The sequence below is a fragment of the Calypte anna genome, chromosome 3 (genome assembly GCF_003957555.1).
Source record: "Calypte anna isolate BGI_N300 chromosome 3, bCalAnn1_v1.p, whole genome shotgun sequence".
Classification (NCBI taxonomy): Eukaryota; Metazoa; Chordata; class Aves; order Apodiformes; family Trochilidae; genus Calypte; species Calypte anna.
Genome location: NC_044246.1, coordinates 72,501,608 through 72,573,696, shown reverse-complemented (window position 1 = coordinate 72,573,696; position 72,089 = coordinate 72,501,608). Strand labels below are relative to the sequence as shown.

Below are 72,089 nucleotides of genomic sequence, written 5' to 3'. Positions count from 1 at the left end.
AAACAAAACCAGATGTTTAGCTTCTCATGTAACCTCACATGCCAAAAAAGCAGCTTGGAGCTCTAAAGTAACAGGGTCTTCTAATATTTAATGGAATGGCTGACATGATCTTACACGTAAAGCTGGATGTTATCAATCTCAACTCTGCAGTCAAAATATCTCTGCAGTCAAAAAGAAAATGCGTGTCAGAAAAATGAGTGTTCTGCAAGAAGCCTTGAACAGTTTGAGATCTGGTACACTGAGACCACAATCTGAATTTCAAATGTTGTAATCTGAGAGGTTATGCAACCTACATACATTTTTCATTATGAAATATTTTTCATGTGTGATTTCTTGCTTCTGATGATGCCGATCTATGCTCTACACTCAGGGAAATACAAATGTCACAAAAATCACAAATAATTAAGTTCCCTCAATAAGGAGGTCCAGACAACTGAACACAGCTTTATGGTCCAGAATAATGGTAGATAGTTTCCTGAAAAAGCAACAGAAATATTTTAAATAGCTTTATACAAGGCACTCCTTTTTAAAGGGCTGGTAGGAGCTGATGTTTGGTATGTATCACCAGCTATCTATATATCACCTTCAGAATTAAAGACCTCCAGACCTTAGATTCTTCACTGGTTTACTGCTTTATATCCTTGCCTTCATGCTCAGAAGCGTTCCTGGTACTGTGAAGTTTGATTTGTCTGAAGGTGGGGTTGGCTTGAAATTTAAAGATCTGATATTACACAATCACAAAAAAATAAGGTACATTTTTAAAAAACAGCATTTCTGTAAAGCTGCAGGATAGCATCCTGGATGAAGAGAATGTCATGTTTCTGGACAACCAAGAAACTCCTCACCTTACTCCCCAGCTTCTGGTTTTTTTCCTTCTTTCTTTCAAGTGTACCTGCTTCAAATACAGACCAACGTGGTTTTTTTTTCATGTATGTAGCTCTCTATCTCACAAAGCACAGAGTGAAACAGACTAAACAACACTTACCTACCTTTACACTATCAAGAAACTGCTTTATACTTTGTAGAAAGCATCAATGCCCAACTCACTTTTCCCCTCCAGAAAAATCTTTAAAGAAGCAGGAGGTATGTACCTACACCAGTCATACTAGCAGTAGAATTTAAAGAATGATGCCAGTGGGGAAAAATAGCTCAGGAGTCTGAGCTAGACAAAATCTGATAAAACACAGGCGATCAACACAAGATGGTCTGTGGGTTCAACTTTAGGCGGTTAGTCTCCATACAAAAGTTTTCAGGTGATGTTGGATGGTTACAGAAAAAGATCAAAACAAGAGAAAAATTACACCAGCAACAAAACCACTGGAAATGAAATTCATTTCCACCTTGAGAAGAAAGCAATGTTTCCTAAAAAATAGCCCCTAATGCTTCCAAGCAACTTTCCAACTATGGCAGAAGTTGGAAAGCAACAACTACAAACTTATTTATCTGAAAGCTAAGGAATCAGTGTTAATGCACCTCTCCATTCAGGCCATCCATTTCCAGACATAAAAGCCTCCAGCAAGAAAGCAACGAAGGCTCTTGAGAAGATTATGCCTCTGGGGCAAGCTACAGCACCCAAGTCACACTCTTATGGAGCATTGCCAGCTAGTTCTTGCTCTTGAACACAACTGCATCCCAGAGAGATCACAGGAATTAATCTGTTGCCTTTATCAGACATACAGTCAAAGTGATAGGTGAGGACAAAAGATAGTGAAGGAGAAACAAACCTCAGAGAGCATTTGGCTGATCCCGAGTCATAGAATCACAGAATGATTTGGGTTAGAAGAGACTTTATAGGTTACCCAGTTCCAACCCCCTCTGCCATGGGCAGGGAAGGACACCTCCCATCAGACCAGGTTGCTCCAAGCCCCATCCAGCCTTGAACACTTCCAAGAAGGGGGCAGCCACAATCTCCCTGGGCAACCTGTGCCAGTGTCTCACAACCCTCATAGTGTAGAATTTCTTCTACATGCTCCATCTAAATCTACCCACCTCCAGTTTAAAGCCATTACTCCTTGTCCCATCACCACAGGCCCTTGGAAAAAGTCCTATCTTGTAGGCTCCCTTGGGTGGCTATAAGGGCCTACATATAAGGTAGGCCCTATAAGGCCGCTATAAAGTATAGAGAACAATATTCTCTATAACTTTAGTTCCATTTTCAAAATTTGTGACCAGTGAGCACTGAACAACATTTGCAATACAGAGGTTTCCTAACTGCGTGTTTATGAGCGGCACTTACTCTGGTTTGCTCCAGCTGTCAGAAGAGTTCAGCAGGATGAGAAGAAGGAAGGGCAGCAAGTGGACACCTGAGGCTCAACTCAAAGGCTGTCTCCACGGAAAGGTTACCAAAATTAAACCCCAGGTAAAAATAAAGACACTACATCTGGACACTTCTAGATGTTCCCGCTGAACTCAGCTGCTCTGTGAGGCATCACACAGGTGCACAAAGGGTGTTTCCTTCCCTCAGAAGTTTACATCTAACTATAAAAGCCTGGGCTTATGTGCAGAGGCACCAAGTGATTTACTCAGGTTGCAAGGGAGGTCAGTGGCAGGCATCAAAGTGAGCTTTGGCAGCCTCTGTGTGTAATCTGTGTGTGTGTTGAACTTTGCTGGCTGCTGAGCACAGAGATACATGACAGAGCAAAAATCCCTGGTCAACTCACATCAAAACAGTCAAGACTGAGTAACAAAATAGCTCAGTACTAGAGACGAGACTGACACAGAAGCAGAAAGAACCCCTACTGTCCAGCAGTGAAAGACATGGCCAAAATTGGGGGGGTGAGGGGGGTGTGATAAACAATGAGTAAAATATTTTCTCAGGTTTTTACACACACACACAAAAAGGACGTACACATAGCTATGAACTTTAATCAGCAGAGTGGCCTCTTGAACAGTTATAATCAAAGTATTAATACAATTTTTAAAAGCACAGCTTTACATTAAAGGTTATCACAGTTACTAACTCACACATTTCCATTTCAGTCCATTTCTCTCTGGTAATGCTATTAGCAGAAACAGAGGAAATCATCACCAGATACACCAAAAAGCCATAACAAATAGCAAAGACTGTTAAGTATGTTTGTCTGTTCTAACATAGTCCTTTAATTGCCATAATCCAGTCAAGACTGGAAAAGGAGATTCTAATTATGCTAAAACAAAAATACTTTCACAAGAACACCGAACATAAATAAAACATCTACTTGAATTTAATACAACTCAGTTTTCAACCTTTGTGTTTGAATTACTTCAGAGTAAAGTCAGGAATAGCCTTTTACTAGCAAGGAAGGTAAAATTAACATTTAAAACATCCTTTTTGTTTTAAAAGTATACACACACTCTTTCCAAGACATACAGGCAATATAAATAAGGTTCATTTGAAAAAGATGTCAACAAGCTAAGGACCAAAAGCTTAGATATGGTAATTAGCCCCCATGTGTCCTGACCACAGAGTTTACACTTAGAGTTTTCTTAAATGAGAGGCACATTTTAGCAGCTACACATGCTATGGTACTTAATTGGGAGCATCACGTCTCTACAGAAGGAAGCCCCTTCTCTCACACAATCTGAAGCAGTGCCCTTTCAGCATAAGTGTAACTTGCTTTAGCAAACACTGCCAAGAAAATCTACCCATGGGTATATGGGGAAAAAAAATTATCAAAATTACGTGTCAGCAGAGGACTCATTCTCAACTAGCATCAGATGTGGAAGAGGAAGTTCAACATCTCCACCTACCTTTCTCCCTCTAGACCTGCCAAGTCAACCCAGTCTTCCCAGGCTCTGCTGGCAACAGACTGCAGCATTCAGACCAGGTGGAGAATAAAAAAAGTTTTACATCTTGAAGGAGCCCAGGCACTTTTCTCACCTGCAAGCCAAATGGTTTATCTGTTGTCAAAGCCACCCCTGTCATAACTCAGTACACTACTTGCCTCTTCCCTGAAAATAATCTGCACTTTCAGAAGTGTGCTTCTTCCCTTTATTTTCTCTTTTCTCCTGCTGATGTCTTACACCTAGAGCATCACTCATATGTGCCACAAATCAGAGGTAAAGCACAGTAGCTGCCTCCAGGCCGCCTCACTGGGCCTAATCTATTACAGAATTTAGATTCCCTACAGTACAATCCCTTCCCTTTAAGAGACATTCACCTAAAAGCCACACTATCAGTACATCCACAGGCATCCAAATACCAACCAATAGCTGCATCACTATTTCCCCAAAGACAGCAATTAGAAAAATTGATCTAATATTGCTTATACATAGATTCACTAAAACACATCAGAATAAGCTTATTAGCACAGACAAGCTGTGTATGAAGCCTGTGAAATCTTTGTCCATATGTATGTAACCTACTATCATTCATCAAGTATTCAGTTTTCTTTCCAATCCACATAGTTTATAGACCAAGGTGTTTTTATATACTGGACAGCACTAGGGCTCCATTTCCTTTTACCAGAGGCTATAAATTCGACTAGACAGTAACAATTGCTTTTTAATCTAAGCAAACTGATCTGTCAGAGGCAATCAGTACGGTGAAACTATCCCAGGAGAATCCTAATAATCCCGATGAATCACTTGGCACTGTATGACACTCAATAGTTGAACTCTTGGAGCAGAATGTCACAAGCACTTAATGCAGCAACTCTGTACAGCTGCAAACAGTGGGCTCAGGGATGCATCCCTTCACAGTGCTTGCATTCCTGCTGAATTTCTACAACTTTTTACATTAATCAGTTTCTAACCATATCAGTATATCTTTTTTTCTTTTTTTAACAGTTTGTTATGGAAAAATAATCAACGCACACTTAGGAATTTTAGTATTCCTATGAATGGATACGTGTTACATTCAGAGAAAATGCTCTAAAAATATCTTGGTGAGAAATTGGATGGGTTTTGTTTTAAGAGAAAATTTAGCAATATACAGTAGTCAATGAAATCAGGAGACTAAAATGGATAGAAGATACTTATTTCAAGGAATATCTGGATGAACCATTGCAGCCTTTGTCATTAGAATTGAGTCTAACATTTCAAACACACTAATGAGCATTTTATAAATAATGTGCTCCAATAAATTCTTTGCCATGTATGGAATTACATGCAGTGCCATTTTATAAACTCAAACTAAGTGTGTGAGGGAAACCCATTCTATTTTAAAATATATTAATTTATTCTATTTGTTAGAATTACACACAGATTTTTATAACCACTACTAGAAATATGGATTTATACACATTACTAGATTCATTTCAATCCACCTATCTGTATATAGCTGTTTTCAAATTATACTTACTTTAAGAGTTAGCCAGTAACCTTATACTGGATTTTCCAACGTGGTTTGATTCTTTCTGACTCGAAGCTGCAGTTAGTCCCAGAGAAGTATATTAACTCTGTTATTGTCCCTAGAGAGTAAAAAAATTGTTGAATTGACAAGCATATCAATAAAATATACATCACAGTCTCTAGTCTATCAACTGTATGATTATCTATAGTAAATCAGGGTATAAACAGATGTTCTGACTTGAAAAGCACTTATCCTTACAACTCAAGAATCCCTGAGGAAATTTAATACAGTTGATTGAAAGCTTTGGTTCTTAGCATCAGTTCAGTAGTTGGCCAATTTTATGTCTTAACTGGAAAAATAGTCTTCTACAGACATGCTGTAAGTACTTATTAACAGCTGCAAATACAAACTACTGATTTGCCCATAATTTTAAAGGCTTATTGACAGTCTACCCGCTATCTCAAAGTGAAGGTAAGGAAAGAAGAAAAACATACATGCAAAATCCTTAACTACAAGGATGAAACTGAAAGCCTATTTTATTTAATCTATACAAAAATCACCCAGCTAGGAGCATTAATAGACAAAAACAAGATCTCCACAGCCTAAAACACTCTGGTATGTAGCATTTTACTGTAGTGTTAATAATACTGTATTTGAATTTTAAATATATATGATTAAAATTATTTGAGTTTATGTAATAGATATATATTTTAATTATGTTGGTTTATGTTTATTTACAAATAATCTATAAGAATCAGATTTCTAATATAGAAAAAGAAACTAGCTTTTAAAATCTGAAAAGCTGTCTAGGGAAAACACCTTGTTATCCACATTTGCACATTAATTCTACATTTGTATCATATTCCAAAAGCTTGTGTTGGAGATAAAAGGTGCTAAACACAGATCACTGTGCTATCTGTTAATTAATCAGCTGGGTTTTTTTTTTCAAGCATCCTTTCTAACATGCAAGAAAAATTCCCACAGAGATAGTACCATCTTTCTGCAAAGGGAACTGATTCCCTACGACCTGAAATAGAGGATAGGAGAACGTCAGTCAATAAAGTAGCACGTTCAGTACAATACAACTCCTGTTTGGCTTCCTGAAGTACCCACTCCACAAAGACTTTCTGTAGAAAGAGCAGCTCCTAGAAAACAATCTTGCATGAGAAGTAAGGATTGACTGGTGTGAGGTTTCCCAGGTAAACAGCTGTTCTTGTGCTATTTATACTGACACAATCTCAGATTTCTTTAGAAGTTATGCTGTCTTCTTTTCCTCCCCACATCTCCGTTGACTGATCAAGAGACTTGAGGCTGACATCAATCATGAACCAACAATTTCTGTTTAATGTGCATAAAAAGAGAAGTATGCAAGATGGAGGAAAAGAAAGAAAACAAACTTTGAATTAGTCCTTCTTTCCACTGTGGTCTGCCAGCATTAGGCAGACCTTAGACCTTCTGGAAGAAGCCTTCCTTCTTGAACTACCAGTTTACTATATTTGATCTGAACTTTCTCCTCTGTTTCCCCCATCACTAGGCCAGGAAGGACAATGCCTCTTTTGCCTGTTCTCCCCAGATGAAAGCCACTCACAAAAAGTTAAAATACAGAAGGAAAACCAACTATGGAAAACAAGAAAATCTTTACAGATTACAAATCCTTTAAGGTCAGTATTGTGTCCACTCTGGAGACTGTGGTAACAACAGGAACAATGTATTAAAATAAAGAATTTCTTCACTTTCTCCTTCATAAAGGTACTAAAAAAAAAAAAAACCAAACCATATTTCCACTGTGAATTCAATTGACTTGACATTATCTACATGAAAATTGCCCTAGAGAGTGGAACATGCTGAAGTATTTTTTCAATATTCCTTAGAAGTTTAATAATTGCTTGAAATATTTCTTTAATAGAGTATTTTATAACAGTTATTTACAAGGTCTTTAGAACAGTGACTGCCGGCTATAGCAAGACTTCTGATTATGATGGGCATTTTTTAATTCTAGAAGAAACATTTAAGAATAGAGAAATTTGCCTTTTGTCAAGATGTAATGGCATGCAATCAGCAGTAGTACACTGCAAGGAATTTGAGGTGCCTTTAGATAACAACCAAGCATAACCACACCCAGCATATTTACTGAACCACGAATCCAAAACTCAGCAACTGTATTTAAATAATACCAAGAATAATTCACACAAAGAATTAAAATAGCATTATTAGAAAATATACTTTATCCTGGTGGGAGCATTCAGCAACGGTATTCTTAGACTCAGCCAGCTAAAAAAAATGTAAGTCTGGATCATTGAGGAAATTCTGGGTTTTGCTTGTCACAGACACCTGGCTGGCAGAGGGCACCGGAAGGATGGGGAGTGCTAGCAAAAGACTTCCACCTCTTGAAGAGTAAAGGACCTCTTGTGTCCAGGCAGGAAAACTGGAAAGACTACTGTCCTTCACAGGAAAGATCCACCCACAAGAAGAGCATCAATTACTTGGGTCAATTTTAGCTTCTCACAAACACTGTATTGCTGCAAAACCACCTAAATGGTAAGACTTGGAGCAACACCTACAGAGTAGTACTTGTCTGTGTATCATGAGGGACAAATAAGGCTATTTTTTTAAGCAAAAGCTTTAGAAAAATCAATCTGAGCAATCTTCTTCCCTCTTCCTTTCTCTCTGCACTGTACACCCAGGTTGGACATCACTGAAAACAGCTTTCACTCCTGCTCAGGTCTCAGGGGAGGAGCAAGGCTTTTCTGAGGCACTGTTGAGCTGTGGTTGCAGAGCTAAATCAGCTCAGTAGACTTCAGAAACAGTCCACACTCAATTTAAAAGTATAAAGCCAAAATTGTAGTTTTAACAAAAAGTTCACAGGCTTCTGAAGCAGAAGTGGTTCTAGTATTTTTCTTCTGTACATGTGGAAGTCTCCAAGTCTCTGACCAGCCACTTTCTCCCTCTCATTCTATTTTCAATCTTACTAACTATGGAACATACAGTAGAAGTCATTAAGCTACATTTCACAGTTTATGGTTTTAATGGTTTTGCAACATTAGATGCACAACACATTTTCAAGCATCAAAAACTAGGCTTTGCTATCTAACATTTCATAAAGATAATAAAAGTTAATGAGCACTTATGATCTATGATCTGACAAGACATCTGTTCTGTTCTTTCTGAGATAAAACACTCTCCCTGCCTTGTTCTGGCACAGTGGGGGAGAACAAATATAAACCAATTAATCATTCTAAACTATAAGCTATATTAAGTTATGGTTTCTCAACAGGCTTTCCATATCCCATTGATAATATGACACAGGCATCCTAAAAACAGTCTTTCAATGCAATAATTAGTCTGCTAACTACACATGGCCAGCTGCAGCAGACAGTACTGTTTAGCATTTCAGCAGGAAAAAAACCTGTCCAAAATGAGCAAGGTTGCTGTTATACCAAGAGGTCAGTATTAAGAGCTTTATTCCTATTCTGTCTGTATTTTCATCACACTTTTTTTATTACAGATGCATTTTAACAAAATTTCATTATGACCTACCAAGAAAGTATTTGGTACAAATATTGCAAGTGATCCTGTGAGATACTTCATACAGGACATGACTAACATCAATACGGAGAAGTAAAAAGTGATCTGCTTTTTGAACCATTTGTGAGGCTGTAACAGGGAGAAGTTACAAGGAATTTGGAGAACATTAAAACTCTGCACTCCATTACATTTCAAAACCAGCTGCACAGCAGTTTAGAAATACTTCTTGAGACTGAATTAATCTTGTGGATACCTATGTCACCTACAGTCCAGTACCTACACACAAAAGCCTAAGAGCAAAAAATTGAAAAATAGTCCGAATCTTTTTGCCTCTTCATTCAGCCTTACAGTATGAAATGTTTTGGACACTACACAGGAGTATGCATGATTTCCCCTTTTCCGGCAAAAAGCTGCACGTTACCATGAAAACGAACACGTGAAATGAAAGGGAAAAAAAGTAAATCCTAGATTATGTAGTAGCTAATGAACAAGAGCATTTATAGTCAAACCCTCCGATAAAGATAAAATCCCAGTTCACATAAAAAACAGAAACATGTAATTTCTGACAAACACAAAGTCCTTGTATTGCTCAAAACACTATCCCACTATCAATCCACCTTGCAGAGGCACAGAAAGAAATAAGCTCTAAAGCCAGTGAATCAAGAATTGCACAACCATGCAGAAAAGCAAAGTACTTTTGCTAACTGAAGGATCCAAGATAACTGGGATTTAACATTAAAACCCCCAGCAGCCTCAAACATCCCAACTATCTAAATAGTCTAAGCTTCCTAGAGTGTGCCAGAGATGAACAGTATTTTCTCCACTGACTGAAACAAGAATTCTAGCCAGCTTCCACCCGACTGCCCTGCTGGAAGAGTCTGCTCTTTCCACTAAGTAAAAGCAGTATTCTCCTTCAGCTGCAGTCACAAACTCTGCATGAGAATTTGTCCTGGTTTGGGCCAGGATAAAGGTGATTTTCTGTCTTGTACTTTTGCTAAGTCAGCTAAGTTTCTTGCACGTAGCTGCACTTGCTGAAATTAACAGCAAGTTTCTCACACAGCGTCTGCTTCTGGGACTGATAACACTTGATGTTTATAGTTACAGCCAGAGACTGGTGTGCAGAGCCAAGGACACTGCTCAGCTCTGAGGAACATTTTGCCCTCTGGAAGGAGAAAAGGAGTAAAGAGGTCACACCTGTAACCCTCCCTTAGAGAGGAAGGGACAAGATAAATAACTAAAATAATTAACCAGAGTATTCCATCCCATATACATCATACTCAATACAAATTTGAGGGATCACGAGGGTCAAACCCCTTCCTGCTTCCCCTGCTTCATCTGTCCCTGATTTCTTCAGCATCCTGGGAGGATTCTGTCCATTCCTCTGCCTGTGGTCCTGATCCGTGCCAGCCCATATCTGTGTTTTCCTGCCTCCAACTCCTGACTGCTGCCAACTACAGGAGTCCAGCCTGGGCTTTGAGGCTGCAGGGCAGCCCTCGGAGTGGTGACGTGAGAGTTACTGGGGGGAAAGGGGGAGGAATGTGGTATCCATTTTCCTGTATATTTGCATATATTTAGTAATTTTTCCTATTTATCATTACTGTTTCATTAAAGCTGTGTAGTTTAGTTTCCAACCCATAAGTCTCTCTCCCTTATTCTCTCTCCTTTCTTTATCAGGGAGGGGGATTAGTAGAGAGCAGCATCTGTTACTCAGTTTAATTGCCAGGCCAGTGTTAAACCCTGACAGAATTCAAACCAACATCCAAGTATTCAAGTGCACAAACAGAACTGACAGGGAAGTAAAGCTAGTAAGTCTGTGAACAAAGCTTAGTCCAATGGAAAATTACTGTGGCACCACTGATTGAGATGTGCCACTGATTTCTCTCCCACACTCTATGCTTTAGATTAAAATAAACATATAAATAAATCCTAAAAAAACCTGACGGCAACAAGTAAGCAGCCTAGGCAGATCAACTGGTGAACTCAGGCTACGCATGTATTAGCACTTAATATAGGAAAACATGAATGGATTAGTAGCAAACAGTTTGTGCTGAGTATCTGACCATTGACCTTTTACAAGTTAGGGGGGTTTTTGCTATGCCTGAACTTGTTCACCAACTCTTCAGATCACCTCTTCAGATCAGTTAGGTCTTCCTGACATAATTAGATGTTCATCCATTATGATTTGGTACATGTTTTTCTGTGTACATGTTTTTCACCTGGAAAAAGTCCAGTTTGCACCCTCTGAAGCAAAAGTATGACAAGGAGGTTAATATAAAGAAAACAAAGAAACAAAAACCCTATCAAACAAACCATCACCCCTAGCCTGAACCCAAACTGTAATGTAGACCTTTCCTAGGGTCCCTAAAAAGCAGTTAGAAAAATGCATCATCTACTCACACATGTGCAGCTATCCAAAAGGCTGATAAGCCATTGCTGTGTATTTTTACATATTACTTGGGAAATATACTCCAATTTTATCAAGATTTTGACACGAGATTCTCATTATTATTGTCTTGGCAGTTAATCTCAACCAGATAAAGTTCCTTCCTTCTGCATCTGCTTATCTGCATCCATAGACTTTGATGATGCCTTCTTAAATGCTGCTTTCATAACAACTTATATTATAGTAAGATGAATAAAATCTTGGTGAAAAAAATTAATAAACCACCCACAAAGACACACAAACTTGTCATATTCAGATTCTGGTAAAAATATTAAAATTTAATAATACCTTTGGAACATACAATTATGTCAAGGAAAGAGTAAAGGCATTCAAACAAATGGATATAGATTTTAAATATTTAGAAATTCTAAACTGCAAGTCGACTATAAAGTCACAAATACTTTAAGTATTTACTAGAATATAGTGTAAATTCTAATATAAATTAGATATCAATTTCATCTCTTTTTTTCCAGTGATAACAGTCTAATCTTTACATAATATATACATTATAATACTAAAAAGTTATAAAATTTATTTGATACTATGCAAAGAAATGGAAAATACATCAGATCTGTCGTACTGTACAATACCCAAATTGAACTGTCTATACTGTTTTCTGCAAAAATAAATGCCACTTTCACATGCAACAAGCTGTAAAGTACAAGCCTGTCCATTAGCAGAATGCCAGCTGGGTGCAAAGTAAACTAAAACACAAATGTCATCCAACCAGATAGCTGAAAATGAGAAGTAAACTGTGGAGAAAGACTGACAAACTTTCTGATTCAGACTGAAGTAATAACAAAAAGCACGTAAACTGATTTCCATACATTTTTTAAAAAATGAAATACAGCATACTGAGAAGTTTTTGATGACAGTATCAAAGTTACTTTGACAACACATAATGGAGGAAAAGCTGATGATCCTGGATGAATTCTGAAGCTGAGCCCTAACAACGGGCTGCAGTATCTGCTTTTATATTAAGTTTCCAGAATTACTTCTGCCATGCTGAATTGCTCATCATTAGTCAGACAAGAGTTTTCTAGAATCCATTACGCCATTGTGTACCCATAGCTTCCACAGTGCAATGCCACAAGAAGCCTGTCCTTAAGGATTTCTTTACTTGGGTATTCAGGTAACTTGAGCATGTTGATACTGAAAAGGAAAGGGGAAAAAAAAACAAAACATCACAGTTCAGCAAGAAACTCATCAGTAAAGTTTTTCAAGTGAAAATCCTGACAATGTCCCACTTATGGAAGAAAAAAAAAAAACTATGCTGCATTACAGGACCACTGAGCATTCAAATATATTGCAGGAAACTAAGGGGTTTTTTCACTTCAGTAAATTGTAATAGAATAACTTAAAATTCCCTTATTAATCCCATTGCCTTTAACAAAGCAAAATGAAATAGTATACAATGAGCAAACGTAAAGTAACATCATTTGGGTTAAAACCTACCACTTCCATGTTGTCTCCACAAGCTATCAAAATGTGTAAAACACACTGTTTTTAAGATATTTCAGTCAGCCTAGTTCACATACCACGTGCTTGATGTTGGTAAAAGATTTGCAGTGTACGGCACAGCAGCAATCGTAAAATTTTGCAATCCACTGCCACCCATTATATGTGCAAAGCCACCATGAGGTACCCTGGAACTGAGAACATTCGTAGAAATTAGACCATTACAAGAATGTTACAAGCCAAAAAATACAACCTCTACACTGCAAATATCTCTTACTGCTAGTAACTGGACAGTCTGAAATCAGGTATACTTTTAGTGTATGATTTTATGTAAGACAGTGTCCCATACTGAACTAACTGATGCTTTAGCTCACAGACAACTCAACATCCAAATCCCTTGTCTGGGGAGTTAGTGAGAAAATGCCAGCTGCATAGCACTAGTAAAAGTAATTTTCAAAGGTAAAATTTACATGGAAAAACATACCTATTACATTGCAGTCACTAAAGAAAAGAACACAATGGGTTCCTAGCCGATACAGAAAAAAAAAAAAGCAATTTATTTTTAAATTCCATATCAGACTTCTTAAAAGACATACCAAAAATTCCTTTTCTACTAAGAACAAATGGGTAAGAACCCACAGCATTGATTTGTGACCAAAATGCATGGTGCTCAGGTATGTATGAATCAGACAACATCACTGTTTAGTTAGCATCCCTTAGAATCCAGTAGATTATCCCAAATGCCATTAAAATAGTGAATGCCACTTCAGTATAATTTGCAAAGTTTTAAGAAGCATTTGAAACATGACCTTACATCTTAAAGATCCTTATTTGCCGTCTAGATTTAGAAGTGGACTAGTCCACTAAAAATGAAAGACCAGCAGTTGGTGTGCAACAGATGTGCAGTTAGAACTGCAGGAATCATTTCTGCAGAGAACAAAAAGAAAAGATCGATGTGCACAGAACTAGCTTCTTAAATTGTCTGTGATCCATAAAAACAATGAAATTCATAATAAATCAAGTGAAACTAAGAGAATTTGTAGACCTTGACATTTGTATGGTACATCCATGACTGTCAAATTCCTTGGTATGAGACAAGGTTTGATGATCTTAATTTGTATTTTACCATTGCTTAAATACAAGACTTACAAAACAAAAGGCCAAGTATTCAGATAATCCTAGAATATGAGGGAACATAAAATTAAGAAGATGGTGCAATTTCTACCTGCCACCAGAAAAAGACATGGATTACATAGCTCAGGTGCCACATGTATGTCCATGGTTCCCCTTTGCGAAACATCTATCTACACAAGCTCAGCAACTCACCCAGCAAACAGGGGCATCTAATGCTCAAAACTTTTCCCCACTGCCCCCCAAACCATAATGTAAATGAAAGTGGCTATCCCCAAAGGACAACCAGAGTTTAGAGCAGAAATCCTATATATATAAAAAAAAACAGTCTTGTATAAAATTACATCTTCACTTGATGTTGATACAATGCACTAAGGTTAAATTCATCTCAGCTTCAGGAGAAGGATGTTCTGTTTACACTGACTGAAGTGATACTTAGTTAACTCATATATTAAAGCCTCTATTGATTACTGGGGAAGCCAAGAACCACATAAATATGCAACACGAAGAAGGATATAAAGCACAGTTAAATTCAGGGTTCTTTGTTAAAAATTGCCTGGGACAGCAATGAAGGCCTTTTGCAAAGGACTCAAGTATAATAAATATGCAATCAATCATTTTGCTGGCAATACAGGCAGCAAAAGTATTAACACACACTTTGTCAACTTCAATCCACATACAGAACAAAGTATGGAAAACAGTTTCTAGTTAGGTGATCCTGTATGGTAATCTGAAGTCTTATTTCAGAGTATCTAGAGTTTCTCACCTGCCAGTAACAAACTGTAATAGCAATACTCTCTCTTCCTGAGTTAGTTCTTCCACAACATCCCAGAACCACTACATGAAAAATAAAGTAGTTAGTGTTTTCCATTCAATAGTTGTAGTACTTGAAAAGATAATGGTAAAATAAATGAAATATTTGTGTGTTACTTAAATCATGGAAATTTTCATATGAAGATGATATGTAACTGAATTGCTTAATATAGAAATATAGTACAGAAAACCTCCAGAGATTTCAGCCAAAATAAGATTCCATAAAGACACACAGAAAATGACAATTCAGTAGTCTACATCATTAAAAAAATATATTTTTACCTGAATAACTTGGTCTCCTCTCTCATAGCCACTGGTGTATTCTGTATTTTTTAACCAATCATTCACATCAATTTCTGGCATACCAGACAGCAAAAGCTCCTTCAGAAGAAGCATAATGACTCTAATTAGTCTTCCAGACTAACCACTAATTTCAACTGTTCATGCTACTTTGGTAATATTTTCAACTAAATAGAAAAAGCACTGTAATTTTTATACATCTTAAAGCATTACTTATTTCAAAGAATTCAAAAGAAGAGAGCTCTGAGTTTCACTATGGTTTGATAAAAAACTTGAGCAATGTTTATTACAAGAACAAACCAACACAAAAACTTATTTGAATTCAATTTTCTGACTCAGAAAATAGAGACAGCATCTCCTTATTTTTAAATGATAACTCTCCTCCTGAAAGAAAACATGAAAAGGCTTAAAGGCAACAAAATCCTGATTCAATTTTGAAATTATTATTTAATGCATTTATTACTGTTTGATCAAGTTATCAGACTCTAGGAAGATGGTTATTCTAAGTAACCGGGATAAGCAGGACTTCACATACTGAGATCCCCACTAACAGATGCCCAAGAAGCAAAACCAAAGTGAAAGATACAAAACATTTATTTGTTGGATACCGAGCTTTAATTCTACATCATTACACTCCTGATAAAGTATGTTAAACAAAGTATTTTTTAAAATTATAGGAATTTCTGCTTACCAGTTCATATTCATCAAAAAGCTGGATCAAAGATGGTGGAATGAACATGTGGAAGCCTTGTAAAAAGGCATTTATCTGAGGCTGAATGGCTCTTGTCATTCTAAGCTCTGTGACAAGCTGGACATATTCAGCCTGCAATGTATAAAATGACAATAAGACAATAGTGAAAATACAGAGTGATCATGCATACTCATACATATACAAATGCAGTCCTCAGTAACATTCTGAATCTCATTTACTCTAAGATGGTAAAATTCCCTATGCATTTTTTACACACCAAAATAACCCAGACCTCAGATTTCAAAACTTCCTTCCTTCCAAAGATAATTCCCAAACAGAAGTGTTTATATCTTAACCCAAACCACTCCAAAAACAAGGACTTGGAGTAAAAGGGAGTAAAACTTAAGTTTGTCATGCCTGCATCTAATATAACCACCTTTGTGATTACTTAAGAACATAAACAAGGCAATGTTTGTGAAGAAAAATATTAAGCAAACTGACATAAGTCAGGGAAAAGGTTAAACTTCAGAATTAATATCTGCGAGTCAAAAAGCTTTCTTGCTTTTCCCCCATCTCTGGAAGTCTAAGAGAATGTATTAATTATCCCTGCATGCTTTGTTGTCTTAATAGTTTCAGTTTTTCTATGGAAGTGTTCAAACTCCTTAGTGTACAAAATGGGGAAAAACAAAACAACAAAACCAAACTGAAAAACACCTAACAAAAGAAAAACATTTCTACCATAACCATGTGAATAGACAGCACCTTATTTTGCATTCTTTAGAGATATAGGGGCTCCAACCCCTCTAAAAGATGCTGTTAGGAAAAAAAAATCCAGCAGAACTTCACTTTTGTTGAAAACACAAAGCCTAGGAGGCTGTTAATGGAGGTTTCCAGAATGAGACAGACAAAAGCATCTACATTAAAGCCATATAAACATGTCTCAGCTACTCTGACAAAAATATAGGTCTAACAAAGTTTCTCCATTCAAGAAAAGAGATTTCTACTTAAAACCAAAATTTTTCCCAGATTATTTAAGGTACTCAAGTTTCAAAGTAATGCTTTGACTTACTAATAATGATTTTTAATAACAAAACCATGAAACGCACCTACTGATTAAGCCATCTCAACTAGTACTCTCCTTCAAGATAATATACTTTAAAAAAATAATACCTTGGGTTTTTTAATTAAAAAAAAAAATCAACCTAAAGCCTTAGGTTCTGAATCTGCACAAAAGCAAAGAGCAATCTTTTTTCCTCCCTTTCAGAAAAACGGAATGATGTATGAAACATTACAAAACACAGGATTATTTTTCAAAGACAGCTCCTTACATGCACAGTACAGAGGGGCTGTGATTTGCCTTGCAGTTGGGAAGGTGTTTTTAAATGCACTTCCACTATCTTATTAGAAAGTAAAGAGAATGAATTTTTGAAGTACTCTGAAGAAAAGGAACATTGCCTGATCATATGTTCAGCTGCAGAGCTTTTACCAAAAATCTACTTTCAATCTAGTAATCTCCCTAGGTTGCTTCTACAGGCAGTGGAACTAAAGACAGTTCCCTGCTCGAAGGAATTAGAGGGGAAGTCAAAGGAGATAAACTTCCCTAGACAAACTTCAGCCTCTGTGGATACATTGTATAAGCTCCAGGAAGAAATCAGAAATTCCAGCAATACCAGGATTGAAAGTAGTTTTAACACTGGTCATCTGTGATCAGAAATATTTGTTTTACACCTCTTAAACTTCTGTGACATAAATTAGGCCAGGAAACAGGGTTGTAGAAAGAAAAATTCCCAACCCACCAGAAAAAAATATGACAAATGCTTATTTCTTGCATTACAAAATTATTTACATTGAACACTTTCATTATGAGAGAAAACAGCTGCTGTGCTTTGGGTGTAACACGAAACCTTTCAAATAGCCTGAAAACAGCCAAGCATTCTATCAGTGCTGGCACACACCGACAGACCCATAGCACAGGATTTACATAATACATGTCAGTTTTAAAAAGTGGCCAATCTAGGTTTTGCTGTTCACTTAATTTACATTTTATTCCCACTCAGAAGCCTTAGAAGCACATTACAAAACAGAAATACCTACTTAATTTCAGATCTACATATGCCTTCCTACATTGCACCTAAAAGGTACAGCTCACCCTTTTTAAGAGAGGAAATTTGACTGAACACACATAAAATGGGCAGCACGAATATAATGACAAAGTTTAGCTTGGGTGAGGGATTGATCTCTATTTTCCTTCAATGTAATTCAAGATGAGACCATGCTCCCCAATTTCCCAACCCCATATACTGTGAGACAAGGAACCATGTTCATTATGATGTTTAGATCCTGAGAGCAGCTCTGTTCCAGAGTTGTTTCAAAAAAATACACAATTTTTTACTGCCAAACAGCATGGGCAGCTCACAGACAGACAAGTCCCAGGAGGACTGTGAAAGCCATTAGATTGTGGAGATTAGCACCATTTTTTAAAATACCATATGATCAGACCTTGCCTCGTTTTAATTTTATTTTTTTCCTTAAAAGTAAGGAGAAAGCTGCAGAAATATACACACCAAAGAACAAAGGGAAATGCACAGCATGGGCACTGGACAAAGCTTGCCTTTTCCCATTGAAGTCTCTCTATTACCATGACAAAAGACAATTAAATCACTACTATAACTGATACTAAATTGGTACTTACACTTGTAGGGTCCCACAACCATTCATCTATTACACAGATTATGTAAAAAAGAAGAAAATTCCCTCATCCAAAAGAAAACTTTTTACAAACAGATACTACTTATGGTCCTCAACTGGACACTTATTCTTTTGTTTTGTTTTGTTTTGTTTAATAAGAGGGAGATAGATTATTTGGGTGATTACTGTGAGTTTTTGGTTTGGTTTTAATATGGATTTTTTTGTGGGTTTGTTGGTTTGGGTTTTTTTAAGGGATAAAGATTCATTCAACTTCATATTTTAAAAAAATGCTATCCTTTAAAGAGGTAATCTGCCAGTGTGCATACACAGCAAATTTCTCTATAAGCTGAATTTTCTTCTCCCAGAGGTATAGAAAATAGCTGTTTAATATTCATTGTATCTTTTACTCATCAGGTAGAGGCAGAATATAGAAAGATATCTCTTGTAGGAAAAAGATGTTTTATAAAATACAAACTTTTCTGTTTAACCTCTTAGAACTGCTAGGCTAAATCATACTGAAAAGCCACATCACATGAAAGAAATTGGGAAAAATCCCTAACCACCACTAAAACTGAGATCTACTTTTTTCAACAACTTGACTTGCCCCATCAAAAGCAGTGACAAAGAGACAGTTGCCATCTTACACTTTTGTTGGCTACACATTTTGCAGCTTCAAATTGAAGGGACAATTAATATCAACAATTTCAAAGCTACCACCACAACCACCTGCTCCTTACCACCGTTCACACGAAAGCTACACAAACCCTCATCTCCTCCTGCCACAGCTAAGGCAGGCTGAGAAACCAGAATGGATGCAACAGTTCTACAAGTATTCAACCACTATTCTCAGTCTGTGCCCCAAGTCAGAAGTTAACCCAGCAATTTAAGCCACTGAGGGTACCCTCATGCGGATAAACTTCTAATTTCATGCTAACTGATAACAGTTTTAAAACAGTTGCTATTAAATGAATGTCAAGTACATCTATTTCATATACTGAGAAGCTAAGGCTGCCCAGAAAGAGGAATCAACCCCCTTGCTTCGTCTGATAGGTAATAATGAAATTAATCATCCACCGCCTTCCCAGTTTGACTTGTTTCACCATCTGTATTCTTTCATCAATGACTACATTGTAGGAAACAAGAGCAGAAACAGGCTAATATGTATTTCTGTTTCTGGAATGACATTCTGCCTTAATGAAAACGAGGACTACGCGTCCAGGAATCCAGAGCCAACCTCCCCGACACGAACTAAAATTTTGCTAGCACAGATGCTGCCACCAAGTGGCCACTGACCAGCAGCAGCTGCTGCGCGGCTGCCAGAGCTGAAGGAACGGGATGTACTCAGTCCAAGTCAGCCCAGCTCAACACAAATGAAAACCAAAACACAAAGCAGACATAAAGATCAGAAGGCTCTGTGATACAAAAAATTGCAGGTCGACCCATGACACTGCTGCAAGCTACAAAAAACTATCTAGAGGGTCACTACAGAATTCAATTAGACCAATGTCTATCCTAATTTCTAGGTGATTTTCAGACTCTGGCTGTGTTTTTCCATATTCATTTTTTTTGCTGCAGAAAGCTCAGAGGTTTTCCAAGCTCTTACTTTTAGATTTAAAAGTTAGATTATCTCCATACACACCAAGTGACTTGCAAATGGATAAAAAAAGCTTTGTGCAAGCTTTTACTGAGTCAATTACCCATATATTACTGTAGAGCAATCCAGTGCCACAGACTGCCCTAGCCTGCAGCACACTTCTCAACATTATCTGTAATTTTATTTTTAAGAATCCCTACTGTTTTACCTTCCCGGTGTGTATGTTTATACATACACACAACATTGGGTGTATTTGTAACTTTGAAAATAAAATAATTTTGCTTCCAAAAATTCTGTCAGAAAGAACACCAAATCTGAGCACTTAGAGATTTTAAATAGTACTGTTTCTATAATATGCTAAGCTAGACAAAAGGGGGGAAGAGGGTCAGCAGCTTCTTTATTAACTTCTTTCAAAAGGTGTATGCCATTTATGATTACAGAAAGTTAGTGCAATTGCTTCTCTCATACTATTATCTTCCAAATATACCTTTATACTCACCTTATTTTCCTGTGTAACAAGTATACTTGCACCACCTGGCTTCAATGGTACTTCTTCCATAGCTCCAAACACATCAGTCTCAACAGAGAAGGTCAGCTCTAAACCCAGATCACTGATATCATTATCTAAAATCCACTGCAAGTTCTTTGCATACTCTGGATCAATAGATGCTACATCCTGATAATTTACAGGTATACCTATAAAAAAACAAAGACACAAAAGTGCTCAAATAAATAGGATAAGGTAAAAAGGGTTGTTAACACAATATATGGTGTAAGATTGCCCTCTAGAGAGGAACTAGAATAGTGCAGTAACAGGAAAAAAGGGAGGAAACATATTCACTATTAGTAGCAACAGCAGAACTGTACATACTACATTTTTTAAGTACTAAGGAATCAAGGCATACCACTTGAGCAACAATTTACACAGTCTTACTACTTTACACTGAAGGATTTCAGTAAACTTACCTAGCCACAGAGAATACACAGTGTTAAATGCCTTTCCTAAAAAATTGACATTTTCTATATAACTTTTGGAAACCCAAATATCATACTTAGAGTATTACATTACATACACTAATATCTTTTCCCCTATAAAATTATTTAGAACAGAGGGAGAAGGAAGGCAACCTTTCCATACTTAGAAAACTCTTGCTCTTCAGTTTCCTTCTTTTTAATCATGTTTGTTATGACACCTGCTATGCAGTTAAAAAAATTACTCTATGAGTAAGATTTTAAGTTTTCAGACTGAATTTGCAAATCATTTAGAGACATTAGAAGAAGAGTTGCTAGTAGTGTGTGTTTTATCCAAGTACAGAAACTCCCTCTTTAGAGGCCCTTACAGATACGGCACTCAAATGCGAGCAAATGTGCCCAGTTCAATTTGACCCTGGGCTTTCTCCAGAGAATAACCTTCTTCACTACAAAGAAAGCAAACCCTGATTAGTTGACTCTGTCCTGACAGATATTTTATCTCCACCAATACAGAAAGAATATGTGGGGAAAGGGACAGGTAGGGAGTGAGGTTGGTTGTAGGTTTAGAGACAAGCAAGTTATGAGAAGTATTCCCGTTGCTTCAGCATCTTCTGTGCATTTGGAAGTGTCAGAAGGGTGCCCATTAGAAGTCACAGCATGCTGTGGGCTGCAAAAGCAGTACCCCACGGAGTAACACAAAAATCAAAGGTTAGCAGCCAGGTAACTGCAAAGACTGTTATAGTATTTCCCTGGAAGAGCTGACTAATGCTGAAATTGCAAGTATGAAAGCTGTAAGGCATTGGTTTTCTCATAAAAAAATCGAGCAATGCTCCAGTTTAAGAGATAGATAATTTAATGACTTTTCACTGTCATCTCTCACAAAACAAGACAAAGAGGGGAAAAAAACAACTCTCTCAGCTCTCTGTAGCAGTTTCTAGACCACTTTCACTTTTGCCAACAAGTAAGCATATGTGCCCTTCACATTTGAAATGTGGAAATCATGTCATTTCTGAGGGATATCAGCAAAACATGAGGGAAAAGGAGACTGAAATGTAGGAACTGGAGACATCTTTAGAGCAGAAACTGAACTGGAGTGTTATGATTATGATTCAAGTACACTTGCAGCCAGCATGTTGTGAGATGAAATCACTAAACTCACTCATTTACTTGACAGTTTACCATTCAATAGACTCAAGCTAGGCAGTTATAAAGAAATCTCACAAGATTTATGAGAACAAAATTTGAATCTCACTAAATACTATCTTGCTATACCTACAAGGCACCTGTAGTTTGAAAAGGAAATCTATCTTAGCATAAGTGTGATAAACAGGTATTTCTTCACAACATACAACACCAAAAAGACACTACACCAGCTCTGAGACAAGTTCAGTAATTTCAGGGATTTAAATTCAGGGATTTAAGGCCTTCAGCTCAAAATACTTTGACCCCAAAAATTAATTATTTGTTGTGATCAATGACTTAAGTGTCCAAATGGAGATGTATGATGAGTGGTGTTCCTCAAGGGTCAGTACTCAGACCAGTGCTGTTTAACAACTTTGCTGGTAACATGGGCGGTGGAATCAAATGCACTCTCAGCAAGTTTGCTGATGACACCAAACTGTGTGGGGAAGTCAACACACTGGAGGGAAGGGATGCCATCCAGAGGGACCTTAACAGGCTCAAGAAGTGGGCTCACGCAAACTGCAAGAAGTTCAGTAAGGCTCTGCACTTGGGTTGAGGCAATCCCATGCACAAATGCAGCTTTGGAGGAGAAAGCATAGAGGACAGTCCTGAGGAGAAGGACTTGGGTGTGGTGGTAAAGCAGAAGCTTAACAGGAGCTGCCAATGTGCACTTGCAGACCAGAAAGCCAGCTGTGTCCTGGGCCGCATCAAAAGAAGCAGTCAGTCAAGGGAGGTGATTCTCCCCCTCTACACCTGCTCTGGTGAGACCCCATCTGAAGTACTAATGTCCAATTCTGAAGTCCCCAAAATAAGGAGATAGAGCTCCTTGATCATGTGCAGATGAGAGACACAAAAATGATCAGAGGGCTGGAGCACCTACCCTATGAAAACAGGCTAAGGAAGTGGGGGTTGTTCAGGAGACATTAATTTCCAATACTTTTTTGACTTCTAACACATGCAAAAGTAAAAAAAGTAAAGTATCTACTGCTCAGACAACTGGTAGGACTAATAAACACAGTTATTAAAAACGTACCAAGAATATGTTTGTAAAATGATCTTGTGAAGTAGATGTTCACCAGCTGCCTGTGGTTCAATGCTAACCCCAGGATCTGGCCAGCAAAACGGAAGTAGTTCAAATGATCTGGATTTACAGAAGAGTTGCTGTTGGGCTGGAAAGTTGTTCCTATAAAATAAAAATATTACAATGTTTCATTATTTTTTTAAGTGAAGTTCATCTTATCTGAACTTAGTATCTGAAACCACTGAAAGAGGTGTATTCTGGGGTTCTGAAAGACTGCTTGGGTTTTTTTGCTTACACCAAAAAGACATCAGAAACAAATGTATTAGAATGTGATTACATCCTATTATTTGAATAACACTGCTTAGCCACCTCCCAAAGCACTAGACTTAAATAATTACCACCAACACAATTAATCATCAATCATGATCTGATAAAGTTGGTCCTCTATATCACTATATTGTTATGTGCATCTTTTGCTCACTCTAATGGACCATACTTTTATCAACACATGAACATACTCAAAGGAAGGATCAGAATGTATCTACTTCCCTTCATCTGGCTCCAGACAGATGCAGACAGAAGACAGTCTAGTCCTGGTCTCCTTGAAAAAGACCACCTCAAACAAGACATCCCTAAACTTTTCCCTTTAGCATTCAGGAACTCATCTACACCTCTAGGACTGACTGAATTCCTCAACACTTCCCAAAACTTTCTAAGATAGAAAACAAAACATTAATCACCGATGATGATGATGATGATGTGAAAACTTTTACTGATAAAGATTTGCATTATATGAAGCAACCAAAAGACAATGTCAAATACAAGGTAGACCTGTGGAGATTAACATTTGGTTTTACCACAAAAATTGACTGATTGAATTTGTGGATTTCTAAAAAGGAAACAAAGGAATATTCCACAGTTTCCTTACAGGTACAGAAGAATTAAAAATACTTTCTCTCCTGCTCAGAGCATTGTGTCCCCCCACTACCAGACAGAAATAGTATGAATTCATTAAAACAAACAATTCACTCTCCTCTTACAAAAAAGAGGGGAAAGGAAAAAAAAAAAGAAAGAAAAAGAAAAAAAAAAAAAAAGAAAGGAAAAAAGAAAAAAAAAAGAAGAGAAAAGAAAAAAGAAAAAAGACAAGAAAAAGAAAAAAAGGAAAAAAAATTCCTTCAAATTACAAAAATTACGTAATCCTGTAGTTAAAAAAATACAATGAATAGAACACTTCTCTCTATATATGAGATAATTCTGTGAATTGAGTGTTGCTTTTAAAAAGTGTCACTATCATATTCTGAAATTAGTTAAATTACTTTTTTTTCTTGGATTATAACAGTGTTTTTGTAAAAGTCAACACATTACAAGTAGGGGGAAAAAAAGCAGACACATACCATCAGCTGACTGGGTAAATAAGGCATAATCTGGGTTAACTATTTCACTGGATAAAATATCAAACCACTCACGCACCACACCCTGCCCCTGCACATCAAAAGAACAGAACATATTAGTACACAGAACTTCCACTGCACAAACAGTTATGCTGGGTAAATAAGTATTTCTTAATAAAGTATGTTTAGTAAATTATTATAAATTAGGATTTAGTTCAAAGCAATATTTGTAAAAGAATTAGTATTTCCATATATAAATATAAAGGAAAACTATGCCATGTTACCCACCATGCCTTCTTCTCCATGAAATCTCACAGCAATCCCCTGCTTTAGTTTTGCACAGTTTGCTTTAGACACAACTTCACAGCTACTCCTAAAAATAGAATCTAAATACAAAGCACCAATCAATTTTTAACCTTAATTCATTCTATTTCAACGTGTTTCAAAAATAGAGTCATTCCATTTCTAACACAATACCTCTGTGAACCAGAAGGATGTCATTTTCATTGACAGGCCTGTGCACCATGTCCGAATCTGGCTGCCCAACGTGCAGATGTTCATAGAACCATTCACAGCGATCTTTAAATGGCTACAAAACAAAGGACAAACCCTATTATATAGGTGAATTCAACTGAGTAATTCCTCTCTCATAAGCATGACTGGAAAATTATTATCCATACTTCTCAATACATTTTTTGAGATGTGCAGAGTTACTCAGTGCTACCTCAATACAGTATACAGTATTTTTGGAAGAAGAAAGGATTAGACATGGCCTTGAGGGCTTGCTGAAGTCTGGTATGCAGACAGACTAGACCACCAGTTACCCAGAAACATCTATCAGAATTCACCAAATGGGAGAAAAACAGCACAAAAACTCTTCCAGGGCAGGGAGGAAAAGAATCTGAATAAGAAGTAAGTCACTGGCTTCTGTAACACTACTGCTACTACTGTAATCACTGCTGAGCACAGAAGCACAAGTTATATAAACAAGTCATATTTGTAGTAAAGTTCATTGGCAATAAAAAACAGCCCAAATGAATCAGAAACCTTCCAAAGTAATCCCTGGGTGAGAAGAAGGTTCCAGGTTGTTCAACTCAGTATTAGACTGCTGTTTTGCAGTTCTTTTGAGACAGATAGAGAATCACAGAATTGTTTCGGCTGGAAAAGACCTTTAAGATCATCAAGTGTATGAGGGGCTTGAACATCTCTCCTATTAAGAAAGATTGAGAGAACTGGGGGTGTTTAGCCTTGAGAAAACAAAGCTAAAATGCATCTTATAAATGTCTACATGTATCTGAGGGGGGTGTGTCAAGAGGATGAGGTCAATCTCTTTTCAGTGGTGCCCAGTAACAGGACAAGGAATAATGGGTTTAAGATAGAACATAGGAAGCTTCACCTAGGACAAGGAATAATGGGTTTAAGATAGAACATAGGAAGCTTCACCTACACATGAGGAGAAACATCATTACTGTGAGGGTGGTGCAGCACTGGCACAGGCTGCCCAGAGAGGCAGTAGAGTCTCCTTCTCTGGAAACTTTCAAAACCTGCCTGGATGCATTCCTGTGTGGCCTTCCCTAGGTTATCCTGCTTTGGCAGGGAGTTTGGACTGATGATCTCTAAAGGTCCTTTCCAAGCCCTAGCATTCAGGGCTAGAATTAGAATCATAATTCTAAGTCCAACTGTTAACCCAGCACTGCCAAGGCAACCACTAAACCATGGCTTAAGCACCACATCTACACGTCTTTTAAATACGCCCAGAGATGGTGACTCCACCTGTTCCCTGGGCAGCCTGTTCCAGTACCAGACAACCCTTTTCAGTGAAGAGATTTCCTAATATCCAACCTAAACCTCCCCTGGCACAACTTGAGGCTGTTTCCTCCTGTCTTATCACTTGTTACTTGGGAAAAGATACCAACACCCACCTCACTACAACCTCCTTTCAGGTAGCTGCAGAGAGTGATAGTGTCCCACTCAGCCTCCTCTGGTGTGCCTCAATATACAAGCCAATCAAGGAAAAACCACAGCATTTCAAAGCTCAGTCTACTAGGTGAGCCCAGATTTAACAATAGAAAGTTAACTCTGTTTAACTGAAAGCTGGACTTGTAGAAGATAGGTGGTGATCTCAAATGGATTTACACATGCATTTTAAAGAATCAGAAGTACAGAAATCTTATGCAGCATCTTTTTAATCTTTCAGCATTGTAGATTCAGAAGTACTGGAGGTCACGTATAGTCCTTCCATCCTCCCCAAATGGATTTTTTTAAATATCATTGTTTTTAAATAAGACGTTATCTCTATACTCATGGAAATTGTAACTAAGCCACTCCTGACACTTACCTGAGCTTTTATGATGTGCATAAATCTGGACATTAGTTCAGGACACTCAAGAAGAAAATGAAAGTGATCAAAAATTATTTTGGGATTTCTGGAAGAAAAATTGGTTAGAAGCTTATTAGTCAGAGATCTAATAACAATGCATCACAGTACATAAAGTCTACGTAGAGAGAAAAATCAATTAGTCATACAGACAAGTTCCAGACTCTGTTCCATAAGGTTTACCTAACTCTTGTTCCCAAATGACTTCTACTACCTCACCCTTTGAGCATCCAGGATTACAATCCATTCTTCAGCCAGAATCAAGTTTATAAACTAGGCAGTTCCAGAGAAACTCTGGAAAAGCCCAAGTGTAGGAAGATAGTTTAGACTCCTCTAAGAAGATACTAAGTATAACACATTTGAGGAAGAATGAAAGTTTTCATCTGCCTCAAAAGTGAAGGCTTTTTCTGGAGCAAAGAAGAGAAAAGGATCAATGATATTACTATGTTGCCCCATAAAAAAGATTTTGTTAATGAAATCTCCTGGAATCTTACAAGAGGATCTCTTGCATATGTGGAGTTCATTTAAGCCTGAGGTCTGAATCATTAATATATACTTCCTTGAATTTGGCAGGTTCCTGCCAGGACCATACATCACAACAATAACCTAAAAGTACAACTCAGTAAGAAGAAAAGGAGGGGATGAAATTAGAAATTCCATGTTTCTTGGAGCTTACCTGTTAACAAAACACTTAAGGACATCATCGTGTTTGCAGACAAATTCTATGAAACGCGGCGATGTCATCCTGCTCAAAAACCATAAGATGCTTTTGGTTAATAAAATCAAAAGGAATTTGAACCACAGAAATGTTGCACTTTTTAATATAAGTCTATGCAAATAGAAATTGATGTAGTTTAACCAGTTAACCATGAAAAAACACACCCAGCAATATTAAGTTTTTATAATAAACATAGAAAAGGCAAAAAGGTCAATAATCAAGAAGGTCAAGCAATCTTACCACTAACTATTATTGACTACATGAACCAGAAAAGCTCAGGCTCATGGAGATACACATTCTTCTATCCACTGAATCCTTTCCAGCTTTCAATGCAACAATAGAAGCACATAAATGGAGGACTGATATTATATGCACAACATACATGATACATCCGTTGTTCTATATTCTTGTTCATTGTATAAAACTACCACCATGGACCTTGTAAATTGTGGTGAGGAAAACACCCAGGAAGAAATAACATTACAAACTTAGCAAACTTAATAATAAGGGAAAGGTGGCATTTAATGTCTCTATGAAATAAAAAAAAATTTTGCCTTATACACTCATGGGGAATTTTTTTTTCCTCATATATATATATATATATATGTAAATATATATATATGTATATAGAGAGAGAACAAAGGAAAGATTAACCCATATACAAATTTTACTCCAGTTGTTTATATCTATGTTCTGTATTTTTTTAAAAAAATAAATTCTTAATTGGTTCCTGTAGCTTCAGCAAAAACTAATGAATACTTGCAAACAAGAACAAAACCCTCTCATCAAGTGCCTTAAAAGGTGGGAAAAATAAAACTTTAATAGGTCCAAGATAACGATTGCTGTTCCCCATATCAATTTAGACATGAGATGCTAATTTTGTGTAAAACTGAGCTATATTTCTTCTGTCCCTTTGAAGAAACAAGTAATGCCATATCCTTCCCCCTCATCCACATACAAAAAAAAATATAAAAGCAAACAAAATCTTTCAGAAACCAAACATGGACATTTTAAACACACTTCTGGACTGAGAGATGACACAAAAGTATTGAACTGAAAGGAAATTAACCCTCTACCAGTAAACTGCCACAGAAGCTGTGAAACACAATATATATATATATATATATATATATAAGTAATAAATAAAAAAAAACCTCGGCACAACATTTAGCATACACTAACCCATTTTGATGCTGGAAATTTAGAACACTGTATGTCAGCATATTAATAAAGAATCCCCAGAATCAATATGAACATTTGCAGAAAAAAAGAAAACATGGTAAGTAAAATAAACTGAATATTTCCAATATTAACCAGCATGAAATGCCACCTCTATTGTATGAATATTAGGAACAATGGAAAACCAAAAGCTCTGATTGCTCTCTTCCATTAAACACAGACAGTCAAATCTAAAATTAGAGCCACTTTGAATTACTGTGTCTGAAAATGTCATTTGTTGCAATTTCAACTGCTATTTAAAGATGGCAGCAGTACTGAGTTACACCATTGTGCCATTTATTCCTATTAATTATGAAAGCTTCAGTAAAGCAGGGTTCAGTCTCAGATCTTTGCAGTTCTCTACACAGTTCTGAAAAGCCCTACAGCAAAACAGAATTCAAGTTTGCTCTGCCTTACTTTCCTCTCCAACTGAATTTTGGTATCATGAGATACATGGAGAGGATGTAAACACTTCTGAAAAAATTTCTGCTTTTCACTTGGCTGCTCTAAATAATACTTTACTGGCACTTTAGTTTAGTAAGGTTTAATGGACATTTCGAGGGAAGTGGCTAAACAACTGTTCCTTTTTCAAGGTGTCATAACATTAAAAGTGAAAGAACTGAGGTCCTTTTGGAACATGCTGATCCCCAAATCATCTTCCATGGGGGATTGTGCCCCAGACAAACAGTACTGGACAACTTGAAAGTTTTTATTCCACTCAGTTTGTACAGACAGAAGCCTGTACAGAGTCTGGGAATAACCAAGACTTGCCATGTCATGGCAACCTTGCTTCTAGATTCCTCAGGAAGCTTATAATTCCATCATACTTGCCTAATCCTTCTCTCAAGAGGGTCAGCAGATCCTTTTGTCCCAAGTTCACAAAAATAATCTATAACAACCTTGGTAACAGACTGACCTCAGACACACATTTTTCTTTTTAAGCCAGACACTAATGGTTTTAATTTAAGTTGTAGTGCCTGCTCCAGGATTCCAAGAGTGTGTTACTTTGAGATTGAACTCTCCTTGCTAAAAACCTTCTGAAATATATCCAAACAAGTTTGCCCTGGATGCCATTTTCACATACAAAGGTAATTATCATTGTTCTTCCTGAGCTTACAGCCCTTCTTGTTGGATGATCACATTAAATTCAGGAATAATTTAACATCAAGAACCAATAAGTTTCAACAGATCAGAATTACATTACCTGCAAGTATGCCACATGATTACAAAATGCCACTAGATATTCAATAAGAAATCTGCCCCAAAACAGCTACATTCATAGGCAGCAGCACTCGGAAAAAACTGCTGTGCTGTTTGGTGCCATTAAAGCCAGGAAAAAAAAAAAAAAAAAAAAAAAAAAAAAAAAAAAAAAAAAAAAAAGGATTCAAATAACTGAACTAGTGAAAGCATTACAAAGCATACCCTTGACTGTCACTATTATCATCTGGTCAGCACTAACATTCTTCCAAGAAAGCATATATAATTTTAAAACAGTAACAGTCCAGGGAGCAAACAGGATACTCTCCTTACCCCTGAGGCATCTGACAGGAGCAGCACATATAAAAAGCTTGAATGACAGCACTTAGCCTGTTTGCTGTCATGGAGATAACATCCTGGCAATCAGCACAAGCTTCCTGCTTCCCAGCAACATCATACATTTTCGACTCCCCAGCATCAGTGGATGGCTCTTTCCTGCCATCAGTCCCTGCAGCAGCAAAGGCAGGCGTGGGAGTTGCCTCCTGGTGATCTGGTCCTTTTTGCTTCAGTAAAATAGAGGTAATGTTGGCAGAGTCTCTTTTGTTTTTCATCAGCTCTGTGGCAATAAGAACGAGCCATTCATCTAGAGAATGCCAGAGCAGTTCCAGGGGCTGCAATAAACACATGCAAAAACACACACACACAAAAAAAAACCCCAAACATGTCAAGATTAGATAATATTAATAATGTGGTAATCCTCTTAAGACAAATAAATATCATGCACATTTAAAAGCTTTAAATGATCCTTTAGAAGTCACATTAGAGATAAGAGTCAAATACTCATTAAAAATTCTTTACTTGTAGCCATAGGGCACACAAAAATTTCCATATAGGAAGAAAATAACCAAGTAGCAGATGTAATAAAGTTGAAATAATTTAGAAAGAGTGAAACACTGAAATATGTAACTGAGTTTGACCTCACAGTTGTTACACAGCACACTACTGCCTGACTGCTGCAAGCAAGCAAAGACACAATTAATACACATTGAGTTTCCAGAATAAGAACCGTGATCAAAGAATCTCCCACACTGAACAAAACCCAAACAACATCACTGAGATTCAGACTCACGCCCTTCTCTAGTAAGATGTGCTTCATGCATAGTGTAAACTCAGACAGCTCATTTTGGTACTATTCCAGATGCCTCAGAGTATGGGTCAAAAGTACCTTTATGAAGGTATTTAATTTCTTTATGAACTAGAAATAAGTATCAGCAGAATTACATATCAAATTTTAAAGCTATAGAATGTATTTTAGTTTAATGAAGTCACTTTATTCACTACCACCAGCTTAAAACCAATACAACTGAAACCTGGTACAATTCCATCATTACACATTGATTCTGAGGTGCAGGCCTACCAAAAGGGACAGAAAAGGATGAAAGACCTGTAGCTTTCTCAAAAGCATTTAAAAAAACTAAAAGGGCTGAGTGTGCTGTCCCTCAGTGGTGTTTGAGGGAATGTTTGACAAGCATATTGTGTAATGAATACATGGGATATGTATCCTACAATGCTGACTCAAGTCTTCCATAGCATTCTCAAAGTAAGAGTCAATTTCTAAATGCATTCCTTTTTCCTTTTATTATTGATGCATCAACATTTTTCACTGTTTAAAGCATTCAAAGACTTACTAGATACTGAAAATTACGTTCTCATCTTCTGAAGTTGCCTTTAAAAATTCACAGCAAATTATACCAGCAGCCTGCCCTGTCTGAAGTAATGTCATTACACCTAATAGTGACACACTCTCAATGAACAATAAATTACTTCTCATAAAAGCTCTGTATTAAAAAATTTTGTTGAACTTTACTGTTAAATAAATTCACCACTGTGCTTCCATTTTTTCCCAATAAGAATTTCAGGGAAAGCCATGCTGATCTCTAGGACTGGTAGGCTTTGCTGTCTGATACTCACTTAATCCTTGTCCACACAAGGACACCAGTCCTAGTGACCACACATTTCTCTAGATGGTGATCTAGATGGTACCTATCTCCACTGTAAGTACTATTTTCTACGTGGATGGAAAATGAGATTCATTTAATATATGGAAGAATTAAAAGGCAGCTGTGGTTTTAACATTACTCATGAGAAACTAGCTAGTAAGTTCTAGCTAGATTCTAAAAATTTACCTTTCTTCTCCGAAATGTTTCAATGCTTAGCTTGCCAGACACCATTTTTCTGCTGATATCTTGTGTTTCACCTTCTATTTTCCATTTAAAACTCTTGCAACTGACTTGCTTTTCCAAAGCTAGATTTTCACAGATTCTCATCACAAACTCATTCAAAAGTGTAATCAAGCATAGCAACTGCCTTTTTTTTCTAGTATAACTTCAGGATATAAAGCACTCCTATGAATATTGCCCATCATCTTTATATCCATAGCTGTAAGCGTTTTATGTTCACACCCAGGATCAGACCTTTTCAAGTTTAATATGGACATACCCAATCAAACTATTAACAACATCTTTTCAATCAGTATGCCAACACAGAAAACCTTAATGCAGCATTAAGAAAAAAGAATAAAGTTTTTCTACATTTCTTATATTGGATAAAATATATTTTTGCAGCACTTTCTTAAAAAGAGTTTTGAAGTACATCTTTAAAGGTCTTGAGGTACAGACCTATTTAGACCCAACAGAAACGAGTTCAGAAAGAAAGAAAGCAATCCCTTGCACTATGCAATAAGGCCTGATCATGGTCTTCCACATATCCCACAAGGGTACCACAAGACAGAACTGCCACTGATATTCTCAGTCTTGCCTAGATGAAAGTTCCTAGGTCTAGTGAAATGAGGCAACCAGGTGCCACTAATTGCCAGGGAGTGAGCATGAACTTGTGTCAAGCCCACCTGTGTCTAATTAGGGTGGGCCCCCACTGCGCATGAGCAGGACCAGCGGGCCAATAAAAGGTAAGACCTAAGACACAGGCTCAGCTCACACTGGAACTCACTGGCTTTGAGGAGTCTCGAACCCGCGGCCTCCAGCATTGCTCGGGGTGTGTCGTTACATGCTTAGCCAGCTGCGCCACTCAAGCCTCACCCTGACGGCAATGAGCTCTAGTGGAGCAATAAAGGTAGTGCAGTGCTGAAAGCAGCACTTAAAGCCAAGCATGCCAAGATTGTGAGTTCCAGTGTGAGCTGAGCCTGTGTCTTAGGTCTTACCTTTTATTGGCCCCCTGGTCCTGCTCATGCGCAGTGGGGGCCCACCCTAATCAGGCACAGGTGGGCTTGACACAAGCTCATGCTCACTCCCTGGCAATTAGTGGCACCTGGTTGCCTCATTTCACTACACCTAGGTCCATTCTTGAAAGAAGACAGTTTTGAACAACAGATTAGCTTCCTGTATAGTTAAGGAAGGCATATGTAGGGGTCTGCATTCACACAAACCACACAAAAGAAGCAGTGACCTGCATCACTCACTATCTTATGCTCTGGAAAGTACTCAAGACCTTACGTGGGACATGAACAAGCAGTTCAAGAGACTTGTTTTTCTCCATAAGGGCTGTATCAAATTTCAAATTATCCACAACATTTATCCCAACAACTGAAATTTAAGATCAGCAGCAAATTCCGATTTCAAGCTACTGTCCTCTAAAATTTTCAATATGTATTTCAAATTTAAAATCTTTAAGTTCCATTAAGATTATTTTTTAATACAGATTAATACAGATGAATCCCATTTTGAAAAAACACTAAACCTTTGTGGTTTCCTTAGTAATTTACAGAACAGTTGAACAGGCCAGCCTTCTATACTAGCCTTACGCTGTATGTGAAGACATACTCCTGACAGGTCTCTAAGTAGCACTGTAATAATGTAAAGATGTAGTGGGCTTTTTCTCCTTTTTCCAAATGCAAAAGGGATCATCACAACTATGTTCTTAAGGAAAGGACAAAAGAGAAAAAGGAAAGGGAAGGCAGAAATGAGAGAGAATGTGAAGTCACCCAATTGACTCAGCACTGTGATTTATCTCATTTACAGTTACTGTAAATTCAGGGAAGAACAGGCTAATCCAAACTCAACCAAAGATTAAGTTAATGTTGCCATGCCAGTGTATCCCACTCCCAAACGTGCACAAGCCTTCATCAGCAGTGTTGTATTTTTGAGTTTGAAACTTAAACCAACCTTAAAAATATCACAAAGATGACAGTTGCTCTAATGAAGGTCTGCCTCAGCTTTAATACTTCTAAAATAACTAAATTAAAGTAATAGCAATAATAATTATTAAATAATTGTAAAATTTTTCTTTCTATAGATAATGCAACAGTAGTATACATTTTGTTTATTTAGTAAGAAACTGAAATGTTTCTACACAATTAAGAATTACCAATATTTTCCTGGGCAATTGTGCCAGTGGTGTAATGTCTGCTGCAAAAGACTCCATTCCACATTGAATCAAGAAACAATTCTTTCAGTGTACAACATAGTTTAAGCACACAGGTATAAGATTCTGCTGAAATACAGCTTCCTTCACAAATTGCAGTTGAATGTTTTTATTTTATAGTGAGTTCTGAAATGATCTCAAGTTGAAAAGCATGAAACCTCCACTTTTTTTTTTTGTTTTTTGAGGCCACAAACAAGCACACAATGCAAGGGGATGAGAGCTACTCGGAAAACCTGGAAGAAACAACATAGCAGAATAGATACACAGAAAGGTAACAGAGTATCTCACTGCAGATAGTTCCTATATTAAACACATTTAACATCTGCTTTTAGTTTAATCTGGTACATTTAAAACAATTTTCATTAACACATCTTTAATAAAAGAATTCTTGTGATTTGGGTAGGACTTTGTTTGCTGTATAAGGAAATCTGGTTAAACTCACGATATGCCAACCCAACTCAACATATTTTAGAGAACAACTTTTAATGACAGTTATTGCTTTGCATACTGTAAAATGCATTACCTTTTGCACACAATATTTTTCACAATCAAGCTTTTCACAATCAAGTTTTATATCTGTTACATAAAATGTAATTAAAATGTTTAAACTATTAAAACTATTAAATGTTATTAAAAACTATTATTATTATTAAAACTATTTTACTACCAGAAAGCCAAACATTTGTGCTTGGTTTTTAAATAGTCTAGCTGAAAACAACTATAAATCAACAACCTTGAGAAGGTAGTAGTAAGCTGCTATGTTTCAAAGCATATAACAATAACACTGAAGAACAACTTTGGAAAAAACTTCAAGATCACAGTGAAAACAACGGACAGATTAAGACTTAAATTATTTTCATTTACCCCATGAAGCTGGGTAAAACAGAATGATCAGAAATCCTAATTATTCCTCAAATACAATTTTGAAATTACATTAATAAAATCTATTGCACTCATATTACCAGATTTTTAGATTACTACACTCTTAAATAAAACAGAACTAAAAACGAAGTTTACCAAAATCAGCTGGGTAACTAAGCCTTCAGCATTTAATAAACAACACATTAAACAGGAAATAAACAGAAATCATAAGATGAGAGGTGCGTTGTGGCCAAACTAATCCAGTAGAAAAAAATATCATTAAGGAGAAGGAAAGAGGTAGACTTAACTTAAGAAGGGATAGGGACATCAACCAAACTTACTTCCTGTTCATGAGATGTCTGATTAATGAATGCATGCTTTGTGAAATTCATCTCTTTAACGTCTATCTTCCTAACAACATCATATACTTTTCTGACCTTGAACACCTGACTTCTTGGAGTTTTATTTCCATTGTAGCCCATGTCATTTCCATTACTGGGAGAGGATGGGCCAATGCGAAAGACATGGCAAAATATCCTCACGATCCTTAAGAGACTCTTCATTTGGGCTTCGTAATTACTGGACAAGCTGGAAGCAGAAAAACAAAATATTTATGTTTCTTTTCCTAGATGAAACAATTCAGTACATTAAGGAGTAAGCAATCTAACATTTCAATATTATTTTATTAAATTTATTATTAACTTTAATATTTCTGCACCAGCCCAAATGTCAAACATTAAGCATTACAATTTCACTAAAATGTACTAGAAGTTTTAACCAGAAGTGAAACAAGAACAGCAAATTCCAGATCTTGCAAAGTACTTTATCCACATGTACACTTTTTATGAACTAGAGGTAAGAAATTCAACTTAATACAGTAAGGATCTCAGTTTGTGAAGTAAGGATCTCAAAGTCTGGAACAAACTGGTATGTCCAATTGAAAATGTTTTTCAATCCAGCATGGTAAAAATGTACTGATTAACCAGATCTTCTGCCACACCCCATCCTTACCTAGCTACTCTCCTAACTGCCCATTAACTAACCCAATTAGGTAAGTGATGAGGATGGTAAAGATGGTACCATTTCTGCTCAAGAGAAACATCTAGAAGATACAGAATAAAATCAACAGTAAGTTTTTATTTACCTAATAAATAAATACATTAAAAGCTTTATGGTTTCTTTACTGAACTGGCCAACACTGAACTCTGTACCAATACAGTGTATTCTCCATCAAACTGAACTTAGTTTACTTTCCTTAAACCCAAGCAGTAAGAATTCCTCTATCCTGAACACATAACAAAAACTGCAAGAAATTTAAACTTTTTCTACTGAACTCTACTACTTTACAAATATTATGTATGTATTCAATTCTATATCCTTAAAGTACTTGCAACTTAAAAGCATGCTTTGTAGCTATAACATCAGCATACACCAGAAAAATGGCACTTCAGAGGATGCTGCAAACCTCTGATGCAATTAGTAGTTCATTCATGACAAATCTAAAACAGTCATAACATCACAGTACTTTTATCATGACTTCACTTTCCCTATGACACAGCTTGTTTACAGCACAGCATTTTAATGACTGTGAATGAGGTGTTAATTTTATAAAGCCACACACCAAGGATTCTACAAAACTGATATACAAAGTACAACTATCTCGTCACAATTTACATTTCAACCAGATAAGCTTTCAGTAAATCTAATCTAAGAAATGAAAACAAAGAGTAAACAGCCCAAGAGCAGGAGGGTTAAGTTTTCAAGCAGGTAACAGAAACTCCCTGACTCATGGGACAGAATTTTATCACCAGAAGCTCTGGCCACAGCCACAGATTAGCATTTGGAAAAACCCTTGCTTGTATGCCAGTTGAGGTTTCTCATCCCTCAGCAGCAGCATGTTCTTGGTGAAATTTCACTTTAAATTCCCTGGTCTCCAAGAAGAGCACTTACATAGTCAGAGAAACCTTGAAGTGCTTTTAAAAGCTTACAGACTTTTTACTAGCACATTTGTTAGCAATTCAGCTAGGCCAAATCTGCACCAACAAGACCACATCATGCCATACTGCAATTATTTTTTGGAGAGAGGCAATAGCATGATGATAAAACAGGTTCCTTGCTTGAATTCAAGCAGAAACCCAATGGCACTCCTGGCTACCTAGAAGCTAGAAGCCTAACAAAAAACAACTTAAGACAGCTTCAAACTAAATAACCAACAAACCCAGTAGCAAGAGGTTGTGGGACAGCACTCAGGAAACTAACACTGATGAGCCACTCTTTAGTTTAGCCATGCCAGAATAATATTATTGGATGTTTTAATGTACAGGGTACTTTTCACATACTAATTGTTGGAAGGAGGAGAGAGCAGAAAGAAGCTTAAGCTCAGAGGTCAGTATTCACCAAGTACTAATTTCACCCTCATTATCTCAACATTAAAGCAATAGGAAAACAGTTAAAGTAGACTGAAGCCTCTGACAGGGAACAGAATTGAAGATAACACAGACACACTTTTTGTTAAACTGTTTCTTGTAACAGAAAAACAAAATAATTCCATTTCCCTATAGATATATTACAAAATACTTAGAGAACTGTGACAATAAGAGTCCATAGGACATCCTAAGTACAGGCATCTCTGGAAAGACCTGCTCATCCAGCTCAATGCAAAAGCTTCCAATTTGTCCTCGGCCTCTGCTGGTCAACCCAGATGCAGCATTACAAGAGTACATACCAGCTCAAATTCAGACAGTACAGGCTCATAAGTAGGGTTTCTACAGTCATTTCAAGGAATACTGCTCAATACAGAGGAGCAATAACAGTGACAAATGAAAACTAAAGACATAGTAACAGTCTAACTTATCTCTGAAGTTATTGAAGTATAAATAAAAGCTGTCTTATATTATCTAACTAGCTACCATGATTTCTGACAACGTCTGTATACAAAGCAAGTTTGAAAACCTTTCTTGCAGAATGGTTTTACATTGTATCAGTTTATATGTAGGAGATCTCTCTGCTCTAATGGAGTCTGGAAACCAAAGAAATATGTAATGTTGAAGCCCAACAGCAGCTACAGCAGGAACAAAATGTCATTTATGTGTATACATTTTAACCATAAACATTTGAGGGGTTTAAGTCCTTTATGCTCATTCACTGAAACAAACACCATCAGGGAAAGACTGTGATAGAATAATTAATTTCCTAGCATTGTCTAGTTCTGACCTTCTAGCTACAAGTTCCACCCAAATTTAACATTACTGATAAGGCCATGGGAAAAAAAAAAGGAAAGGAAAAGGGAAAAGGGAAAAGGGAAAAGGGAAAAGGGAAAAGGGAAAAGGGAAAAGGGAAAAGGGAAAAGGGAAAAGGGAAAAGGGAAAAGGGAAAAGGGAAAAGGGAAAAGGGAAAAGGGAAAAGGGAAAAGGGAAAAGGGAAAAGGGAAAAGGGAAAAGAAAAAAAAGCATCTTGAACTAAATATATATATATTCTTTGGTACCCATCTAAGGAATGGGTTCTACAACCTATGCTGACAGGCCTCTCCAGTTAAGGAAGAAGCTTCCCAAGCTTCTCTTTTCCAAAAAGCCAGCCAGAATATATTAGTAAGGAACTTCCTGTCATGCCTTCAGGGTCTTGACCACTTTCGGAAAAGATTCTCATAAAGCATAAAAGTCAGAGCAAATTCTGGTCGCTATTGAATATAGTAAAATGTTATTGGTGTTCCAATAGACTACAGATGAGGTGTTTTGCACAAACTTCCTCAAACAAATGCCCCAAAAACTAGGAAAGCATGCTAGGAAAACATGCTTGCCTGCTTTCCCCAAGTAACTGCTCTTTTTGCTGCTTAGGCAGCACACTGCTAGATGAAAATTTTTGGTCTCACATATTAGTAGCCATGGAAGGAAATCAGAGCTGGCAAGCATCAGAAAAGTGTCTGAAGGACCAAAACTCTCCTCAAATATACAAGGCAAGCATAGAGAAAGCAAAGATGTTGAAGAGAAGAGATGGGGGGAAAAAAAGAATGATTGATGGGTGACTAAATACATTCCTTTCCTAGAGCTGGCATAGCCAAACTAACCAAGCAGAAATACACTTCTGTGCAACTGAAGTTTTCAGGTGCCAGATGCTATACAAGAACACCAACTTTCTCTGCTAAAGCCCTTGTGAATACAGTGATCCAAGCAGGCACTGTCACACAGAATCAGACTTGAGATCCATCTATCCTATCCCAGCATGTGCCCAGCAGGTTTAAGATTATTAAAAGTATTAAGTTACACTAACTACCGTGTAGCAGCTTATCAGCCTGCTTATGGTCCTCTCCCACTTACCTAAGCAGTTTATGACCATTTGTTGTAGCAACTTCAGCAAGACTTGTGAGGATTTTGAGATACTGGCTTTCACTCTGCTGAGACAAGTGCTCCAGAACTTGCCGCAACTGATACATTAGAAAAAAAGAAATTGCACAGTGTCATGAAGCATCAGATCAGCATTTAATTTAGAACATAACCATCCCAGCATTAATATCTAGCAGTATTAATGTAGGTCTATGTTGTTCAGTGTCTAATCTAACACTGGTTAACATTTTATTACAATTTACAAAGGTTACTGAAAGGATTCACATTTCAGTGTCACTGTATTTACTACAGGCTGTGCAATACTATAGAATGCTATGAACACTGAATGCTTAACCTTGCACCATTAATTTGTAAGAACAACTTATTTGCATCTGTAAAAATGAGTGGGATATATTCCCAAATTCTGAAAGTAAAGATTATAAGTGGAGTTTCATAATTCATAATTTACCTGTCTCCCCTGTGCACTCCTCAGTTTAAGACACTATGTAGATGACCCAAGGATCCTAGAGTCCTTGCTACCTTTATTTTTGCCTTCATTTTTGATATATAAATCCTCAATCTTGTAGTGAAAGCAATGGCATTACACAGAAAAATAAAAACTTCAAAAATGTAGCAAACCAAGGTCAGCGAAGTGGCAGCCAATACTTAATAAATCTGTTCTTTTTCTTTTCTCTCTGTTTTTCTGTTTGTGTATGGCTTTTTATTAGTCTCTGATGTGGTTTGCAGTTACTTTCAAGCAAATAATATATTAAAAACCCACATCCAGCTAGATCTGGAAGGACAAAAAAAAATATCCCATGCTTCCTTCCCCCTACACAATCAAGAAACAAGAATTCTCTTCCTTACTTTTTCTTTGCTCTAAATTGTACTAGCCATAATAAGAAACAAGGTAAAGAAGATGCACCGAAAAAGGAAAAGAACAGTTTAATCTACAGTAGTAATAACCAAAGGCAATTGCAGCTTCAGTCTTTCAAACTCTAATTGTACAATGCAACTTCATACAGAAGAGTGTTCATACACCCAATGTTCAAGTTCATTCTAGATGATTCAACCTTGGAGACACATCCAAAGTGGGTATCTGCAGATAATCACTAAATGAAGGAAAATAGGCCCTATTACACAAAGAAATTGTATATATAGAATGCTCTACCAGGATCTTTGTATTGAATCCCACAACAATTCTGCTCTTGCAATTCTCTCTCTGTCTAGATCACTCTGGCAAACATACAAAATTAAAACACTTAATTAAAGCAGATTACACATTTAGATCAAATTCTTAAGTTTACAACTACGTAATGACTGTAAATTTTCCACAGGGTGGAAAAAAGTGCATAGGGGCCAACTATTGTGACATTGTTAGTCAACTGCTGGTAGTGTCTTCTAATCAGGACACTCATATTAAGCATTCAGACCTCTACGAGACAGAGGGATCAGTAGCTATAAAACACATAGTGTCATATTACCATGTTTTCCCGTAGATCTTCATTCTGTGTCATCTGAATTATTGTCTGGAAAAGTCGAGGATGGTATTGTATTAGGACTTCACAAGTCTCTCCATATCCACCCTAAAAAGCAATAAATAGTTAAAAAAAATTTAATTAAAAGAAACATTAGAATTGGGGTTTATGCTATGACTGGCATTAAGGTCTATTGGTGATTATTAATTTTTGAATGCTTAATGAAGAAATCCAATCCTAAAATAAACTGAAATTCAATAATGTATCAAAGTTATATTACAAAACTTATAGAAGATGGAATCAATTTCTTTCAGCATATTGACTCACATATTAATTCCTCCCTTTCTTGTTTTTGAAACACTTCCCTACTTAAAAAGCCAAAGATACATTTGAACACCTAATCTAACACCTACCGATTTCCCAGAAGTTTAGAACAGTGCAATATTTAGCTTCTCATTGTAATGAATGACACACATCTATTTACACACAGTATCTAATCCTTCAAAACAAATATTTTCTGAAACATTCAAAAAGAACAAATCTGACTTGTTAAAGGAAGAAGTCAGAATCCATGAAAGGATTATTTCACTTTTTAGTACACAAATACGATTCTACTTGTGCCTTAGCCAGCAGCTCAAACCAACTTCACAGTCTTTTTAGATAAATGTTTTGGGGTTTTTTTGAAAGACCAGAACTTGAATTTGTGGCTTACCTGTATCAATGCAGTTGCATTTTTAAGCAAACACCTAACACCTGGATATACCTCAAATTCTACACTGGAAAGATGAACATATGATGTATTACATGCTACAACTCCAGACGCTTCTCTTTGCATGAGTTTATAACTTGCTTCAGTGATAATAGATTCATTAAACAGATTTACTTTCTTCTGGTATCATCAAATTAAGTATTAAAATTAAAACCACACAGAATCCACAAGACTTAATAAAAAGTTGGTTCTTCAAAATCAAGGTAATACCATGTTGATAAGAAGTATATGAAACTATAATTTCAGTCTTCTAAAAACATGTATCTACTCTGAATTAAAATCTGTAGCAAAGGATAAAGCCCTCCATGTAAATATTTTGGTTTCGCCTTTTTTACTTAGTATCATAAACTTGTAAACTAGATGACCTGAAACAAATAAAATCATCACTACAAAACAGCAAACACCAGGTGTCACTACTCACACCAAAAAAATTCACAGGATTCTAATGTACAAAGTGGTGCCCTAGGGACTGTAAACCTGGAGGCTGAAGCAGACATTCCCTAATCAGAAAAACTAAGAATAGTACCCATTAGCTTCACACTGCTTTGCTGTCCTAAAGGTCTGTGGCTGCAGAAAGCCTCAAAATTGACTACATTTCATGTAGTTTTATGTCATTTTGCCGTTATAAAGAACAAGAAAATGTAACTCTGAGCTTCGCAGTTGATTCAGTAGTGAGACATGGCACTTCTGAGGGAGAAAAGTTGAGGACTTATTAGGATTCTTGTATCAAAAAATAAATGTTTTAAGCAGCCTAGCTTGATCAAGATCTTACTCAGTCTATGAAATACATTTTTTCAGAGTTCAACATTCTAAAAATATCCCATGGTATTGTAGACAGTGATCTCCACCACTTACACACAGCTACTTCAACTGAAGCTCTTAGACCAGAGGAATATTCAGAATAATTTGAGATTAAAATACTCTGCTACTGTAGCAAAAGATCTGAACGTATCAATTTTACCCTGCCAAACTAATGACACGCACTGAAGTATTGTGATGTCCACAAAGTGCACTGTTTTCTTTTTAAGCTCCCAGTACAGTTTTCTAACCTGCAGATTACTAGCAAGGTTCAAATGCTTCAATTCCTCCATTTTATTATTTACACACTGACCTTAAACTGCATATACAGAAATATGTGTAAGCATTCACAAATCAAGAGAAGACACCCTAGCAAGCTTGCACAGTAGTTGAAAATGCTTAAGAGTTTTACTCCTCACCTAGATACAGTATTCTGAATGCCTTTGAAAAGTAATTGAGTAAATTTTTTTTTTGTTTTATAAGTAATATCTCCTCAAAAGAAAAAATACAATAGGGAGATTTAAAAAAATAATTTCTTCCTGCATGTCTTTACCTCTCACTTGTTAACACTTAGGCAACTAAAGCAAGTTAATATTATACCAAGGATTCCCAAACTGTCTAGTCAAAGAGTTCTACAAATTCTGTTTCTCATGAGCTCCAACCTTGCAAAGTCTTAAGGGATGTGAAAATGCAAGTGGTACAAACTGGGAACCTGCCTGTACAATCAACTTACTTGCAAAAAACTTCCATTTCTGTTTTGCCAAAGGACTGCCCTTTTTCATAGGCCTTGAAATTAACAACACTGATCAGGTGGCACTGTAGTAAATGTTACATCTTCACAGAAAAAGAGCATTGCTAACTTAATACCTGTACACAGAGATCCAGTGGAGTAATACCATTTTTGTCTGGTAAATATTTGGCCCCTCTCATCAAAAGAATTTGTGCAGTGTCTCTCTGACCATGGCTATTCAAAAGAAGAGAAGATAGAGAGTTAATACAGCATTCATGTTCCACCACAAGTGATAAACCTGACTTTACTGCATCTAACAAACAAAACCTACATAAGCTAGAGGAAAACAAATAGGTATAGTACGAATCCAAACAGAAACACAGGATAGAAGATAATGCCACTTACATTCTTCCAACACCTTTCAAAGCTACTGCAAAAGCACAATGCAAAATTAGGTATGGTCCATTTATCAAGCCAGAGTCACTCTCATCATTCAGAAATTATTCATCTTAGCCTAGCCTCCTAAGTATGTATGAGCTTCATTTTCTGCAAAATGGGCTCTTTCTCAACTCACATCCTCATTTTACCTTACAGAGAAAGTTTCCCTCACCACGTTCATTGCTCACTCCTACCAGATTTGGGACAAAAAATAATCTAATTATGCCTTAACCCACAGTAAGATTGATTTTTTTTTCTGATACAAAAAGCATAATACTGATACAAAAAGCATAACAACTGAGGTTAGAGATGAAAGTTTTTCAATTAAGTTTTAGATCACAAGCCAGGATGCCTTTTACACAAATGTGCGTGAGTATTTGCTGTTCTGGAACACACCATGGCTGCTTGCACTAATGGTTCCGGAAGGGTGGAGGAAAAGTGACAACATTAACTGAGGGCCAGGAGGTAGCTTCACTGGTCTCTCAGTAGCTCCCAGATGAGTCCTCTTGTAATTATCCTTCAAAAAGCAACATGTTAATCTAATGTACTAGAGTTTACCCCAATGTAAACAAACATTCAGAGTCAGATCTCAGAAAGGGGCTAAGCCTCATGGCCTACGTGAGGCCCTTCTTCATTCTAATTCTCCAGACCAAAGCCACATTCCAACACCTTGAAAATAACAGGTTTCCAAGTCAGACTTAGAGCATTGATACCCTTTCTCCAGCCATCACCAGCCACTGCTACCAGATCCTGCTTTCCCTGTCATCAGGGACCTATAACCTTTCTTCTCAGGTGGCAACACCACCAATTGGCACTTGTAACATGTAGATGTCGATTTCTACCTCACAATCTGTTCATTCCACCCTGCCAGCTGCTCCAACTATTAATTTCTAAAGGAACTTCACCACTGTACTTGCAGCAAATTCCCTTCTCATTAAAAACCTCCAACCCAGGCAAGTTGCTCTTCTTATAAAGAGGATGCCAGCACTAGTCCCTGAACAAAGCACCAAGGCATTCACTAGCTAGCGGTCATTCATTCTCCCTTTCCCTTCCTCTCAGCTATCAAGAGTCAGCACACACTAACTGCAGAGCTTCAAAGATCAGGGTTCCCACAACATAACTCTTGGCAGGCCACCAGCTCAGTCTGGTACTCCTTTTGTTTATATTAGCATTTAATCATGGGTAAACTATTAAGCTGAAGCCAAAACAAAGGGATTATAAAATTTTAAGTGTTCAACCAAACAGCAGAATTGCTTCAATTACCTTTTTTTTTTAAAAAAGGTAATTTATTATTTATCATATGTGATTAATTTTTAAGGCACAGATGCACATTTCATGTATGTGGTAATACCACAGTGTATATTAAAGAATAATCAAACTTGTTTTATAAAAGGCTGCATTTTTACTTTGCTCAAAATAATCTGGGTTCAAAGATCTTTTCAGAAAAAAAAGCACAGCAGTCATTGATTTTTGAGTCATACTAGAACACAGATGCCTATGTGTTTAACATGTCTATAAGAAAAAGGTGTAGGTACCAAGTATTTACACTGAGTCACCAAACTACATTCAAACATGAGGCAAGATTAAACACCAGTCAGTTTGGATGTTTCCTAAATTTTCTCCTTTCTAATAATTTGTATTGCAGAAGGGAAAGAAAACAATTTCACTTCTAGCACAGTATTCAAAAGTTAAGAATATTTACCTGCAAGCAAAATAGAGTGGAGTTGCCCCTGAGACATTCGGCCTGTTTATATCTGCACCACTGTCTAGTAGACACTGCACTGTCTAAAAGAGAAAAAAAACATCAGGATTAGAAAAAGACCAGCAGAAAAGTTTATTGGCTTGCAACTGTTCAGTGTAATGCATGTCTAATTACACTGAAGGATTTAATTTTCAGTAATGAATCTCAAAACCAACATTCCTAAGCACTACACGGCTGTCAGAATTCATAAAGCTCCCTTTGAACTTTCCATTTTAATGATAAAGCTTTTTATTGAACTTCAGCTAATCCCAAAGACCTCTGGAACTACAAGCCATTTAAAAAGCAAAATGATACTTCTTAGAGATATAAACCTTAAATTAATGACAGCCATAAACAGTGTTATCACAAGCTGAAGTTTTAAACATACACTGAAGAAAAAAATAAACAAAATCCAAAACATTAAAACATTGATGAGACTCTCACACAAGTTTTGCTATATTCCAGTCACAAAGTTGAGGAGTCTATAGGTAACAGCTTCTCTGAACTTCATCTTTCAAATTCTCTGACAATGACAACAGAAAGGATCTGGGTAGAAAGATTTTGTTGTTGGATTTTTTATTTTTTTTTTTAACAGTTAATAGTCCTGGAAACTATCTGCATAATTCAAGTTCACTATTCTACAGGGATGTAAGGAAATTCAAGCAGAGCCTAAACTCAGTCAGTCCTCAGGCAAGGCCAAGTCTAAAAATTATTCACACTGACCAAGAAAAGAATCTACATGAACTTGTTTACTTCTAATGTCAAATATCTAACTGACTCAACTCTGCGTTCATTTTTTATTCATAATAAACTAATTTCAAATTTCAAAAAGCGCACAACAGCTGGCACAATTATTAATCAAATGCATGCTAAAAAGGAAGAACATTTTTAAATGTTTAGCATTACATCAAAACATGCAATCAACAAGGCAGTAATTACTACAGAACAGCTGAATAGTTTACAGAAAGTCACTTAAACTCCCATGAATACCGAGATCAATCACACAAGGTTGATCAATCACACAAATCCCCACAAGAATAAATTAGCTGTTTCCATGGAAGTGCATGTAGTCAATATTAAGACAAACATTAGAGCTCATCACACTTAATGATAACTATTATCATGTACATGACAAGCCTGAAGTTTGTAGAAAAATACACACAACAACACCGAGGCTTTACCCAGTTCTTCACAAATCCAAAGTGTTAATAGAATTGAGAAACTTACTGTCTTGTGTCCATTTTGGCAAGCTACATGAAGGGCTGTCTGTCCCATTGCATCTTCAACATCTACATTACTGACATGCTGAACCAGATCATGAAGCAATTCTGTTCGTCCATTGACAGCCAACCAATGAATCTAAGTACAAAATTATTACATGAATGTTTCCCTTAGTAACATATATAAGTATTTCACAAATCTTATTTTAAGCCTAACTGTACTATTGTCAACATTTTCACAAAGAGAATTTTTGAATAATGCTATCATATGCTTATGCTTTAAACACATCTTTTGATTCTTAAGGGCACTAGACATAGAGCAGTTCTGTTTATTTACATGTAAGAAGACAGAAGCTTAAGAAATTAAAATCTTCAAATTTTTCTTTAAAATCTTCTTAATTCAAGTTAAGAGAATAATATTCAATTCAATAAGAATAAGTAACACCTACTGCAGTCAAGCCTTCATTATTACAAATGTTGACATCCGCGCAGTATTCCAGCAGCTTGCTCATACATTTCTTCTGTCTATAAAGAAAACAACACATTAAAACCCACCCAAGGAAAACCCTTACAAAGACCAAGTATCTTCTCAGAGTTCCACTCATTCTAATCCATCATTGTACAAATCACTGAAGGTTTTCCTCTATAAGGTGTACAGCACTGAGCATATAAAAAAGTTATAATCAGTACACTATAGACTCGTGCAGTGCCACTCGTGCAGTAGCCAGCATATGTCAACACAGGGATAAACACAATTCTGTAGCTGAATGCTTTTGTGGAAAGCATAAAAGTGCTTAACCACCATCTTAACAGCTTCAGCTCAACATGAACTATGTACACTCTCAAGACAAGAAGCTAGAGTTCAGCTAATGGAAAACCAGGAAGCTCATCATCATCTGTACACTTCAGCAACCACATTTACAGTACATCACTAAATATTTATTTAATGAGACACTTGCTGAAAACACTGTGTAAATCTTTGGCAAGTACAGTAACTGCTTTGATGAAAGTAGGAGTGTTTTTCCTACTTCAGGTTTTGTTTAGTCTTTTGATATTCTCTAATGCTCTAAGTGTCTTATCCTTTAGAGACCATTCTTACTTTTCCTTTTTATTTGGTAACTCTCACCTTTCTTATGCCTCCTTGCCACAAAACTGCCTCCTCTGCGTATTTCTGCACTTCATCATGCACCATTTGGCTGCTTTTTTCTCTCCTACAAATACTCCTCCCACATGCCTAAAAGCCATTAAACACTACAATACTCCCTCCTCCTCACTCGAAGTACCAGCCATGATACAATTCAGTTACTGTAACACATACATGCTCTAAAAAGACAATATTACCTTTCTCAGCAGCATGCTTCCACGTGCATATAATTCAAGAAATAAGATCTTAAAGATCTTTAAAAAGGCGTTGTCTCACTGTTTTGTTTTTCCCCCCCCTCGCCCAATATTGTGCAGGTAAACTTTATATTCCTTGCTTCATAGTATAAAAATTTTTGCAGAACCTCTGAGAAAAACACAAAATCTCTAAACCTTTCAAACCCCCCCAGTATCCTCTTCAAAATCTTTTCTTACTTAACTAATTGGAAGGTGAATGCATCCCTTGTTCGATCAGTTGTAAGAATCACTAGGCTCCTGCTTCACAGAAAACATTAAAATGATTGACTGAAATCAGCACTTCAGACAATTTTTTTCACATAAAATTGTTTTCTGAGTATTTAAAATACGGATTTAACCTCCATGCTACGTATTTTTGAATGTGAAACCCAAATACTTTTCCTGAACTACGCCAAAATTTTACAGAACGTGTCAGTGCAAGTGCATTACAAGCAAAACCTTCTTAAGGAGTTTTAAAAACTTTTTTCTTACCCATTTCTTGCTGCTAAATGGAGAGGTGTGCATCCCGAAATGTCCTGATAGTTTGGATTTGCCCCTTTTTTTAATAATAAAACAAGGCATTCAACTGATCCACAGCTAAGAACAAAACAAGGAAGGGAAAAACTGTTATCAGGATATTTATTAACCACATCTATATTGACAAAGACAATAGCAGTACTATGTAAAGATTACATTCAGTAGGAACTCTTAAAAACTTTTTACACCCTCATAGTTCAAATTACACAAAGCTAAGGAAAAGACATTTAAAGGCAGTGAGAATTAACTTGATCATAACTTGTGCTAATAAATTGATGCTCACCTTCTGCAAGATTTTAGTGACTTTAAAATCCAACAGTGAATCTTTAAGGCTGCCAACTATTTAAAATATTATGCTTACTATTTCCTCTCACCTTTAATATATTCACAGGACTGTTTTTTCCACTAAACAGCAATTCTCTTTTTTTTTTTTTTTTTTTGTTACACTTCAGTGTATGGAAGTTAAATTTAAATGTTTAAATGTGAAAAAAACTGTAAAACTCATACAAATATTTCTTTGCTACTTGCTGAGAATCTGCAATCCCTTTTACTTTTGCTTTACTTAGCAGCTCTTCAGGATCATCAATGTCACCAAAACCACAATCTTTGTTATACATGTATCTCTTACTCTTGAACGCTTCAAGAGGAAGAACTGATCAGGAGTACAAATATACAGTATTTTTGTATCCATCAAGTCCAGCTTATCCATTGTTACTAGTTTTCCCAATGGCAGAACTGCTACAGAACAACCCAAAGGAACTGAAGACCAGCTATACAATAAGTTGCAAAACCAGCATGACAATGACCTCTTAAAAACACAACTGGCCAAGCTAAAAGAGAATCCACAAAGTAAGAGCAACAGAGTTTCCTGGGTTTTGCGCTCAATAAATACAGCTTTCAAATATACTTCTAAGATTATGCTAAAAATTTGCTTGCATGCTTTTTCCTTAAGTACTTCCTCTATACAAATTTCATACAAGCAGCATACAATGCTGAGATGGAATGTTTGGGAAACAGATATTTCTAAAATAGTCTTCTTAGAAAGCTGGAACTTCTGCCTTCATTGTGCCCAAATACTTGCTATATATATGCAGCACTACTACTTTGGGACTCAAATACAGAACATTCATTCATTAGTTTAGTTTCCTGAAAGGCCATTCAAAAAAAAATATCTGGCTCATTTCTATTAAAGTTATGTCAATCTGTCTGTTTCTTGGCAATACAGATTTATCCCAATTGAAGAGCAGCATAAATAATCTAAGTCACAGACTTGAAATTTGCCCTTAAGTCCCTTACACAGGATAGAAAAAAAAATTATTGGAAGCAAGTGAGATAAATAATATCTCCTTCAGTTATGGTCAAATAAAGTACTTTGAAACAGCTGCTTCCCAATGAACATACAAGTGCTTTCCTGTTTTTTTAAAATACTTTAAAAACAAGCAGCACCTGAAGACAAGGTTTTTTCTAAACCTACAAAGGGAAGAGTAACCCAGCTATGCAGGATACACATAATGGCTACATTTCTTCACAGACTGATTTTTCATAAAAAGGAAAAAAAAAAGGATCCACCAAGACTTCCTTTGGTAAAATTTGGAAAATTATTTGATACCATGTGTAAAACCTGGGCTAGGACACTGCTAAAAGAACAAACAAAATACAAAAACGAAGTGTAAAAACAAAACGTTAACTGATACTACAGAGTTTTCCAGCTTACATTGGTGCCTTAGATTTGTGGTAATACTTTCATTGTTAACTTCTGGACTGGACTCAAGTAAGTCTTACTTTGCTGCAATATGAAGCAAACTTCTCTTCACACGTCCAAATGCGTAATTCACATCAAATTTTGAATTTGATAGCAGCTCTGAGACAGACCTTGAAACAGAAATATATTTTTAATTTAAAAACATCTCGCAATATGCAAGCAAAGTATGTACTATAACTTTTACACAAGATCTCTCTTTCTTACTGGATCTCTATTTCTTTTCTCTCTAATTTCCAAACAAGCGATCCAACAGCTTTCAAGCATCTGCATATTAATGTGCAATCTTTCACTGCTTACCTGTCCATAAAAGATCAACTGGGACACTGGGCAACTGTTTCAAATATAAACTAGTAAGAATTACCCTTGATGGCTACATCTCTTCTTTATAAATATGGAAAACAAGGACATCAATAGCTTTAGTATGAAAAACAAAAAAATCACCATTTTCTTCCTTATCCCAACACAGACACCCTAACCAGATATCCAACAGTTTTTCCAAGTTCAAAAGGAACTCTGGTATGTGCAAACAACATAATTAAGTAGAAGAACACATGATATGCCAACATAATAAGAAATGTAGATGCCCTAATGAATTAGTAAAGATAAAATACTACATCACTAGTTAATAAAAATATTTCAAAACAGGCAAAACTGCAGCCTCCAGTGAGCCAATCACATAATTTAAAACCCTTGCATGCATCAACAACATATTATATAGCAGAATGTTTATCTGATTAGATAAACAGTTTGCAATTTCAGTAAGATTTACTACTTGCTTGCCCACAGAACACAGCAGTAGGTAGCACCACTTAGCTGGCACTGTACCACCCTCAGGTCTCAAAGACTTTGAGGACAGCTGGGTAAGAGAAGCAGCTGCTCATCTGAGGAATCCCAGAAGTATCAATCTCATTGCCAAAATCATAATCCATGTCTTTAAGATGTCTGATGAGACTAAGAGCCTCTATGTCATCAGTAAATGCACACCGAGCTACAAGCCAGCTGCCAACCAATCCTTTTGTTCTTATTCTAGAAAAAAATTGTGTATGTGCATCAGCAGAACAAATCCCAGGTAAGAAAAAAATCACTCAGGTAAGAACATGTTGGGATGCACACAGGCAGTGATTAACTTCAGCTACAGAAACTCTCTAAGCAGTTCAGCAGCAGAATCACTCGGAGTGCTCTAGAAGCTACAACTCCAGCAAACATGCTGGTTGGTCAGATGATAAATTTTTTTAAAATAGAAAATAAAAATTTAAAGAAGCTCTCACCTATGCTGGTCAGCCATAACCATTGGCATTAGTGTATAGACAGCAGTTTCATTATCTGTGAAGAAATTAAATTATCCCATTACCATAAAGAAATCTTTTATGTAAAATTTTATACAGTGACACTTACTTAACATTTATGGTGTTCATTGTTCAACAGATCATTCTTTTTACACACATTATATGTACTTAAATTTTCATTACAAAGAAAAAGCCATCATACTTCAAAAGAAGAGGTTATTAACATGAAATACATGAAATTTCAATGCAGCCTTTCTCCTTTACAAAGTCATTATGACAGAATTTTCAGTGCAACAGAAATTTCTTTAGACTGACAAATATGTCAAGTCAGAGTACTTCAGAAATATGCATTAACAAAAATAAACAGCTTATTTCTATAGGAAATTTTCCTGTGTTCCAAGGTGACTTCCATAGCCCCTATACCTAGGAGTTTCTAAAAGTGATTTCTTCAAACCAGTACTCCATAGCTATACCATTTTTCTCTCTAAACTTCTGAATGCCACATATTCCATTTTATTTTTTAATCAGTTTCATATTCTATATTTGAAGGCAATTAATAAAGGCCAGGACTCAAAGATCCAAACCAGACCTAAGAACAGACTGCCTTCAGCGCCACAGTCTGACAATACTGCTGCTGCATGTACCAGCACACTGTATGGGTATGACATGCCTGTCTGGTCACTTACAGACTTTATAGAGTAAAATGTTATCTTAAAATAATAATATTAAAGTACAATAACTACTCATAATTATTAATTACATATAATGATTATATTTTCTAGCTTGATGAAAACTACCCATTATTTGGAATACACAGACTCTCCCCATAAACGCTGTATTATGACAAGAGGAAACACATTTTGAGAACCCAGGTACATGTTTCCAGGATATGGATATATAGAACTTTTATTTTAACTTTTTCTTCATCACCTTAATTGACTCAAATGGCAAAGTTACAAAGCAATCAGAATTAAAACAAGTGTAGCTTCTCATCTCTTTTACATACCACATGAAAGAGTATTTTTGTACTTTTACATACCATGATTCTATACGCTCATTACCTCACCTACTAGTTAGGTGAGCTGGCATGTACCAAATATTAAACAAAGAGTTCTTCAGAGTCAGAGAAGCACTTACCATGCTGCAGCTATGCTGTTCATTATTCCTCTACAGTGCCCCACAATTAGTGCTGCTACCCACTATTAGAAGCAGTCTGTCTGTAGCTAACAAAAGAAGAAATGCTAGGCTACCATTACCTCTGAACACTGGAGGTGTCATATTCAAATCCAGATCACATTAATTCTGTTGTGGTTTTTTTTTTTTTTAATTAAATCAATGTTGCTTACGGTGAATTTATGGCAGAAGAGACACAACACCAAACAACATTTCAAAGCTGCCAAGAGTTATTCTAACCAAAATCAGGTTCAAAAGTTAGAATTGTTTATAGATTGTTCCTTATAACAGAGCTCTGTGAGCATGAGACAACTCCATCCCCAACTTACACCACTAGAATTTGAATGCTGGGGGAGGGAACACTCAGGGAGGGATGGGAAACATGCAGAGAGAGTCCTGGAAATAAAGTCAGTCAGAGATGCTATATAAAGATATCAATTGTGACTAAGATTTGATCACTTTTTTAAAATGTATATATTATTAGCTCCCAAAACATACAAATGGGAAAAAAAAAAAAATCATTGCTTGAGATCTGTTCCACAGATCTCTTGGCAGGAAAATAAAGCTCTCCAGCTGAAACCAAAACAGGACTTGAAAGCACCAACTAAATCTGAGCATGATATGCTTATATTTTCTCAAAATCAGGCCCTATTAAAGAGATCCACTCAAAAAAAAAAAAAACAAACACCCCACCAACTTTAAATATACCAGCACACTTAACTGAAATGCTTAATACTGATCCTAATTAAATTTAACCACACAAGTAATCTTGAAAAAGATAAAAAAGACAATAGTTAAATATGATTGTAATTGGGCCATGAAAGTTGTTAAAAATTTAAGCCTTTTGCTAGTCTATAAACAGAATCTACAATGTGGAGCACATTCAGATTTCTCCCAGTACATGCCTCATGCACTTCCAGAACTTATTTATCTGACTTGCTTGCATTTCATGTCATGAACATCAAAAGACAAAAAAAGCAGCCAAAATGTAAAGTCAGAGACAACAAAGGGCCTAAACCTACAGCTTTGGATCACAACACCTAGTTTTCAGAAACTGAGCCTTAACAGCAAAATCCAGAAATTTATGTCAAGCTCTGAAGTGCATAGAAAAAAACATTCAGAAGACTGATAAGACAGCCAATATCATTTCCTACAGGCAAGGTCAGCTCTGAGTATTCACTGGCACTGGACTCAAATGTTAATGCTTGCTTTAACAAAGAAAAAAATAAACACTTAAAATTCATCAGCTATCCTGCCCTGACAAGATAAACTTATTATTTTACTTCATAAGAGATATTGGCTTAAATTTGGCAGAGATCACAGTTTAAAATAAGTACGAGCACCAGTGATATGATACTCTAATGGCTACAGCACATGGAGAGGAAATTAAATACCTGGATTTAGTAACTTCTTCAGCATAAGAAAGTTCAAACATACATCTCCACTTCCTAAGAGAGTACTATGACTCTTAGTTTAAGGATGGAGACCTAAACCATATATCTCTCAAACAAAATCTATTCAAATATATGTGGGGAAAAAAAATCATAATTAAGGAGGCCAGACACAGCCCACAAGAAGCCACCAAACTGCATGTCATACTTGACTGGTGGTGGTTTGCTGTCAGTACATGTCTGGAGCAAAACACTACAACCCCAACCTGTTTCTCAAGAGTTTGGGCAAGCCTGCATGAACCCAAGGAACACCAAGGTCAAGAAAGAAAACGTGATCAGCTAAAATCCACCGGAAGTTAGAAGGCCATTGAATTGAGGTTTTCTTGTAATGCCCTAATTTCAGGCTTGCTGTGATTTGTTTCATGCAATTTTTAGAGAATGCATAGGATTGGCATTCCTTTTGCAGTACAGGGCAGGAGAAGCAGTTGTTACAGAGGTCACAGGGCTTGCACTTGGACAACCAAAAGGATGGTATCCTGGAGATAATAATGCCCAAGACGGAAAGAATACAGACAATATTAAATTCATAATTACTTTGCCTACACTAGTACTGGAGTAAACTTAAAGCAGCTTCAACTGGTATAGGCTGTGCTAAGCAATACCCATGACATCCATTGCTTATTAGTCAAACTGGTGCCACTACACTATTTCTATAAATCTGAGCTAACATTAACAGTATTACATCAGTTTTCACTGATGCTATTCAAAAGCTTACAAGACTCAGCCAAAATCCACCTGAAACTAGTCTGTCATTCTGTGAAATCCATGAGCAACTCTGCTGGCAGCCACTGACACTGTTGACAGGTGACAGTAAAGAAAGGGTGTAGCCAGCTCGGTGTAGAGGGAAGTCCATATGCAACAGCCAGAAGTCCGAAGAGGCAACACATAAATAAAACAAAATACTACTACTCCCTTTCCTCCACCACCAGAGATGAAAGGTGGCTGACAGCCAGACAGCCAAAACACTGGTATATAAAAATAAACCCTGAAGAAAGCACAATGACAAGCATATGGCTTAAAACCAGAAACTTTTGCATACCTAAAAGCTTTCTCTGGGTTTAAGTCTTCCCTAAGGCTGGACCTATCTGGAAGACTAAACTACTCGCTACAAGAGGCTGAAGCTTTGCTGTCAAGCCCATCCCGCACCAGCGAGCAATAGCTTAGAGCCAAAAAAAATTAGGCTGTGACCAGTGTCAGTGACTTACAACACATTTTCAAACAAATTTCAGCACTACTTAGGAAAAAAAAAAACAAAAAACACCAAAGATTTGCCAGTATGAGTGTGTCACTGATGAAGTTATCTAACGAAGGATTTAAAAGGGGGTGGAAAGGGGGTCTAGCAGCCCAGATCCCCTGCTCACCCGGGAGCCGGGGCGGCGGCAGCGGGCAGGGGCAGCCCGGGCCGAGATGCCGGGGACAGGAAGGGGAGGATGGGGGAAGCCATCGCTGTTGTTGTTGTTGTTATCGCCATCACAAATTTCCAAAAGCCCCTCATCAGAGGCGAAAGGAGGGATCAGGTCTCCATTCTCCCGAGCCACCCCGCCGGGCCGGGCCGTGCTGTGCTACAGCCCCGGCTCAGCTCGACACCCACCGAGCGGACTCAGGCCGGGCCGAACCGAACCGGGGAGGCCACCAATGCCTTGGGACAGACCGCTGCCCCAGGACAGACCGCCTCCCTGCCGCCCCTCTCCTACCCTCCGGCAGCTCCACGGTGCGGGCGCGGCGCAGGGACCTCGTCAGCCGGTTGAGCTGCTCCATGGCTCTCTCCATCCTCGGGGCGCCCAGCATGCAGCCAATGACCCCCCCGCCGCCCACCACCACCCCGCCACCGTTTCGCCGCTCAGCCCATGGCGGCGGTGTCGGTCCGGAACCTCCCCAGGCCGCCACCAGACCCAGGCCCTCTGCTCATGCTCAGCGGGACGGGCGGCTCCGCGCATGCACGGTGGGCGGAGCTCGTAGGCGACTCCTGCGGAGAGTCGGTGGCGCTCATTTCAGTTTAATCTTTCCCTGGGAGATGGGAGTGTGGGGGAATAGATAAAACTTTCCTGTGGAATGCAGGTGTGACTTTTTACAGGCTTTTTTAGAAAGAAAAGGGCTGAGTGCTTGTGCGCAGCGTGGCCTGGCGGCCCGCGTCTGCCCGGCGCTGCAGGAGGGAATGGCGCCCGGCAGAAGCGCCCCGGCAGGATGGGGCAGAGCTTCGGCAATCCCTGCCCTGAAATTGCAGCCGAGCTGCGGTGCTGAGCAGAGATGGACCAGGCCTGGGGAAAATGGGTCCTTAACAGCCGGACCCTCGGGGTTTTAAACCTGAGGGGTGACTGAAAACGATGGAGGAAGCCCGTAGCAAGGGTGAAAAGTGCGATGGGCTTTGCTGACCCTTCAGAAGAAAACGTCAAAAAGGGAAGGTTTAAGAGCTGTAACCTAAAAAAATTACACCCAGCATTTAATAATAGCACTTACCTGGAAAGTCAGGCATGAGAAGCAAAGAACAAATGTTTTTGAACAATGTCCTTGTTTGTTTGTTTCTTTGTTTGTTGTCACTCCCAGTTGCAATAAGGTAGACAATACAAAATATACATACAAAATGTATATATACAAATAACGTAAATGTAAATATACAAATCCCAGGAGAATTTGTGGCACTCTTCGGAATAGACAAAATGATCAGTTTGGTGCTCTCCAAACAGCTCTGCATCATGAACTCCCCCCTCAAACTTGCCAAGACCTAGCTGAGATTGATTGATGGAGGACAAGAGGGGTTCAAAAACAACGGGTTTAGCACCTGCCAATGTGGAGGAAGAAAAACTGTGAGGCTATCAGCAAGTGTAACTTAAATTCCAGCAAAAGTGCCAGAACAAAGACTGTAGGTACCCAAGAGTCAACAAGGAAACAGCTGTCAGGGAGCACCTGTCAGTTCTTCTTTGGGTGGGATAATCCTTGTTGTCAAGTGTGAAAAAAGGTATTTTGGCCCTAATGATGCTTGAGGTGCTATTTAATGTAATCTTGGCAAACCAGGGAAGTGTGGGTTACATGAAAATGCTTTAAGGTAAGAACATAAAAATCATGGGTTAATTGTACCCCAGCAAGTTGTTTTAATGATCTACTTCTGAATGCAAAGAAGTGTGAAGTAATCCAGAGGAATCTGCCACGATCTGATCCTGTGCAATGATTTCATTGTTTCATTCTGTACATGTTCCAATGACTCTGACCTGGAAGGATAAATTGGAAACAAGAGATTAAATTGGAGAAAAGAGATCTAAGAATTGGAAAAGGTTCAGAAAGGACAAGGGCAATGAAGATATATGGATCGATTTCCATGTCAGTGAGAACTGAGCTGGAGCTCTGCTATCTGGAAAATAAACACTGGAAAGGACTTTAGACAAGTGGGAAAACAATGAGCAGCATGGAGAGAGGAGATGGGAATCTAATGCTCACTGTCTCTCTCTAGTCAAGCAAGGGGACAGTGAATGAAGCACATAATGATTAGTTTCAGAACCAAAGAAAAAGAGTTCAGCATCTCTTGCCAGATGTGATTATTGCTGAAAAACAATATACACTGGAGGGGCACATGGAAAGAAAATCCATAGATGACAACTAAATACCTAAAAGTTGTATCTACCTCAAGAAATTCCTAACTGTCCTCAAATTGCTTGTAGCTTAGAATTAGTTTTCATACTAGCAAAATATTTCCTGATAGCAGGAAAGAGCAGGTGGCAAAGTAGAACATCTGAGGAGACATAATTAGAAAATTTGAAAGAGGAGCAAATAAGGGGAGTGATATAGATCCCTTGATCTTACTTTGGAATGCAGGGATGACTGGTTGACCCTTCCTAAAATTCTGTGGAAAATACTAGATATTTATTACTTATATGACAGTATTTTAAAAAGAATTCCCAATCTCAACCAGAAATATTAGCTATTTATGTAATATAGATAATTCAAAATGTGGAGAGCATAATTTTAACTGAAAGTACAGAATTGTTGTGGAGAAATAAAATTATATGGTGATTTTTAATGTTGGTGTTGGGGTGATGGAAAGCTGTGAAAATGTCAAAAAAATGTTCCATTTTTCAAAAATAAATTCTCTAAATACCCACAGCACTGTACAAAAAAACAACTCTATACCCTAAGATGATGTTCAGATTTTCCATTTTGAAAATGTTAGTAAGTTAAACAAGAACTAAAGCTTTATTTGTATAAATAAGATATGAGCTAAATAAGATATAGGCATATACTTCTTTATTTGAATACAATTTTAATAACTAACAGTTTGTTAGATGCATGTTTCTACTAGTTAGTATTACATGGAATATTGCAGCAGACTAGAAATTAAGAGTTCAGCAATATTTAATTCCATGTGTCAAATTTAAATACCTAACTGCTTAAAACTTACTGTCTTTATCTGTTAAAAAGAGTGTCCTGCATCAAGAAGATCCTGGCTCAAGCTAATACCTACAAGGCATCCAGTCTTCTCTAGGAAATTGTCAGGTGTCTTCCAGTCCTTTTATTAGATCTATTTTTCAGAGTTTTTTAGGAGGCAAATGGGATTTTTATTATGTAGGCAAGACATGTGAGTTTGACACACCCTGATGATGAATAAAAGGAATTTGTGCTTCTTAGGAATCAGTCATTACAGATTACAGATAGCAGATAAGAACAGGGTAGCTGTTTAAATTCTGTGACACCCTTTAGCAAGAGGAAAGAAGAAGAGAAATCAAATGAAGGGTCAGGCTTAGGAAAGCAGGTTGCTAACCTGCCTATGTATCTTTTAAAACCCCAACATATTATAACACTGCCTGATGCTCCTAAGAAAGCTCCTAAGGTACCCAGATGACAGCCTCAACTCCCCAGGAAGATGAAAAATGGAGCCTATATCCACTTCCTGGAGCACAAAAATAAGTATTCATTTAAAATATTATGTGGAAAATGTGTGGTTTATAATTCTGCAGATACTTGATGGGGTAGAGGAGCCCTTTCAATAAGAATGTTGGCCCAACTTCATCATGTTTCTTCTAGGCAAGGAGAGAGACAGGTAATGGAACATGCACTAGGATATAGATGAGGTGTCATCATGTTATTCATGGTTTTGAAACACATCCTATTTCATAGTTTACCTCTACCAAAATGTTCTGCAGTTGTGTTTTTCTTTCTAATTTCATCAGTTTTAAGAAAGAAAAAGGACCAACTACAAAACATCTCCATGCTTAGAAAAATTAGTATGTGTGTTCTATTTAAGTAAAATAAACAGTATAACAGAGTTCTATCCTCCTTGGTCTACTTCTGTAGGCAAGTCAGCAGCACTTCACATTCAGCTTCACTAAAGGCTGCTGGTGCTGCTAATAGAATCAAATAGTATTAGCATACTATTAAACAGTGGCAATCTGTGAGCATATAAAGAGCTTTTTCCTTTTTTCCCCGAGTTTTGAAGAACTAAGGTTGTTCAGGGCTTAAGACTACAGCTTACTCCGATTTCTAAGTGGCCTTACTAGTGTAAAGGATTAATTAAATTTCTATGAAAGGATGGATTAAGGAGGAAGAATTTCCTATGAAAGGAGAACTCTCTAAGGGGATGAATTAAAATTCTATTAAATTTCTACGATTCTATGAAATTACTTCTTGAGGTCTGCTTCCTTTTGTCTGTGTATGATTTCAGATACACCTAATAGCACAACTACAACATGTGTCACCAGCTGCTTTTTGCTCATCATAGTAATCATACAGAAGACAAGCAAGGAAACTTGAGACCATGTGTCCTTACTAAATTCAAGTCTTTTGAGACTGTCTGTGGCATCTTTAAGAACATCAAAATAAGGAACTGAAAAAACCGAAAGCATTAAGGGTATGCAATCAATTGCAAGATGTTGTAAATTCTTTAAGTATTTAGCTTTCAGTTTAGTGTTAAACACAAAATATATTTAGGGATGCATGCTTAAAAGTCAAATTATTATTAAATCTTGTTTTAAATAGAGAATGTTTTACAGTAAACACCAGATGCACTGTTATCTGCAACCAGCAAGGCAGAAATGCTACAAGGAAGCAGGAACACAGTGAGGAGACAACATAAGCTTTTGCCCTTACTTCAGCCAGAATGGCTTCAGCTTATTGTGATTTTTCTTAGTTCTTCATGGGACACAGAATGGCTAGAATCAATGGCTATTACATTCCACGTTTCCTTGTTGTCAAGGAAAAACATTTCATCTCAAGGAAGGACTAAGATTCCCAACTTACCACTTACAGCTTTTAAGCTCATTGAATGCAGTCAGCAGAGTTCCCTTCAATGCTGAGATAAGCAGGCACTAATTTATCTGTCCATTGCACTCACATATCTAAAGATGTCATGTGCAACTGCCTAGGAGCAGTTGGTCAAATTTGTCTTTTGTATTGAGTGAAATCAAATCAATTATGAGCCCTGCAGGACCAAGGCTGCCCCTGGATTTTACAGGAAGCTCACTGCCGTTAGCGTTCTCAGGGGAGACCAGACAGCCTGTGTTCCTTTTCAAGAAGATAATACTATCAAAACGATTAAAACTGTGGAGCTTGTGGCATTTATTTTGCAATGAGAAAAGTCTTTTTTATTTTATTTTCAGGATTCAGAGGAATGCAGATTGTTTCCAGAAAGGGAATGCAGTATTAAGTAAGAATAAAAGCCTTCTGCTCTTTCACTGTTTTTCCTTCACACAGACATCCAAAATTCTAAAAATATTGAGGTAGTTAGCCCAGAGCATAGAATAGAAACACTGATATTTCTGCTTTTAAATTCACACAGAAATTTATTGCATAAAAACTTCAGTGAATTTTGCATGTATTTTTTATTTTATTTTATTTTATTTTATTTTATTTTATTTTATTTTATTTGCATCTTGCATTACACTGTTAGGTCTTCGTAAAGAGTCTTCTCTGGACAGTGCTGAGCCTAAGAATCTAGTCCCTAATTGGACCTTTTTGGCATCACTGCATGCCAAAGTATAGGAACACAGGAAAGCACATTTCAATTATATTCTGTTGCTTCATTTTACAAAAAAAAAAAAATATTCTGAAAAAGTTCAGATTCAGTTTAGCAAGCCCTGTGCAGTCACTGGTAAACTATGAGACAGGACTACTTGAGAAAAAAAAAAAGTTAGATCTCTTCAGAAAGGGAAAATATCATCAAATATTTACAAATAGGTAAAGTACTACCTTTTAATTCTTTGTCTGCTACTCACTCTGAAAGAGCAGAAGTGTGGTAGCTCATGTTTCATCAAGGAATGAACTAAAAATCTAAGAGTATGAAATTTTTATGGGGCACTATAGATAGCTTGGTCTCATGTGCTTCACCCTGCAATTCCATTATCCTTGACTCCCTTCCCTAGTGGGAAGTGGACTCACAATTTCAATTTTAATTCTTCCTGGAAGATGCTATGCAAGCAGAGATTTTCTTTTCCACTGCATTGCAGTGTTAGGAGCCAGCACACCTTCAGAGGGGGGCTTGGAGCCATTTTTCCCAAGAGCTGTGTGCTCCTTGTGAATTTGTTCCTTCTGGACATATGAGCAGACCAAGATTGGAAATTGCTTGTGTCTTCTGTGCAGGAACTTGCCAATGCTGACAATGATGAGGCTGTGTAGCAGAGGACCTTTGTAGGGATCAATTTAATCTATGGAGACCTACTCCAGCTACCTTCCTCTTTCTTTTGCTACCATTAAAGAACTAAGACATATGCAGAATACAAGTCCACTTTCCCTCTGCTCTTCAGAGGGCTGCTCTTATTGCTGGATATATATCCAGTAGAAAGTCCTCCTAGGGACTGAGGAAATCAGATCAAGGCACACCAGACAAAGAACCATGCATAATCCCAGTGAAAACAATGATGATCTATACATATCTCTGTGAATTCCACTGCTAAGACAGCTGCACATCTGTCCTACACACTCATGTGTACAGCTGTATTTTAGTACATCTGACCATGTAAAATGATTCCACAGTTTGACTTACAGTAATCTTTTCAGGATATATTAGCTGTGTATCACTGAATAGATAGGCTTTATAAATACAGGCATAAATCCTTGTTTTTCCAGATGCTTTTCGGATTCCAAAATCTATCTTTAGCCTTGCTATAAATAGTATTGAGGGTAAGAAAATGTAGCATTAAGCTGTTTCGCTTTCATCTGTTGTCTGGACTGGAAATCAATTGTTTCATTTGCATATCCTTCTTAAAAACAATCAATGCAACCTTACTTTGTTGTCAACGGGATTTGTAAAACAATACAAATAATAGGGATTATTTCCATGTTTATTTCTACTGAAATGTGAACTTGGCTGTGTTCAAATTTGAGTTCTGAGGCTCATTATTTGAGCCTCATTATAGGCACCAAAGCAATACTATTAGAGGCTGTAATTATAATAATGACAATTGTAATAATCATAATATCTCACAAAAGAATACGTATTATTTCTTTATCTTGCCTTATTTTTTACTAATATTAGCTCATGTAAAAAGATGCCCGTTTTATAATCACTTAATGGGATTTCTTAAAACCATTTTAATCTTCTTTTAATAGGCAAAATTAGTTCCCTAAATAACCCTAAAAGCCATGTTCTTGAAAAGTAAAAATCGTGTATACTTTGGGTATTTTTCATTTTACTATGAAGATATTTCATCAAAGGGGGAGATTGACTCAGAAAGAGCTCTGAAAGCCATTTCTTTGCCTCTACTGACTAGCAGGGGAATAGTTGTGGGTCAGGACTTCAGAGAAACTCCCCATTACTTTTTCTGGTCTTATTTTACCTGCACTGTTAAACTTTTGATTTTTTTGCCTCCTGTTTCTTTCCTGCTTTGCTACATGAACTATATTATATCTTAGTTTCTCTTTCTGAGACTTATGACAGTGATGAAAAAGAGGTACAAGCTTCTTTAGGTTTGTTTGCATTCTAATTAGAATGTAATATAAGGTTAAATATTTCACTATCTATTTTTATGAGCCACATGATTTACACTGTCTCTCAACAACATTTTGAAACTAAAGGAATATCAACTGCAGTTTGTGCAGCATCCATTTCTATTATCTGTGTAGCAGCTTGTGCTACTTGACATCTATCAATATTTCCTTAAAGCTGACATGCTGAAATTTCATAATAATAAAGCATCAAGGTTTGAATATATATTTCTTAACTCTCTGTCTATTTCATTCACAATCCTGGTCTGAAGTAGCTCGCTGTATTTCTTCTATGTTTCTGTCATAATAATTTTTCAAAAGGAAGTGTTACTGTTCCTTATAACAAATCCACAGTGCTCTAGGATTAGAATGAAGATCCTTTGAACTGTTTTCATAATATCCTTAACTTCTCAATATCTTTACTGAAGCTTGAAAAGCTTAAAACTATGTCTCATACTTGAAAAACATGACTCCTCTTTTAGAAAAAAACATCATCTGCACAAAGTTTTTTAGTGCAAAAAATACCACAGGGTGGTAAGGCATAGACACAGCTCTTTGTTTTGCTAATCATTTTGGTCCTCTCAGTATTAGCATTAGTGGCATCAGTGAAAAGCCAACTACTTAAACATCTGCCTGGGCAATATCAAGTTGAAAATCATTCTATCCTTGTCTAACTTCAGTGGTGCCATTCTTGTAAAATTTTTGCTGGCTGTCACATTTTCCATATGATTTCTTTGGTTAGTTGTGTTTGCAGGTTTATTCTGTGAAGCTGCAGCTCCATACAAATGTGGTTTTTTTAACTACAGGTAATTATAGTAAATTATTATTATTATTATTATTATTATTATTATCATTATTATCATTATTATTATTATTTCTAATTATTATTTCTTATTATTATTATATTCTGTAATATTTATAGGACATGCATACTTACAGTTCTGCAATAATAATTAGTAATAATAATAATTAATAATAATAAGACATGGTCCTGTAATTCATTCTCATTATACTCAAGCAGAGGTCATAATAAGAAAACCTACAAAACGGAAAATTATGAAATATTACATTACATTGTGAGGAACAACCTAAACATGTTAATCAAACAATGGAACTAATTATTTTGTTGTGTTTGCTGCAAATTCCAGTATTTTTTTTCAGTATTCCTGTTTCAGGTCCTTATTAACTCTGTAAAAATTGAGTTCAGGCTGACACTATCTGCTCTCATTCTAGAATTTATTTCATTTTGAAGGATAGACAAAATCTATTATTTTGTTCCTAATCATGTAATTTGCATCTTGGAGTGTATTAAAACCGGCTGATGTTAGTTGTTGGGAGACAAGGGAATATTCTGTCACTCAGAAAAGTTCAAATTAAAGCAATCTTCTTTTCTCAAGCAAATCAATAAATGCATGAATTAGATACACATGAGAAAATACTGCATTGTTCAATCCTTACTTAACACAATTAATGAAACAGATAAAACTAATGTGAACAGTTCAGAAATGAGGAAAGGACAATAAAAATATCTTTTCTTAATAACACGTGAGGAAATAATGTAAGAAATATCAACTGAAATAATTGAACTACTGGTTCTCTGCTACTTGCTGCTGATATTATACAAATCTCCTGTAAAATATTGCTGCAGGAGCTGTTGATGCCTGTGAACAAGCTAATAAACTACCAATCAGAAAGTTTCAGATAAATGCCCAAATTACTTCAGAGCTTTGTGTCAACATATTACACATTGCAAACTGCTGTATAAGAAAGAAAATTTGACCTTTAAATTCAGAACAATACAAAGACAAAGTCTCAAACTATTGTGCCATCCCTGAGATTAAAAAAAAAAAAAAAAAGTAACAATTGCTATGCTGTTTGGACAGGCAATAATAGTATTTCATGCTCTGAAATGGATCCTATCTTTTCAGAAATTGGCAGTGTATCTTTATTTTTGCACTACAATAAAATACACAATGAAACCTTGGAAGCACAGTAGTGGTCCCAGAAACTATCTTGATTAAATATATGCAAAAGGCAGACCTCACTACATCCTGCTTCAGTAGCAAAAAACTGGTAGATTTTAACTCATAAAAGATAGAACATCATTATAAAGCTTTTCAAACTACACTCCCTTCTTACTCTAGCCAATGCTTTTAAGTTTTTTCAGTGTTCTAGGGTAGGGTTACTAACAGCTTTTAAAATATTAAGGTGGATAAATATCAGCATGTAAACAGAAACATGTAAAAGAGGGCTGTGATTGGAGTTGTAAGAATGGCTTTTTATATTAGCAATTCAAAAGCATAAAGCTCTGAAAAAAAATAATGAAAGTTGTGATACAAGAATTACTTCTTTTCTCAGCTACCTGCTGGTATTACTGAATAATTTTCAGACTCTTGTAGCTAATATACAATCAGTGACATTGAGAAGATGTATAATAGCTATTTAAACCAAGAGAGAAATTCAGTCTTCTAAAAAACTCGAGCAGAAGGCAGCATACAAAATTCCACCACAAGATGTCAGCCTTAATGAATTACAGGAGATGATTCTGATTGGCTTCTTCCTGATAAGTAACTAGATCTGGAAAACTATTTATCATCTTGAAAAAATATGTGGAGAAAATAATCTAAGCATAATTTTCCTACTCATAAACATACTCAGAAAAACCAATTATCTGCTACAAATATAGTCCCTGTGCAGATTTTTTTTTTTTTACTAGGAAAAAAAGCTGAAGATTTAACCATTTTGTTTGAGACACAGAAAGGACACAGCATCTGCTGTCAGAGCTGGGGGATCAGGCTTGATGGGCTTTTGTCTTTTTCCTGTACAAATATTTTTATTGTCCTAATTTTATTGGCTGTATTCTCATCCAACAATTCTGAATGTTAGTAAGGTAATGAGAAAGTCCAATTTCCATTGTCAGTCTGGGTTTGGAGACATCCAAGTGACAGGTATCGATCATTTTTCCTGGAATACATTGCATTCTCTTACCCCATAGTTCACCACTTAAAAGCTGATGAAGGAATGGAGCTTTATTTGTGGAATGCTGTTTGCCTCCAGCTACTCACACCAGCAATGTTCCTGTGGTTGGGACTGGTTGCTCACACTATCCTGGTTACCATCCTGGTGATATTTCTGCTGGTTGCTCATGCTGTGCTGCTTTGGTCTATTCTGTTCTGCAGCAAAACTGCTGACTGCTTCTGTGTCTCTGCTTAACTTTTTTTTTTTTTTTTTTTTTTTTCCTGCAATCCATACAGTCTTTCAGTTGGGCTTAAAAAGATGAAGTGATACCCAGGATCTAAATAGAGACCTTGCTACAATGGGCAAATTTCACAGCAGGATTTTATCCATGCTCTGAGGAAAAGAAACCAAAGCAAAACATAAAAAACCAAGCAGCCAAACAAACAAAAAAAATCCACCACGAGATTCTTTGCCCCAGATCTGCTTTTCAGTTCCTTCATAGTGAGATGCAATGACAAGTTGCAGCATTTTCTGCTGCAGCAATCACAGATAGGTTGCCCAGAACACAATTAAAACCCTTTCACAGCAACTTGGGGCTGAAATACCCAGAGGCACCACAATTCTTAATGGGAAATTCCTGAACCTTTAGTGCCTTCACTGGCTCTCTGCAAGCAGGCAGGCTCTGGGCTCCCTACTTAGAGGATTTTCACACAAGACGTCACCCTCCCCTGCACCTCACACCTCCAGCCTTACAAACCACTCTTGAAGTTGACCAACACTTGTCATTCAGCTATTAAGTAGAAACACTTTTATTAAAGCTACTTTGGCCTTAAAATTTAATTTAATTCACCTGATGTGTCTCCTGGTTTCATAATGCACTGTGTGATGATTGCCAGTCTCCCTTGGGGTGTTTGCTTCTCCTTCTTGAAGAGAGCTGGCACCTTAATATGCAGCTAAAAGATGGTGTGGGGCTTGGCTCTGGGTTTTTGAGTGGTGAGAAGCCAGTAGAGAGCAGAGACACCACCCTTCAACTATCTAATACTACCCTAAAAGCAGGAGCTGCCAAAATGCACTCATACAGGCCAAGGTGGGAGATGCAATGGTGTGGAGCCTCTAAAAGTGTGAATCTGCATCCCATGGCTGAAGGTCACCTGCCACCTGGGGTAAGCTTTTCTGCAAACCTAGGTTATTTGTGTGCCTGACTGAACTCTGACTCATGTTCTGCTGAAATCTGTCCTGTGCTTTGTAAAGTGAGCATGTTATGGTAGGTTGTTTCAAAAATTAGTAGGGAAAATGTTTTGGGGTGTTAAGGTCTTGTTTTCCTTCACTTCTATCTTGTAAATTGTCTGGAAACTGTCTGCGTTTTAGTATAAAATCAGTTCCTTACTGTGTACTTTCTTGTCTGAAAAGCAACTAAACGTATTGACCATCACCACAGTCACAAGGGATATAAAGTCACAGAGTCAGGATTTAACATGCACTGATTTAGCCTTCATCAATTGTTTTTAACAAGTATCACTGGAGAAATAAAAAATGTCAGCATGACAATGAAATACCAGAACTTACCAAAAAATATATACGACATAGATACCTTCTGCAGAAAGTCTGGTGCTTCCAACATACAGGAATCAAATTTTCAGACTGGTTGGTTGATTGTATTTGTATTTGTCAACATTTCTAAATGCAATCTATTACAATTTTCTATTTAAAGAGCTTGTCCACATCACAAAATTGATCAGTGTGGCTCCTCAGCTCTTACACCAGAAGCTCCTGAGAACAATTGGTTTCATGGGTAACTTTACATTAGTCAGTACAACCTGAGCTCAAGTTTCATTGGAGACAGCGAGTTACTGTATTCCATTAAAGGAGTTTTCTTTCCTTGCTTGATGCTTAGTCAGCTTCTTAAATGTTCACCTGTTCTCAGTATGTGATTTTCTAATTTTAACATTTTAAGGCAATGTTGAATATCGATGTTTCTTTCAACATCAGTTTTAACCATTGACAGTGATGATGATGGATGATGCCTACCATGGCAGGACTCTAATTCACTATCCATTTCCTGCCCTGCATTCCTAAGCTTACCCACTACATTCCTTATCTTCCTATTCTGCCACTTTATTTTGATTTTAAAACTCGTCCACCCACAACCACTGCCTTCATCCTTCTGCTTCAGCCTCCAGTATCATTTCAGGCCTTCAGGACACACACTTACATGCAGAAAGCAGGCAAACCCAAGCCCAGTGAGGCATTCAGAGTTATCAGTTTTCTGTTGCAGTCTCTTTTTCCTCCTTGCACTACAGTATTTCCCAGAGGGCAGGATGTGGCTTAGTAGTGTGCCTAAAGAGAATGGGGATGTTTACTTTAAGATAAGGTTTCTTTTCAACAGCTCATGGCAAGGACATGGAAAGGATAGGCTTCTGGGCATTATCCTGGTTTCAGCTTCCAAAAAATACAAAAAGCTGATTTTCCTGATTTATTTCTTGTGTTTTCCCATACTGCATAAAACCCATATTTGGATCTTGACATTTTCAGACCTCTCAGTATCTTTGTCGCTCACTTTTTTCCCTGGGTTTGGACACATGACAAGTTTTCTGTGGCTCTCTTCCTCACTAAAGCACTGGATCATGCAACAAGAGACCTGCTGAGGAACACAACCATAGCTGGGGACTCAGCTTTTCATCATGTACTGCTGATTCCTCCTCAGTCTTACGACCTCCTTTGTGCTTTTTCCAACATGTAGCTGATCAGTTGATCTTTCAGCTGCACAGGTCCCTGGAGCCAGAAAAAAGAGATAAGTTGGCTTCAGTAGGCATGCTGGAGGCAGCTGATTGTTTGGTACCAGGACTTGGGAACATGGAGCAGGGGGATAGAGCAAGCATCAGTTTTCATCGAATCACAGAATCATAGAATGGTTTGGTTGGAAGGGACCTTAAAGATCATCTAGTTCCAAAACCCTGCATGAGCAGGGACACCTCCCACTAGAATACGCCCATCGAGCTTGGCCTTGAACACTTCCAGGGATGAGGCACCCAAAACCTACCTGGACAATCTGTTCCAGTGTCTCACCACCATGTCTGAAAAAAGCTGTTAAACAGCACAGTGCATCAGTGATGCCAAAATGTTAAAAAAAATATTAATTTCTCCTTATCAGGTGCTACTCTTTGTATGTCTACAAAGGCATGGGTTCATTGTAGCCAACTTTAACAAGCAAGACTGGAGAGGCTGTTGCTAAAACAACAGAGAAATTTTTGTGGTTGTAACATACCCCTCACTGACTATCTTCAGCCTTTCTTCTCATCTTTCTTCCCCTGTATGTACCTGAAGACCTGTGCACATCATCACTACCAGAAAGCATCATGACTCTGTACAGAGGTTAAGGTACCATCTCCTTTGACTGAGGCAGGGTCAAATACCAAAAACAATCCTGTCCCTTTTCCAATAGATGGAACCTTTGTTCTCTTTCTCCCTTGTTTTCCTAACCACTAAGGTCCAAATTTAGTTGTGAGTTTTTAAAAGATGATTTGTTATATCTTGATTTGGGAGTAAAGGTCATTTATTCTCTGTTACTTTCTAAACACCTGACAAACCTTGAGCACCTGAAATAATGCTAATAAGAAGAAATAATGATAATAAATGGTAACTTTATTATTATTTCTTACTATAACATTTTTTATTTCTTACAGTATCTATTGTTACTCAGAAAGGTTTGTTCTTGGGTTGTGTATGTTGCCAAAGAATTCGACTATATGACTGAAAACAACTTTGTAAATTAAGAGTTAATAATCTAAAACATATATATGGCTGGGAAAAATTAGTCTATGCAGTACTCAGTCCTGTGACTCTTGTTTATGTCATCATCTCATTAAATTTCTCTGAGCAAGAAGGGGCTGTGGATCCTGGGAAGAGAGGAAGGGGTGTGCAGGATAAGAAGCAGAATGCTTTACATCACTGAGCTATTATTTTAAGCTGTTACTCATTTCCCCCTTTGGGCTCTTTGGGGCCACTTAAGAGAAATCAGTGAGATGAATGGTCTACTCTGTACACTTTGGAAAACCTCTCCCTAATTATAGCTCACCTGCTCTGAAGACAATCTATGTATAAAAAATATTAACCCACAGAGAATGAAGCTATGACAAAAGCAGCTGTGGTAAAGTGCTAGATGTAGCTGTAGCAAAAAAAGTGGCACCCAGCCACAGACCATTTGACAAAGTTTTCTCATAAGTTGGTCATTTGTAACTTGAGTTACAGAAACAAGGCAAAGTGACACTCTCCAGCGAGCTGCTTCCTGTAATATGCATGGGATGGCAGGGAGAGCACCTGACAGCAAAGGGCAAGGGCAGAGTAAGGCCAGGGTGTTGGTGAAGGCATTGGACAAGAAGAGAGGAATGCAGAGGAAACAGCAGCAGCAGAAGGCTACAGGGAGATAAGTACTACAAAGGAGTTTAATTTATTGCCTACCTCTGTCTCTCAGGGACTGGAAGGAGTTTCCCATGAAGAGAACTCTACCAGCAGAGCCCCATGCTCAGGCCACATGTCCTGGCTGCATTGCAGAGCAGCAGGGAACACCAAGATCATGCTCTGTGGAGCTCACCCAGAGGGATGGAGCAAAAACCCTGAGTTCTGAAATTTACATATACGTATGCAAAGAGGTTTAGGGCATGAGGTCAAGAGCCCTCTGAGGTGTTACAGGCAAATGGTTAAGGCAGCCTAGCACCCACAGACTGTGCTTGGCTGCTACTCCCATTGGCAAATTTTACAGCTGGCACACCTTAAATTAGGTTGTGCTAGAATAAGACATGACAGATCTCACATTAACAATATACTGTATTACCTACACATAAAAACATAGGATGTGACAGACCTATGACAGACCTCTGGGATGTTTTCCATTCTTGCAATGGCCTAGTTTCTGACTGTTTGTAAAGGCAGACCACAGCTGTTTTAATCTGAAACTCTTACTTTCATAGCATACCTAAATAATTAATGAAGTAACAAAAATCATCATCTAAACATATTCATCTACAAAGACACATGAAGTTACACATATACAAAGGAAATATGTTGCTTTTTGCCTCTCTCCTTAAAAAAATGGCCTCAGTGAAACTGGGACAGAGGTTGAATAATATTTTTTGTCAGTATCTATTTATAGCAAGGTCATCAGATGATGAGCAGAACATTCTTCCTTGCAACTAAGGCCATCAGAATCCATCCATATTAGATGGATCAGAATCCATCAGAATTAATCTCTATCTATTTACATATAAACTATGACCTTACATGAATATTTAAATAGTACATTAGGGAACTACCCATTCCCAGGCAAGGCCAGATTTGCATATGGTTATATATGTTAAAAAAATTTTAATGTGCTATTAAGCAAAATCTGATTCCTGGATAGGCTAACTCTGCAGAACTTATGTACTTCAACAATAATGTCAACTTAATGTCTGTATCTAATCCTGATTATTCCTAATCTTTAATCAGAGGAAATCCTCCACTCTGCAATCACCTGATCTTGCTTCCTGGATTACCTTATAAATACTTCATTGCTTATTAACATGAATCATCTCCTTCTTTAAATGTATATTCTATATAAATAGGGTATATTGTAGCTGGAATATATTCCCCTCCCTGGAAGTGCTCAGTGCCAGGTTGGATGGGGTGTTGAGCAACCTCCTCTAGTGAGGAGGTGTCCCTGCCCATTCAGAGGTCCCACCCAACCCAAACCATCCCATGATTCAGTGACTCCACATTTTTTATTTCCCGAATTCCAAGTGTTTCTCTCTTATGTTATTCTGTCTCCTGAGTCTTCTACATGTTCTGTAGAAGAAAACATCTGGACTCATGTGATTTTCA

At 37.1% G+C, this 72,089-nt stretch overlaps 1 protein-coding gene across 2 annotated transcripts; it reads right to left on the bottom strand.

Moving 5' to 3' along the window:
* Nucleotides 1-11,497: 11,497 nt before the first annotated feature.
* Nucleotides 11,498-56,298, bottom strand: HACE1 (HECT domain and ankyrin repeat containing E3 ubiquitin protein ligase 1). 2 transcript variants are annotated; one of them, XM_030447099.1, is made up of 24 exons: nucleotides 56,063-56,282; nucleotides 51,727-51,781; nucleotides 50,479-50,568; nucleotides 48,652-48,756; nucleotides 47,232-47,307; nucleotides 46,790-46,921; nucleotides 45,524-45,606; nucleotides 43,521-43,617; nucleotides 41,093-41,194; nucleotides 39,603-39,709; nucleotides 35,631-35,877; nucleotides 30,325-30,662; nucleotides 27,535-27,603; nucleotides 26,820-26,907; nucleotides 24,959-25,070; nucleotides 24,770-24,867; nucleotides 24,485-24,572; nucleotides 23,103-23,252; nucleotides 20,415-20,611; nucleotides 15,634-15,765; nucleotides 14,925-15,023; nucleotides 14,596-14,666; nucleotides 12,779-12,892; nucleotides 11,498-12,392 (listed from the first exon to the last, which is right to left on the bottom strand). In XM_030447099.1, the coding sequence occupies exons 1-24, from the start codon at nucleotides 56,154-56,156 to the stop codon at nucleotides 12,290-12,292; spliced, it is 2,847 nt and encodes a 948-aa protein (XP_030302959.1). In that variant the 5' UTR covers nucleotides 56,157-56,282; the 3' UTR covers nucleotides 11,498-12,289. The 2 variants fall into 2 exon arrangements, with proteins under 2 accessions (XP_030302959.1, XP_030302960.1); XM_030447100.1 differs by having other exon boundaries at nucleotides 11,505-12,392; nucleotides 35,727-35,877; nucleotides 56,063-56,298.
* Between the last annotated feature and the right edge of the window lie 15,791 nt (nucleotides 56,299-72,089).

What these genes read in the sequence shown, in the direction of transcription:
- HACE1 (XM_030447099.1), bottom strand. Translation starts at nt 56,156, where the DNA reads ATGCTGGGCGCCCCGAGGATGGAGAGAGCCATGGAGCAGCTCAACCGG. An exon ending in AAGATCTACGGGAAAACATG is followed by an intron (nt 39,710 to 41,092) that starts GTAATATGACAC and finishes CTAATGTATCAG; the next exon opens with TTGCGGCAAGTTCTGGAGCA. An exon ending in TTGTTACACAGGAAAATAAG is followed by an intron (nt 15,766 to 20,414) that starts GTGAGTATAAAG and finishes TATACATTGCAG; the next exon opens with GCTGAATATGTCCAGCTTGT.